Genomic DNA, 72089 nt, shown 5'->3' with positions numbered 1-72089 from the left:
ATATTTGTGTCAAGTCTAAGGGTCTGCTGGGTGTGGGAGTTGGGCTTCCTGTGACAGCCCCATTAAACTTCCAGCTTTGAAGGAAGGGACTTCTTCATTTTTGGTGCCCTGGCATTAGCCCAGTTCATGACAAATGCTCAATTCACACACATGAACCAATGAATTATGTGACTTTAGCCTCTGAAATGTTGCTCTACAGAGCAATCTTTTTAGTGGAATTAACAGGGTAAACTCAAATGCCTTCAAGCCTCAGACAGGGAGGTAAAGTCAATCTGCAAATTGGCCAAGTCTAAGACGTATGAGGGTGGGAGGAATGGTGAGCAGTAGCATCCATGAGCTGCCTACGGCATTTTAATTCAATAAAAGCAGTGATAACAATATTGTGCAAGCAAAAGAAGATGGTTTTGCTTATCATTCCAATCTAGAGGTTGCCACTACAGAACTCATTGCCCTAAGGTACGGAGAACTGCAGAAAAATAAATATTTGCTAAAATCCCCCCATACACTAAGCTTTTCTTCTATCCATTAACTTCTCATTCATCCATTCCCTCATTTATTCACTCAAAAGCTCTTTTTTTTTTTTTTTTAATGCCTATCAAGTATCATTGGAAGTGCTGGGGATGCCACCATACACCAAATAGACAAAAATCTCTGCCCTCACATTGGTTAGATTCTAGAAACTTGAGACTGGCAACTAACAAAACCAATGGTAGACTACGTTAGATGATTACAAGAAGAGTGGAGAAAATACAGCACGGAAGGGTAGATTGGGAATGTGAGGCAGGTGAGATAGGAAGGATTTTTATTTTAAACATAATTGTTGGTAAATAAGTCACTGAGGGGTAGGTAAGTTCAGAGTAAAGGCCAGAGGTGAGGGGGCAAAGCTACAAGACTGCCCAGGAAAAGATGCACCAGACAGAAGGAAGGATGAGTGTGCAGTGTTTGAAGATGGAAGAGTGAAGGGCATGGCTGAGCATCTCCTGAGCAGCAGGAGAAAGGCCAGTGTAAGGGAAACTGAGGCAGGGAGGGGCAGAAGAACAGCAGATGAAGTTGGAGAGGCTGAAAGACAACAGATCAGGTGTGGCTTTGTGGGCTGTTGTAAGTAACTTGGCTTTAATCTAGGAGAGATGGGAAGTGCTGACAGGTTTTAGGCAGCAACAGATGATGAGATCTGATCTATGTTTTTTTTTAAATATTTTATTTATTTATTCATGAGAGACATACAGAGAGTCAGAGACACAGGCAGAGGGAGAACCAGGCTCCTCATGGGCAGCCGGATGCAGGACTCCATCACAGGACCCCGGGATCATGACCTGAGCCAAAGGCAGGCACTCAACCACTGAGCCACCCAGGCATCCCTGACCTATGTTTTAATGGACTTATTCTGGTTGGGGATGATAGATGGCTGAGGATAAAAGCAGTAGCAGAAAGGTGGATGAAGAAGCTATGGAAACAATCCATGCAAGAGAAGAGGGTGGTTTGGACAGTGGTAAAAGTGACAAGAACTAGTCAGATTTGGGATATATATTGAAGGTAGAATTGACAAGATTTGATGACAGATTAGATGTGGACTATATAAATAAAAGGAGGGAAGTCGAGACAAATCTTAGCTGTGTGTGTGTGTGTGTGTGTTCTTAATAATATTGCTGTTTGTCATTAACCCAGAACAGGAAGATCTAGGTGGAGCAAGTTTGTGAAGGAAGATAGGTAAGGCAATCTGCTTAGCACATTTTTGGTTTGAGTACACGTACACAAGGCCTTCTATTACAGGATGCTTCTGCAGTGATGTGGCCACGTCTTTGGAACTGTAGCCTGTAGCAGCCAAAAACCAAAAGCCAAAATTATTCATTTTGTCTTATGTTCTGGAGCTACTCACCAATAGCATAATTTTCTTCCAAATCCTCTATTCCAGCTCATTCTATTCTAACTGCCTCTCTATGGCAGATGCAAAAGGCTAATTGTTGTCAAACAAATCTGATGCTTATACCTTGACATTGTTTATGATATGACTTTTACTAAGAACTTTCCCATATATACAGGGTAAATTTGTTCTCTGTAATGTTCATATGTACTGAACATAGAAGGGAAGATATGATGACTTTTGTCCCTTACCTCTACCACCTTTCCTTCCTGCCTAAGAGAACAACTATATAAGATGACATATGCTACATTCGAGGACATAGATGATGCTTTGGTGTTTGTAGGCACAGTGCAATATCTACAGATTTAAGGATAATGGATACTACATTTATTTTTGCTTTTCAGAATATTACTACCCTCTGGATAGCAGAATGTGGTGAGGTAAAAAAAAAACACATTCTGGATAAGAAATCAGAAGACATGGATTCTGGGGCTGACTCTGTGATGCTGCACAAAAGATTTCGCAGCTTGGGTCATGACTGCAAAAGGGAGAAGAAAGAATTAGACAAATTTTAAGATCCTTCAGCCTTAATTATCTGGAAAGAGGCTAGAGTATGACTGTCCCAAAGGTAACCAACCTATGCATTTTAACAAGGGACCCATGGAGCCAGAACCCCCATGTGTGTGTCATAAAGCAGTGGCCACCATGTGGTGCCAACATAGGAAACATTTTGGAACCTAAGTGTGCTATTTTTTACTTTTGTCAAATTTAATCACAGAGGCTTCCACTTCATCTACTCACTGTTGTGGCTGGCTCTCCTTCTGTTTCTTCTAGATGCTTGCTCTTGGTTAAGATCAGGTGGAGGTCTTTGTCTGGCCTATTCCAGAATCCTGGCAGCTGCCAAAGACTTCCCAGAGAAGATGACTCTGCTTACTCTCACCGCCGGAAAAATGGCCGTGGAAATGTTTCTTGGTCAGCAAGAGTGCCTTGTTATCTATCTGGAATGATCTGCTTTCTTACTTGTCCTTCTCAAAAAAAAAAAAAAAAAAAAATCCAAATCCCAAACCCCAAAACCTGCTGTCCAGAAGGAATCCGGTGAATTCATTCAGCCTCAAGCATCACAATGATCACCAAAAATAACTAGACAGGAATTTCCTGTCTCCTAGCTATGTTTGGGAATCAACTGCCTCCATTGCAGAGAAGAGTCTGGGCTGTGGGTGAAGCCCACCGGGATGGCAAACAGAAGAGTGAAAATGTTGGGCATGAGGAGACTGTGCTAGGGTACAGCCCATCAAAGCCATAATGCCTCATATCACACTTGAGCGTGTTTCAAAACTTGGATATGTATATCCTTTCACTTCCTAGTTCCCCAAACTGTGCTAACAAGGATAGGTAGAGAGCCTACCTCATCATTTTTACAGATGAAGAACTGAAGCCACAGGCTTTAACCTAAGAGTAGTCTGGTTAGGGTATATGAGGTAATGTGCACCAACAAACTCTTAAATCCAAGCACTTCAACAAATCAACATTTCACCCTCATGTGGGATCCAGTGCATGTGCTGGCCGTGCAAGGGATCCAGTATCTGTCACGTGGCTGTGCCCTTCTCCAGATGCTTCCACAATATCTACCTCATTCAGCCGGTACACAGGGAAAGAGACAGTTCATTTTTATGAGCCAGGAATGGAAATGACCAATATCACTTCTACTTGCATTCCATTCATCAGCACTCTGTTCTATGGCCACATTTAATGGCAAAGGGGCTGGCAAATGTAGCACAGCTTGTGTCCATGAAGAAAATGAGAGCAGTTTCTGCAAGTGCAGAGCAGTCTCTGCCACAGTCAGTGACATATGACAGGACAATGCCACCACTTGGGTGCTATTTACATTGGACTACTTCACTTTTGCGGGTGGGCACCCTTAGCTCCAGTTTCAGATTTAGTTTGTTCCTCAGCATAGGCAGTGTCCCTAGGAGAGAGGGCATAGTCACAAATTCCATTTATTTCACCGTCCACCAAGTCATTCTAAAAGTCACACATTCTCTCAGAGGATTTCAGAAACAGCCAGATAACAGAGAAGCAAAATGAGCTTTGACCATATCTGGGAATTTGAATTCTGACAGGGACACCTCAATGCCATGAGTTTGTCATTACTCTATTAAATTTTGTGATAATAATTTAACACAAATTCTAGCAAGGTATTTTGCCCAGTTCTGTGATTTGTAGATAGCAGCTCGAGCAGGTGAGAGGGGGGAAAGTCCCCTTTTGCCATTTCAATCCCAATAGCCACTTGCTGATAGGGATGTGGAGGAGAGCCCACAAATGTATCCCCCGAGCACCTGGTTCGCTGCGTGTTTCACCTTGCCTGGATTCCACACTTCTTGTGCTCTTCCCAAAGTAGAGTGTTTCCTGCCTGTGTTCTCTGCTTTCCTGTTTCACACCTCATGCAGGTGTGTGTAATTTTACCCAAGATTTCTCTAAACAGAACAGAAATTTCTCCTAATTTGTGACTTGGCCAACTTTTGGTTCCTCCCCCACCCCCCACTGGCTTTTAAGGAGGTCTGGGACTCAAAGAATGAAAACAGGGTATATGGATGAGAGGCAGGATACCCAGCCATGGGGGGGCGGGGGTCACATGCATCTTTTAAATATTTTTCAGGAGGAACCAAATTGTATTTCCCAATGGTGAGGACCATCTTAATTTTCACTAGTTTTGGGCAACTGGGTAAGAAACTATCTGCAAAGCCTGATAAAATTTAAGTTATTTAGGGGATCCCTGGGTGGCTCAGTGGTTTAGTGCCTGCCTTCGCCCCAGGGCGTGATCCTGGAGTCCTGGGATCAAGTCCGGTGTCGGGCTCCCTGCATGGAGCCTTCTTCTCCCTCTGCCTGTGTCTCAGCCTCTCTCTCTCTCTCTCTCTGTCTCTCATGAATAAATAAATAAAATCTTTTTAAAAAATTTAAGTTATTTGGCCACATGTGTGTGCATGCACGCACTGCAGAGCCCTGAGTCCTGTGCTGGCAGTCGTTCTGTCAGAGAGGTAAAGGGAGAGACAACATTTTCCTCTGTCACCATGTGCACACAAAAGGAGTCTCCATCTGCTCTTGGGACTCTTCTTTACGGGGGTCTGTCAGGCTGTTTCAGTTTTGACTGACTTAAATGACATTATTCTTTTTTTTAATGATTATTAAAAACAACAGCATTCTCAAATCCTTTTCATTATTTTTTCATAAGTTCTAGAATGCAGTCTTCTTGTTGCTGCAGTGTCTGACATCAAAATAACATTTACCCTGAAGCTTTCATCAAATTTTCAGAACATCTTTATTATTTTTAACCCATCGCCAGGGACACCTCCTCTAGTTTGCCATGTTGGGGCAGTACTTCTAAGTGGGGTGGGTTTACCATTTACACTTTCACCCAAGATTGGGACATTCTGCTGGACACAGGCAGATTAAAGAACCAACCTTGACTCTGTGGGATTTAAAGTAAAACAATGTTTTTTCTTGCCTGTTGTCCTTTCCTAACTGGCTAAAAACAGATTAGTGAAGCAAATGTGTCTTTAGTCATCTTGCCTCAGCCATGCTAAGAGCCCATCAAGGTGTCTTCAAATTGCTCACCCTTGTTTGCACAACACGTTTCCCAATTCTCTTTAACTTAGTCCACCCTTTCCCTAAAGTGTCATCCATTTACTCATTTTCATTCATTAATTCATTTCCATTCGTTCATTCATTCATTCACAGGCATTTAACTGAAAGCCCTCTATATGCTGGGCATGTTTCTTTGTATGAGGGATATAAATCTCCCTATCATCCCTAAATTTCAAGATCTGAAAGTCTAGTGACAGAAAAGATAAACTCTGAAACAATTTTGTACAAGGTGTCAAGAACTCACCTTGATACCTTGAGAGAGCACAGAGCACAGAGGCCAGTACAGCTAACTCTCCCTGGTTGTCTGAAATAGGCATTCTAGGGTGGAGACAACTGTGCCAGGTACATAAAGACCAATAGGAAAAGCAGAAGAGGACACCCAGATGAGGCATGCATATGGTTGTATACAGAGAGGGTAAAGTACTCAGGGGAAAAAAATCTAAAATTCCATCTTCTAAAAAATCCCACTCCACATAATACATTTTCTTTAATACAGACCAGTGGTTCTTAATATTATTTTACAGCCTTGACATACCAAGAGATACCATGTACTGTCATCAGTAAAAGTAACTCTGTGATTTGAAGCATATCAGAGTGAATGTGCATCTCTGCAGGGAGAAGAATCATGGTGCATAGTTCAGGAAAATCCCCAGGAGTGACTTCGATGTACTTTGGTGAAGAATCATAGACACAGATGCTCCTAGGCAAGAGTGACCAATATGTCTTATCTTTCCTTAGTAAAATTTATACTACAAAAAACTGTGATAACATAGAAATAAAAATTTCAAAACAGTAAAAGGAGAAACCTTTCTTTTCAAGAGGGAGAGGAAGAGGGATAGATGGATTTTTATAGTATTTAAAATACACCCCTATAAATAAACAATGTCATTGAAGTTTCTATGAATAGTTATTTTTTAAAAAAAATTACCTCCAAAGCTCTTCTGTTGGATAGGAGAATGGTTCTTAAAAATTGTGGCATGAACAACGGGGATTAGAAATCTCTTAAGGTAAATTATTATAATTCTAATAAAATAATGGATAAGGTAGAAACAATATTCCAGAGGATTTGGCTTGGTATCATTCTCACTTGAAGTAAAGATTCTCTCTCATTAGCTTCAAGTCAGTATAGAAAAAAAATCACATCTGCCCCAGGAGATTCATTACCATATGGAAGAGTTGGGGCAGAGGGAACAGTCAGAGTAGGATGGATAAAGATGTTCCAAAATATGAAGGTCTCTGGAACAGTCCTTTTTTATGTTGTCTCGTAGCACGATGAGTGTAGGAGCTACAAAGTGATCAAACGGTAAATTTAGAACCAATAAAAAGGAGACACTTCACAGGGCATGTAGCTTGCTTGTGGGAATTTCTGACATGGAAGGTCAAGGAATTAAATACTGGAGTTGGATTTATACTAGAGCTGACTGTTTTTATGGCCAATACAACATTTATTGGTATGCTAGGATAAAGTTAATCAAGTCTTGTGCTTCATGGTGGGGAAGCAAAGATTACCTCTTGAGAGTAAGGAAGGGATCTCTCCCCCAACACCACAGTACACACACTCACACAATCATTTAGTTTTCTCTCCTCACAGAGGTTATTAGAAGTTCAGGTAAGATGTGATGAGACCACGGACTCAAGAAAAAATGGATATCACTGTGAAGTTGTCACATTTTCTGGGGTTTACTGTGCAAGCTTATATATATATTTATACTATAAATACTATAAATAAAAATATATATAAAAACAAATTTACATACATATTTAAACAATTTTTCACGAGGCAGAATATAAACCTTTAATTCTATCCTTAATTCTTTGTGGACAATATCCCAAGTTCTCTGATTCCTTTTTCTTCTTTAAATTTGGCTTTCATAAATTGTAGGGGTGAGGATTAAGCAAAGATTTAGAATCTATTATTCTTTTTTTAGGAAAAGATTTCATTTATTCATGAGAGACACACAGAGGCAGAGACATAGGCAGAGGGAGAAGCAGTCTCCCTGTAAGGAACCCAATGTGGGACTCGATTCCAGGACCATGGGATCACGATGTGAGCCAAAGGCAGATGTTCAGCCACTGAGCCACTCAGGTGCCCAGAATCTATTATTCTTGAAGTGTATTCTATAGTCTAGTTCTCAATTGTTAATGATCATTTTAGTATTTACTATTTTTTTTTCTAAAGTAAGCTCTATGCCCAATGTGAGGCTTGAACCCATGACCCTGAGGTCAAGAGTTGGATGCTCTACTGACTGAACCAGTTGGGCATCCCTTTTAATGACCAAACTCAGAAGTAGAGGACATATTAGTGTGATGTCAAGCTGACAATCAGCAATACCTATAGGTCCCCATTTGGGGAAAGCAATTTATAGTTGTGACTTTCACAAAGAGATTAAAATGTATCATCAAATGGTTAATTACTGATTAGTCTGAGACCAATGTTTCAGAGCTTGAGTTAACTAGATTAGAGACAGTGGAAGAAGGTTAAAGAGGTATAGGGCAGCCCCTAATGAACAGGTTAATGTCATGAAAAAATAACCAGGGTTCAAATCCTGGCTCTGCTAATTAGTCTCCGTGTGACCTTGACCGATCATTTACCTTCACTTGACCACAGCATTTTTCTCTATAAATTGGGGATAGTGAAAGCTAACTTGCAGTGTTGTGCTAAAGATTAGACTTAATGAAGGTTTCTTAATAGGTGCAGTTTTGTCTCCAAGGGAGGATTTGATATTGTCTGGAGACATTCTTGAGTGTCACTAACTGGGGAAGGAGGTACAACCAGCATCTGATGGGTAGAATCAAGGGAAGGTACTAAACATAATACAATGTGCAGGACAGCCTCCTACCCACTGTACCAAAGAATTAGCTAGCCCAAATGTCAATGAAACTGTTTGAGAAAGCCTGGACTTAATCCGTATCTAGTGACTAGAATCGTATTTGGTGGGGAAAAAAGAATGTTGACTGTAATATAGGTGGAATTGTGTTTTCTTAAATTTATATATTGAAGCCCTAGCCCCTTGTACCCTTGAATGTAACTCTATTTGAAGATAACGTCTTTAAAGAGGTGACAAAATTAAAATGAGGTCTTTAGGGTAGCCCCTGACCTGATATGACTAGAGATTAGAACAGAGAGTCACCAGGGGCATTTGTTCACAAAGATCAAACATGTGAAGACATAATGTGAGACTGGCCATCTGCAGGCCATGGAGAGAGGCTGTGGAGAGAGGGCTCAGAAGAAACCAACCCTATCGACACTTTGTTGTTAGACTTCTAGCCTTTAGAACCATAAGAAAATTGAGTCTATTTTGCTATGGCAGGTAGCCCCCTTAGACAAACACACTAACAACTATTATTATTATTATTATTATTATTATTATTATTATTAGGTAAGTACTGGTTTTGAAAGAAAAAAATTACCACAAAACTCAGAAGTAAAATACTAACTCCAAATTTATATTCCAATAGCTTGTACCCCTGTAAGAAAATGAGTACCTTGAGATAGCACAAATTAAAAAATAGAAATGCCTAGCCCATGGATGTGACAAACCTTACCATGAGCAGGGATGCCAGCAGTAAGACTTTACCCTCACAGAATCTACAAATGTCATTCTGAATAGTTACTTATATTACTTGGGCCCAAACTGACCAGCATCCCACATTGTGAAGCTTATAGCTAAGTGTCTGCTGATGTCACAGAATCCTGAGTGAAATCTGCATAGGGCCCAAAGCCAGCAAATAAATATTCTTTTTAAAAGCTGATTTTCTGGTCCCACACACTGTGTGGGGCCCCAATTCTGAAGTGCCTGGCTGGGCATCTACTGAGTCTGAGGATTCTTTGTGTGTGGCCATTGTAAAGCTTCCCCACCCCCATCAAAACCAGACCCTTTCGTGCTCTTATTCCTAGCTCATACCTTCATATAAAATGGTAAGGTCTTATTCCTCTGATGATGAGAAGCCTAGAAAGACACCAAGACAAAGAGTGTTTCTCCTGAGGCCTAGAACAAAAGTTGCTTGATCAATGTTTCCCTGAGCACTCCCTTCAGATCTTCTCTTGACTCACTCCTTTTTTTTTTTTTTAAAGATTTTATTTATTTATTCATAAGAGACATAGAGAGAGAAGCAGAGTAATAGGCAGAGGGGAAAGTAGGCTTGCTGCAGGAAGCCCAATGTGAGACTCCATCCGGGGACTCTGGGATCCCGCCCTGATCTCAAGGCGGATGCTCAACTACTGAGCCACCCAGAGTCCCAACTCATTCTTTTTGAAAGTTAATCTCAGACATCAGGTATCAGGGAAGGGAGGGAGACGTCCTAACAATGAGTGAACATTAGGTGATGTTTTTGAGGATGAAGCATTGCTGCTGTCACCATGTGCTTGTACTCAATTAGAAGGAAATGATCATTACATTAAACCATGGTTCAGGAGGAGAGCATAATACTCATACAGATCTCACTCCCATTTACTGGAGACGATGAATAGAGACCATTAGGGGCAATACAAAGGCTAACTATACAGAAATTTATGAGAAGTTAAAAAGGCATCACTTTTGGTAGGCACACAGAACATTCATATTCATATTGAAAGTAGACTCTTTTTAAAAAGTTTGGAAAAGGCAGCAATTTGTTCTTGGAGGGACAGCCTAGCTTGGAAGGTGGACTGAATTTCAGCCCCAGAAATCTCCTCCAGGTGTCCTTGTGCAGTGAATCAGAATGCTGGAATAGTTTATATCCAAGGTTGCTTACGACTGTAGCATTATTGGTTTATTATTGAAGAAACTGAGGTCTAGAGAAGTAAAATGATGTACCGACTTGAACAACTAATTAGTCATGCAAAGGGTCTTGGGATGCAAGTGATCTGATTGCCAAGACATGGCTCTTTCCACTCTACCATATGAGGAAAGCACTTACCTTGGAGGATCTTCCCAAGGAGAATGAAGAGATAAGAAACCACCAGAATTACACATCCATTCTAGAACATTCATTCTCTTTGTTTTCATCCTTCTAATTATATTTCCCTTTCTCTTGGACCCTCATGTGCCCCCACTCCTCGACTCTAGTGTATTCATGAAGATTGGATTACAGCCAGGAAATATTTTCAAGACAAAGTGTAAATTACCATCTAGGTTTTATTTAAGACTAAAATATTTAGTTCCAGTCTTTACCAAATCTAGCAACTCTAAAATTTTCTTTTAATAAAAAAAACTAATAAATTATATAGAAGCAATAACAAGATTGAATGAGATTTTTTTAAAAGAGATAGAGGAATGAGATGCTAGAATTGGACAACAGATTTTGATAATTATGAAAATAGATAAATATATCAAGTAGGAATTTTAAAAAAGGGAAACATTTCAGGTCACATACACAAATCCTGGTCCAAAGCTGGTCTCCTTATTATTTATGATCTTGGACAAACTACTGAGTCTGTCTAAACCTTGGTTTCTTCAACACTAAAATAAGAAAATTATATTTAGCTAACTGAGTTCTTGCAAAAATTGGTGAAAATTTATGTAAGTCACTTAGCATGGTCAAAGGTACAATATCATACCATGTTTCATTATTGAACGTTGCTTTATTGTGCTTTGCAGATATTGTGTTTTTTATAAATTGAAGGTTCGTGGCAACCATTCATTGAACAAGTTTATGGAAGTTATTTTTTTCAACAGCATTTACTCACTTTGTGTCTGTTATATTTTGGTAACTCTTGCAATATTTCCAACCTTTTCATTACTATTATTTTATTCTGGTGATCTGTGATCAGTGATTACAACTCACCGAAAGTTCTGATGATGGTTAGCATTTTTTAGCCATAGAATACTTTTTAATTAAGGTATACATGGTTTTATATGTATTGTATACATACTGTATACATATTTATACTATTTCACACTTAATAAAGTACATTATAAAATACATATAAATTTTATATGCACTGGGAAACCAAAAAATTCATTCAACACTCACTTTATTGTGATATTCACCTTATTGCAGTGGTTGGGAACCAAACCCACAATATCTGAGATGTGCCCATATTAAGTAGTGAGGTCAATTGCAAAACTGGCCCCTTTTTGTGTCTACTCCTTTTCAAGGTAACTTTTCAGCAACTTTTATCAATCCATGGAGTCTAATTCCCTACTGGAGGAATGGAGCTTCATCCTGTGACTTGCTTTGGGTTAATAAAAACTGCACCGTTCTGAGTCAAAGCCTTCTCTTTTTTCTCTTGAACCCTTGTGACCACATATAAACATACCTGGGCTAGCCTCCTGGAAGATGAAAGCAACGTCACTCAGTTGTCACCATCCTTCTAGCCAATAGCCAGACAACCCCAGCAGCAGTGCTGCCTAGCTGGCATGCATTTGACTGCACAGAAAGCCATGTGATAAAGCAACTTCAATTTCCAACCTGGGCATGTGAACCAAGAAAATGCATGTTGCTTTAAACCACTGCATTTCAGGAGTATCTATTATTCTGCAATAATAAACCAGTCCAGGTAGTATTTTTATTAGAGTGTGTAAGTCATCAAGGATATTACTGTAAATTTAAGCAACTTCAGGCTTCCTAAATTTCTTATACATACAAAAGAGATCTGCAGAGTTTTCTTTCCCAGAGTACAGCAGCATCCTCATGCAAAATTTTTAATTTGGCTCTGAAAACATTGGTTTTGTCCAAAACATCAGGAAGAAATTTTAGTACATGACTACGGCAAAGAGCAGGTACAAATGATAACAAAATAGACCAGAAGCTCATGTTTTCTTGCAAAAACAGTTCTTTTAAAAAGAATTTTAAATAGGGTCTGAAGGAGTAGGGAATTTTTTTTAGCATTCAGATATTAGTTACATGCTCACATTCTCTCTCTCTCCCTCTCTCTTTCACTCTCTCTCTCTCTCACACACACACATACACACACACACACTCTCTCTATCTTTCTCTCTCCCTTGCAACAGCTTTTCCAAGGGCAATAAGTAGATGATTGTACTCTTTACCCTTCTCCAGAAAACAGTATCAGCCTCAGGCCACCCATTGTCCCAAAAATGTTTCTTGTTTGGTCCTCCTGTCAGGAACCAGCTCATTTCTACCACCCCATGTCTTCAGATACATTCTGACAGGGTATAGCTTGGCCCCCGTCTCAGAATGAGGCTCCACGTGGAAGCTGTGCTGGGGTCCCCATGCCAGATGTCTACCTAATGGGCAAACTGGGTATGGTTTGCAAACAGACAGAGGATGGGGACTCTTGAAGACAGTTTGCTTTGGCTCTCGCTGGGAACCAAGGGTCCAGACATCACACAGGATTGAAAAATCAGGTCACATGTGATGGGAACTTGAACAGAAGCAACTGTTGCTTTTTATATCTGTGTTTATAGTTTTTTTTCTGTAGAAATAGTTTTTCAAGAGCAGCAGGCATGGGGAAGTTTGGCAGAAGAGAAAGTTTCTTATTTCTTTTCAGCAAATTGCTCTTGGATAGATCTTTGGCTGGGTGCCAGACCAAAGGCACCTGTCCATTTCACCTTTGGTTTTGATAGAGAAATTGAGTTATGGAAGACCACGTGGCACTCTATATCATTTCAAACTCAAATCCAAGTAATCCATGTGAGAGAAATCAAAGAGAACAATTTTTCTCCCGTTATACTGCCTCATCATGATGTCACTAAAATAATTACATTTATTAGGAGGGGGCAAAATAGAAAAGATCAGGGAATTAAAACATTTTAGGCATTGACTAGGTCTTAAACATCGTAGCATTTTATAGGGAGGGAAACTGAGGTCCAAAGAGTTGAAACTATCAGGCAAATATCTTCCTTTGGAAAAGCAGGTGAATTTAGAGATCTGGGGTTGGACAAAGTTAATTATGCAAATTGGAACACAGCAGATTAATTTCTCAACTAATTTCTTGGAGGAATTGGCAAATGCATATCCTGAGTTGCAGAAATAACATCTCAATTTTCTCTCCTCACCAACTTTTTATTTCAAGCAACACCCGAGGATTCTAAATATTCAAGATCTAATTCTAAGTTAACTAATAGTCTGTGAATTGTTGGAGCCAAACCTCCACCCAGGAAAGTGAATTCTACGTGTGTGTGTGTGTGTGTGCGTGTGTGTGTGTGTGTGTGACTAGTCTCTGCTCTCAGGCTCCAACGGTGAATATCTTCAATTATTAGAAAGATGAACTAATCTACAATGTCTAATATTATCCTTTCTCAAAAAGCTCCACAAGGCTATGTGGTAATCCTCTTGAAAATTCAAGAATGAGTGCAGAATGGCTGCAGATCAGGACTTTTCCCAGGACCAATCATCATAGTGGAGTACGGGGCCCATGTGATCCTGACTTTACCTACGTCTCCAGCCTTACTTCTTGCCACGGTAATGCAGCAACACTGGCCTTGCCTCAGTTCCCGAGTCTGGCACACTTGCTATGTCTGCAACCTAAAAAAGTCTTCCGCATCCACGCATCAGGAGACTGGCTTCTTCTCAGTCTTCAGGTGGCGGCTTGTATACCTCCTCCTCAAGGGTGGCTTTCTCAGGTAGCCCCATCTAAATCTTCCCTAATATGTCCTCCCATAGCAATCTGCTATTTTGTTTTTCAGCCCTGAAAACAATAGGTTCTCAACCAGGAGTGAATCTGTCCTCCAGGATTTATTTGGCAGTACCTGGAGATATTTTTCTTAGGAGGGGAGGGCTGACTACTGGCATCTAGTGGGTAGAAGTGGGACAAGTAACTAAACACCCTACACTGCACAATACAGCCCACACAACAAAGTATTTTCTGACCCAGTGTGAGATTTTGAAACCCTGACTGTTGAAAAGAGGTTATGGAGAGACTGGGACCTCTGGTTGACTTGAAAGCTGGCTTAGGAGAATCAAAGGCTCCTCCCTTGCCACCTGTCCTTGGGCTATAGGCTCTGCCCACCATTTTCTCAGTCAGAGCCATTTTCAAGGAGCCATTTTCATTTTCTCTCATTGCCTTGAGAGAGCAATATGTTGTTCAGACCATCTGACAGTAGACGTGACCAAAACCCATTAGTGTATCCACATAAACTTAAGGTTCTGTCTGGCACTGGTGGAGATCCTCTCGGCTTGTGGCCACCCAACACGAGCCTTGGAGGTGAGTTCCCTCACTTCTGAAATCTGTCACCCACTGATCTGGATGAGCCTGACTTTATCTTCAGTGTCCTGGCTCTAGGGCCTGGGGGACCAGCTTCAGATATCACCCAGCAGCTCCGGGGGTCGGCAGACCAACAACAGGTGAGCCACCTTGGAGACTAGAGAGCACAGAAATTGGCTTTGGGAATGAGGCATCTGCAGGGGAAATCAGGGGGTGGCCCATGTGTTATATGCTTATGGATCACCACATGAGTACGGAACCCCCGAAAATGCCAGCTGACCTAATGTACTTGTTTGAGGAACCATACAGAACACTGCTGCAAAGAAAGGAGCATAAGACATGGTCAGTAAAAAACTGAATCAAAGTGTGATCCAGCCACATTTAAAGACAAAGCTATGGCTGACAGCCTTTTGAGGCAAAAATAGGAAAAGGCCATAGAGAAGAGATATATTTCTTGTGCAGGTGTCTCGGCGTTTCACTGCATCTGTATCTTTGGGGTAAATCCCCAGCAGTGCAATTGCTGGGTCATAGGGTAGCTCTATTTTTAACTTTTTGAGGAACCTCCACACAGTTTTCCAGAGTGGCTGCACCAGTTCACATTCCCACCAGCAGTGCAAGAGGGTTCTCCTTTCTCCACATCCTCTCTAACATTTGTGGTTTCCTGTCTTGTTCATTTTCACTATTTTCACTGGTGTGTCAGGTGGTATCTCATTGTGGTTTTGATTTATATTTCCCTGATGGCAAGTGATGCAGAGCATTTCCTCATGTGCTTGTTGGCCATGTCTATGTCTTCCTCTGTGAGATTTCTGTTCCTGTCTTTTGCCCATTTCATGATTGGATTGTTTGTTTCTTTGCTGTTGAGTTTAATAAGTTCTCTATGGATCTTGGATATTAGCCCTTTATCTGATATGTCATCTTCTCCCATTATGTAGGCTGTCTTTTAGTTTTGTTAACTGCTTCTTTTGCTGTGCAGAAGCTTTTTATCTTGGTTAAGTCCCAATAATTCATTTTTGCTTTTGTTTCTCTTGCCTTCATAGATGTATTTTGCAAGAAGTTGCTGTGGTCAATTCAAAAAGGATGTTGCTTGTGTTGTCCTCTAGGATTTTTGATGGATTCTTGTCTCACATTTAGATCTTTCATCCATCAGTAGTGTTTTTATTCAGGGATATATTAAGGCAGTTGTACATTTTTGAGGGTTAGTTTAGTAGAACTCGATAATACAATTTACAGACCCACTTAAGTGGGCAAATATAAACTGCCCAGTATCACAACACTCTAAAAAGCAAGTGAGGATGCCACCATTTAAACCATCCATGTGGCAAACCCCTCCTCTTTCTTCTGGGCACTTCATATGCTAAGTAGGACATGTGATTCCAAAAGTAGGAAAAAATGAGAATGAACTAATATGATTCCATAATTTCTTTCCTTTCCTTGAATTTAAAAAATATGTTAAGGAAAGTTCTAATAGTTTCTTCCTATACACCAGGCAGTTATCTTCCACAATCCAGGAGGTATATATACCCTTTCTGAGGGTCAGTAACTCAGAGGACAGACAAGATGACCAGGCTACCCTTTGACCAAGAGCTCTGATAAAGCACCTCCCTGGGGCTGATATGGAATGCCTTCATGTGAAGTATATCTAATTTCAGATCTAAGGGGAAGGAACATGACCTCTTTCTTTTTCAGACTGTGGAATCTGACCCCAAAGGAGCTCAGATAATACCCCTTAAATGAATGAATGTATAATGAGCAGTCAGAGAGAAAGGGCATCATGACACAGCCTCATAAATGATAAAGGGGAAAAACTTTCTCATGTGAGGTTAGCAAAATCTAGTGTGATGATCCTTGGACTTCAGACACAAGCTGAAGTTATCTGTAGCCAGCAACTTCTGAGGCCCAAGAAGTATATACCTCCCAATTAAAAAAAAAAAAAAAAAAAAAAAAAATATATATATATATATATATATATATATATATAAACACACACAAATAGGTGTAGGAAGGGACAATAAAGAAGCCACATAGCTTTTTGTTTTTTGCTTTGTTTTATTTATATCCACCTCTCCCTGCCTGTATATATGACTTCCATAAGTCTCTTATATCATCTCATATAGTAAATGAGGAAAAAATTTAAAAATGATTAATGTCTTTATGAACTGCAAGAGCTCTGATTTAACAAAAACAACAGAAAAAAAAATTCCAGTAGCCCGATTATTTCCAGTAAATCCTGGCTCCAGAATATTTTTGTTTCTAGAGTTCTTTGTGTCTTCTTAATTAAGATAAAACAATGAACTGATAGTTAAGTTCCTGTTCACCTTGAGACTAAATTTACCAATGAACATTCAAATCCTGCTTCTGAGATTAACATTTTTGGGAAAGATGGGCCAGTGAGGCAGGTGCAAGTATTTTGAATGGACCAGGCCAGGGCCAGGAACACCACAAGAACAGAGCCTCAAATAATAAAACGGAACTATTATGGTTGGCATAATCACATTCTTTTTTTTTTTTTCCACACAGTATCTTGACATTTTGGCCTTCTCTTTTTAAAAGTTGCACCAAAAATCTAGCACAATCATGCTGTAGTCGAGAGGGATTACTATTTTCCATCTACCCCCAGCCACGTCCACCTTAAAGGAAACATATGACCTTTTAAGCAATCTCTCCAAGGGTCAGCATGGAGAAGGAGGATTATGCAGCTGCTCCATTTCACCTTTGCCCATTGCTACCCTCAAATAAGCCTCTTTTCCTTGATGTAAGAGCCTGGTGTAAAGAGTGCTCAATAAGACAGGCCAACATTGATGAGATCGGGCAGAAGGAAATAAGTAATCCCTCTGTCTTCTCTCTAATCCAAGGCCAATAGGGGATTATGCAAACTTAAATATATCAGCATTTTAAGTATCCTAATAATGCCCCCCTCTACACTTTGTTTGCAAATACTTAATTTCTGCCCTTCACTCAAGACTCAAGGTACAGAATTCTTTCCTATATGTTAAGCCAGAATTTCCTTGGCCTAGAGGACCTACCATATGAAGGCCCTGTCATGATGCCCCTTCAGGGCTGCTGCACACCTGTCATCCTGACAGAGGCAACTGCCACTTAGTACCAGAACGGACCTGTCATGGAACCGGTGATGTCCCTCTGACGCTATGCTTCTGTATAGGAATTGCTCATTATCTGTGTATGTTTCACATTCTGATGGGAAATTGTGTCAAGTTGGCAACACCTGTGTTATGCACAAAAGACTTAGAGTCTTGATCAATGAAGTATCCACAGATGCTCTGAAATTCCATACTCAGTGGGTGATTCCTTTTATCCTCCACAAATAGAAATTGTCAAACACAAGATCATTAAAATATATAAAAGATTTGATTTGGTGAACTACCACCTGGAGGAATCAGAATATGTGTTTGGGAGGTGGGGAGCAGGGAAAGTATGAGGTAGAAATCCTTAAATGTAAGAAAATGACAGCAATTTCTGTCTTAACCTCTTCAGCTCTGGTTGCTAAGTTACCATGACATACCACTGTGTGTGCTTTTCAGTTTTTGGTCTTGGGCCTGACAGTTTGATTAATTCTCTGGAGTGCAAAATCTGCACACTGAATATTTAAAAATTACACACGCATGCACACACACACACACACACACACCCACTCACCGAGAACCCCATTATTGCTTCTGATTTATAAAATTGGTTTTATAATTAAATTGACATATGTAGGTAGCAACCTAAAACGATGCTTCATTTTGGGGAGAGAAAATCCTCTATGATGTGATGTTTCTTGAACTCTTCCTTTAACTGAACCTAATAGCAGGCATTTTTCCCTTTTTAATGTGTGCATTTAACCCTTGACTTCATGCCTAAGAAAAGTGGAAAAATAAGACAAGTGTTATTTAACAGTTGTCACTGCTTTTCCTTCTTCTGTAGGTCTTACTTGCTGTGTGATTGAGTTCAAAGGTGCCTATAAATATTTCCATAAGCCAGATGACTAGTGAGCTGTGGGTTTTGTCAGATGTATCTTAAGGAGAAAATGTCAGTATCTGCTAGCCAGACCAGCCGTGGCTCAAAATCCCAAAGCACTGCGTTGAAGATAATGCAATAAACATTTTTTTTTAAGTACACCAGAAAATGGCTTCCAAGCTATGCTGTTGTCTTCCTTTCAGCATTTGGTGCAGTTAAAGGCAATATTGCATTCCTCTCCCAGTCTGTGTGCACTTTTTTTTAAAACAAAAGTGACAACTTAAAAATCCTTATCTCTAAAACAAAACGAGTTTTTAAACACTGATATGAAAGGATTCATAGCAGCAGGTATACAATACATGAGTAAATACGAGCAAAGCTATTCCAGATGCTAAATAGAATTTACCTTTTACTATCACTGCTGCCTTGTTATCTAAAATCTGGCATCTGACCTCCAGAGAACAGCTACAGAAGTTAGAATCTAGGGCTTTGTTGATCAGTTAGTGTAGTCCTTGACTTTGTCATCTGCTTTTGCAGTGCAGAATTGGGACTGGGTTGCTCTTCTGAGCAAGAAAGGGTTAGTAAAATCTGGAATTGTTCTAGAATACTGTAAACTTACCTGTCTCCATTTTCATTCTTCCCACTACAACAGCTAATGTTTCCCTTCTGTTATCAAAACGCAGTTCCTCGTTTGCATGCTGGATCCCATTCCTTCTCAACTTCCCAGGGACAGATCACTTCTCCTTGATTTGCATCACTCATCTCTTTCCCCTCTATAAGATCATTTTGATTAGTGGATAAACATGCTCTAGAGCCTCCCATCTTTTAAAAACCTTCTTTGATTTGCTGTCCTTGAGGTTGTGCCCCATTTTTTTGGCCCCTTCAAAGATCTTGAAATAGATATCTACACATGCTATGTGTAGATAACTTGCCTGACTGTGATTCAATGATTTATCCCCCTTCATTTTACATTAAATTTTAATTTAACTCTCCCCACCCCTCCCAGTTTCCTCTCCTCTTCCTTCAAACAAAGTTGCACTTGTCAAAATGGCTAATGACCTTTAGGATTTCAAATTTTTTAAAATGATTTATTTATTTATTTATTTATTTATTTATTTATTTATTTGAGAGAGACTGTGTGTGTGTGCACAAATAGGAAGAGAGAGCAGAGGGAGAGAGGGGGAAGTAGACTCCTCGCTGAGTGAAGAGCCCCACGTGGGGCTCCATCTCAGGACCCTGAGATCATGACCTGAGCTGAAATCAAGAGCTAGATGCTCAGTGGACTGAGCCACCCAGGCACCTCTGATTTCACATTTAGAGGAAATATGAACTTCCCCAACCTCTTACCAGCTCTAACACATTTGTCTATCCTCCTTCCTGAAAACTTTCCTCTTTTGGCTTTCATCTAACTATACTTTACTTGTTTTCTTTTTTTACCTCGTTTTTCTCTCCTGTCTAGTCTCCTCTGATGGCTCCTCCTCCTCCACCCAAATTCAATGTGTTAGTGTTGCTAAGGACTTTCTTATCTACACTCTAACCTGAGGTGTTCGGTTTCACTCATATGACTTTGAATTCTATGCATATGTGTAGGACTCTCAAAGTTAAAGACTTCCCAAAAGTATCATGTCCAAATGTGAGCTCTTGATTTCCCTTTCCCGTATCAATTTGTTCCTATCCCAGTCATTCCCATCTTAGTAAAACGTATTGTATCTGCTCCACTGCTCAAGCAAGAACACTAGGGACATCTCTTTTTGCTCCTGTCCTTTATACCCTGTGTCTAAATGAGAAGCATGCCTTGCTGATTGTACCTGTACAATTTATTTCTGATGTGTCCTCTTCTGGTGCAGGTAGCATCATAATCTAAATGGTTTTCTTGCTTTCACTCTTGTTTTACATCCTCCCCATTCCCTATTCTAGAATTGTTTTTGAAACATATCACATTACTCTCTGTTTAAAATGTCACGTCACTCTATTTAAAATCATTCAGTGGTTTCCCACGGTATTTAGAATTTAGCCCATATTCCTTACCTTGAAAATCTGTATGTTTTGGCTTACATTTACCTCTCCCAACTTCATGTTATGGCTCCATTCCTACTTTCCTCCTGACTTCTGCCTCAGGGCCTTCCCACTTACAATTCTGCGTAGGACACAGATTGCCATCCTCACATTACTTCACAAAACTGGCTTCTTCTCACTTCTCTCAACTTAGAGAAGAAGTCTCCAGCCATGTCCTTTGAAGTATTCTCCTCTGCATCCTCTCTCTCTCTTTAAGTATTTATTTATTTATTTATTTATTTATTTATTTATTTATTTACTTACTTGGCAAAGAGGGAGTATAAGTAGGCAGATTGGCAGGCAGAGGGATAAGGAGAAGCAGGCTCTGAGCATAGAGCCTGATGTGGGGCTGGATACCAGGACCCTGAGATCATGACCTGAGCTGAAGGCAGATGCTTAACTGACTGTGCCCCATCCCTTCTGTGTTTTCTAGGACAGCTCGCAGTTTTTTACTTTCTTCACAGTGACTAATACAACTTTTATAAATATTTATTTATTCATTTTCTTGTTTATTGGCTTTCTACTCATTAGACTATACATTTTATAAGAGCAAGGGCTGTATCTGTATAAGTCATAATCATATCTCTGGCCTGATAAATAACATTTGCTGAATAAATGAATGAGTTGAATGATTGCTGGTACAAACAGGCATAGGAAATATCAAGGAGGTGAAAGGGATGTGAAATAACATGAATCAGCCAGGGAACTAGAACTTTAGTGAACTATTAGCCCCTCTTCTATATCCCCTGCTGAGACAACACTCAATCATCACTCATGATTGTGAATGTGTGCACATTTCTCTTAAAGGGAGAAACATATAACCAGGGCAACAGGAATCTGTACAAATATATGTATTTTCTTGACCAAGCCACTTAGACCACTTGTGTGGCAAAGTTAAGAATTTGCCTTTCATTCAATCTTATTTTATTGTTGAGAAAACAGTAAAGTGTGGACATTTTTAATAGTACAGAATAGTCTGGGTCTTAGACTCTAGGAAACGTAGATATAATGAGGAATGCCTATGTACCACAGCTCAGATGAAGTCATGAGGCAGAATGACAAGCCACATGGAGGAAAAGTTGCTAAAGTGTTCAATCCATCAAATCCCTGTACATACATACCTCAGAGGAGATAGGTCTTCATTTTCAGAGGGAATAAAGCCAATTTCTTTTGAGCAGGGCTAGTTCAGTATTCTCATTTTCCTTCATTGGACATGATTTTACCAAACATTTTCCAACACGAAATATAATTGATGATGGTAACAGAAAGAACGTGGAACTTTGTAAGTTACAACTCAAGTTTTTAAGGCAAAGGGCTGAAAGTTGCAGGATAATTACGTTTAGAGAGCTATATTTTTTCACTTATCATGTTCGATCAGTAAAGAAGCACAGATTGCTTCAGATTATATAGGTTAAACTTTTCCCCAATAGGATGGTAATCAAGTCAAATAAAAAAGATTCTTCAGGCCAGCAATTCTAAATTAAAGACTACATAACATATTAGAAATGGGTTTGAATCTATGCACCTTATTTAGTTTTCCTGCTTGTCATCCAAGAGAAGGCAGAAAGCTGAGAGCTTGGGTGGCTCAGTTGGTTAAGTGTTTGCCTTGGGCTCAGGTCATGATCCCAGGGTCCTAAGATCAAGCCCTGAGTGAGGCAAACAGCTCACTGGGGACTCTGCTTCTCCCTCACTCTCTCCCTCTCCTCCTTCTCTGGCACACACATCTCTCTCTCAGATAAAGATACACATTAAATAAAGTAAAAAAAAAAAAAACTTTTAAGAGAAGGCAGAAAACAATCAACAGTTAGAACCAATCAAAATTTACTTACTTGCATAAGTGATTGGATCTCTCTTTCCTGAAAAAGGAAGGAAGCAATGAAGGAAGGAAGGAAAAAACAAACAAGATAGAGCTCATAAAAGAAATCTTCCATGTAAATGAGAATTTAAGCTGAAGAAGGAAAAAAGGACTTCTGAAAATTATTTATAATTAGAGAAGTAAGTTTCATAAAATATGTGGTTTCTATTTTCAAGAAATTAAAAAAAAATTAAAAAAAAAAACAGACTCCAAAATAAGATGTGAGGGCTGATGAAAAGTAGTAGCAGAAAACCAAAATGTACAAGATGCTGGTTGAGATACAGGAAAAAAAAAGAGAGAGAGAGAGAGAGCTGAAAGAAAAGGAACACTACATCGGGAGTGAAAATACAATTGGATAATTAAACCAATATTAATTGCAGGAAAGAGCAGAATCAACACTGGGTTATACTGACTTGTGGATGACATACTGCAAATATCCTTCCAAAATGAGGAGAGGAAGAGATAACTTACATACGAGAGACAGAGAGACTGGAGATCGAAGACACAGATAACTATTGTCCCCAAAGAAGACATCAGAATATACAAACTAGAAGAAATAAAAACATAAGTAAGTTTTCACAAATTTGAGAGACTTAAAGCCAAAATCAAAACAGCTATTGAGCACAGTTAACAAAATGAGATGCATAGATAAACATATTTTGTAAAAGTGCTGAACTGGAAAGCTTCTCTTCCCGTTTCTTCTCCCAGAAAAACTCACCTGCTACACCACATTCTCTCACTCACCTTCTTTGCATTCTCTCTCCATCTACCAACTTAGAGGCCCCAGGAAATGAGAAGGGTAGGGAGAATGAGGGGAAGACAAAGGAGAAGAAAGAGAAGGGAGGGGAAGACCTAAATGTGAAAGACTTTCTGGAATTGAGAGGTTCCTGCCTTTCACCTACCACCTTGGTTTGCAAACCCATCAGCCAGGGACAGAGCTGACCAGAGCCTCACCCACTACCACCTCTTCTGGTCTCTGAGCTGCTGAGTTCAGCTTTCCTCTTCCTGGACTCCAGGAGGAACACTTGCCCCAAGAGGCAATAAACGACTCCAGGGGAGCTCGTTGACCTCATGAACAGGGAATCTGGAGAGGCTTACTGGTTGTTGTCACAGCAAGGTTGAGAAGCTAGACTCCTGGTTCAGTGCCTGAGCTTCAGAGTGGAAAGGTAACTGGCAAATTTGAACTGTTAGCAAGCCCAGGTATAACAACAGGGAGAATGTCATCTTATGGCTAAGACAGAAATTCTGATAAAACAAAAACCTGTGGTGCCCGTGGTGCCCCAGACAGTACCAATACTCCCAACCTGCAGGCATGGTGATGGCTTCAAAGACAAGAACTGTGCTCCTCAGGATGCAAACCAGCATCACATGGCCCACTATGGGTTATAGATAAATTAATGAGCTCCAGTTGCTTTCATGACCTGTGCAGCAGAAACTGGAAAGAGCTTGGAATCACGGTTGGCCTTGATAGAGGGCGCTTGGTAGCAGGTTTCATTCAGGGGAAGACTAGAGAGGCAAAGGAAGTGCAGTGTTGGAAAGATGTCATAGAATGCATAAGACAGTTCTAGATGATTTTGGACTTGTCCATGAAGGCTTCCACTCCCACTCCTCACCCAAAGTAAAATCTGAGGCCTGGAGTCCACCTCAAGGAAAACATGCCGGTATCTTCCAGTGCTTCTCGGTCCAGCTGAACTGCCTCTATTTTGGAAAAAAAAAAAAAAAAAAAGAGAGAGACACTTGGGGAAAGTGCTGATTTGGCTGAGAGGCACTAGAAGCAGGAAAGTAGCTACAAAAGGAACAAGAGAAATGGCAACATATGCTGGAGTTGTCAAAATTAGGAAGACGGTGTGGAGAGATACCCAAACTGGGAGAACAAAACCCCAGGAAAAGAACAGTCAAAGCTTGGAAGTGAGTTGTAGCAGTCTGACAGCTCAGCCCCTTTGAGCAGGTTGGAAAGCACAGGAAGGCTGTTTTGTGCTGGTCTCTGCCTATTGATATAATACCATGGGCTAGAAAGGCCTGGTGGTGCTTTCCTGGGCCCTAGGGTGCTTCCCACTGACAACTTCTCTATCTCAGCCAATGCCAGCAGTGGACCAACCCTTGTGGTTCCTATTATGATTGCATGATGCCCTTCAGCAATAACCATTATGAAACTTAAAAGGAAAAAAGGGTTTATTACTTACTAGCCCCGGAGCATACAAGGCACTGTCAGTGGGGACACAATGAGGTCTCTGGCAGACAGCTAGTGCCTGGGGTTCTGCTGATAGGGTGTCTGGGGTCAGGTTCTAGGGTTTCAAGGGCTCACTCCCTTTGTGAATGTAAAACATAAGAGGAGGAATTTAAGGCCAGGGGAAAAAAAAAAAAAAGAAACTAGGGCCCAAATGGTTATTATGAAATTCAACCAAGTTCAGTAAAACAAAGACCCCTCCTGACTCCTCAGTCTGTATGTAGCTGTTGGAGATACTCTCGAAGAGGATGCCTCCACAGTCAAAGCTGAAATCAGGCACTTGCATTACAAACAGAAAAGACAACCTTTGGAGCTTCAACACTACAAAGGCAGAGTGAGGAGACTTGAAAATAAGCCACAAAAAGAGGCGGAAGATTCTTTTTAGCTAAGAAACTGACAAGCTAGAACTCTTGGGCGAAGCAAAATCCAAGTCCTTAGCCTTCACAGTACTCTTAAGCAGCTGTTAAATACAACGCTGGTGGAAAAATACCTCCAGGCTTGCAGTCTGAGGAAAAAGCAGCTAGGGAAGAAAATTGAGAAGCGAACGGCACCAAAGTGGGAATGCTGCTGGTAGTCCAAGGAAATGGGAAGGAAAAGCAGCCAAAAGCAAGATTCCAGATCTGCACTCGAGCCAGAGGAAAATCCAGTTTCTTCAAGGAAGGGAGAGTTCATTGGGAAGATAAAAACAAGGTGAGAAATTACATAAAACTGAACTCCTCTCGCCTTCTCACTCAGGATCCCAGAACATTCGAGAACTGCATAATCCAGTGCGAGTCACCACCACGCACATGCAATTATTTACATGTAATTAACTAAAATGTAATAAAATAAATTTGTGATAGCTACATTTCGAATGCTCCATAGCCACATCTGGCTTATGGCTACTATATCGGGCAGCACAGATGTAGGACATTTTCATCACTACAGAAAGTTCTGTTGGAGAGCTCTGTCCTAGACTACATCCAACTTCTATCCAGATAAGAGAAATGGAAATTCTGCATGCATACAAGAATTCTCTCACATAAACCTGATGATCAGGAGGAAAATCAGTTAGATTTCACCTGAAGGCAACAGTAAGAATTGTTGCAGAACATAAGCAGAACGAACACTACTTTTATAGATTTATTTTCCTGGGGAGAAAAATATTTAAACATGTCTTCCGGATTACTTAGAGAAAAATGAAACCAGAGAACTCAAGACTGGGAAAATTGGGACGCCTGGGTGGCTCAGTGGTTGAGAGTCTGCCTTCAGCTCAGGTCCTGATCCCGGGGTCCTGGGATCGAGTCCTACATTGGGCTCCCTACATGGATCTTGCTTCCCCCTCTGCCTGTGTCTCTGCCTCTCTGTGTGTGTGTCTCTCATGAATAAATAAAATCTTAAAAAAAAAAAGGAATGGGAAAACTGTGGTAGAAAAGCTAGAAGAAACCTTGAAACTAGTTAAACAGAAAAGTAAGACTGAGGAATTATTATAAATATGTACACAGTCAAAATTAAAATACCAGGAAAAGATTTTAATACAGGAATCATTAATGTAAATGACATTGAGTACCTATATTCCTGTTTGATAGTCTCAGATATTTCTTTCTTAGGAGTGTGTGGAGGATTGGTGAAGAGGTCTTGGGGAGTATAGAAGCATGCTATTTCCCCAATATTGTGTTGGTGAGAAGCAGTACATTATTTCTTTTATTACACTGATGTATTGAAAAAGTGTATTATTATAAATATTTGAGAGTATATACTATTAAAGTAAAATGTATATTTTCTAACGTATTAAGGAAATACAAAAAAAAAAAAAAGTAAGCAAGAGACACTGGTAAAACACCAAATTGTAGAGAAAACAAAAAAGAAACATAAAAACTAAAAGTGTACGAAATATTTATAACATGTCACCTTTAGAGGCCAAATGCTCATATTAGTTAAAACAACCAACCACAAAATTTTTAGTTTTTTAGAAGCAGCATAACTATGAGAGAATTTTAATAAGCTAACAATTAAAACAAAGATTTATCAGACAGTGTCAAGGAAAAGAAGGCCAGAGCTACCACCTGCATCAAAACAGAAACAACCAGAGTAGTGGAAGATTTGGAGGAGGTCATTCAGGGAAAAGGAATAAGTGGTACAAATTATTAATCTGTTGAATTAACAAATATTTATTGAGTATTCCTAGCATTGTCCCAGGCCCTAATGATACAATAGTGAAAAGGACAAATATAGTCCTTGTACTTTGGAGCTTGGTGTATAAGGAAAAGCATATTGATACAGATGCATATATATTAAGAATGTGTATTAATATAAATGCAGGTATGCATGGGTGACTAAGTCAGTTAAGCACCCAATTCTTGATCTCAGCTCAGGTCATGATCTCGGGGTTGTGAGTTCAAGCCCTGCAGTGGACTCTAGCTGGGCGTGGAGCCTACTTAAAAAAAATACTTGCAAATATTTGTATCCTCTGGAACATATATTACCTTTTAAATATTCATGAAAAATTATTTAAAATGAAGATAACTGAGGAAAATAGGGAAACGTCAATTATTATACAGTAAGATTCCATCACCATCATGATCTAAACATAGAAATGGTTTACAAAAAAAAATGAAAGAGATGAAGCTTCTTGACCTGGAAAAAAATCAACTCTCCTCAACAGCTAAAATAAAAAATGATAGTTACAACCTCCTTAGGAATAAAGGACAAGAAGAGCACTGATCTGTATGATAATTTATAGCATATGGTCAAATTTATGCTCAGAGAAAATCTACATTCTTAAATGCTTATTAAAAATAAATAATATAATCATTTTACTCTAAATTCTAGAAAGATATCAGAAAACATGTCAGAGATTTTAAAATAAAAAATGGATATTAATGAATTAGAAAACAAAAAGTATAATAGCCATATATAATAGCAATATATCATATCACAAAAATATAAATATATACAAATAAATTTAGAAAGGCATGTACAGAAACTATATAAAATGCATATGTGCATATATAAAGACACATATACATAAATATCTATATAAAATATTATTATAGAAATATTAAGGAATATTTTCTTATATATTATTTAGAAATAAATTTGACAAGTCATATATAATATCTTTAAGAATAAAACTACAAGGAAGCCATAAATCACAATGCATATAATTGGAGAGATACATCATATTTCTGAAGGGAAAAACTCAATGCTGGAAAAACATTAATTCTCACTATGTTATTCTGTACTTTTAAGAAAATGAGAAGTTCCAACGGGATTATTTTTGGGGTGGGATAAAGGTTAAGGGACTATTGGCAGAGTTATTTTAAAATTCATATAGGAACAGATTAGTGAGAAAAGTGAACTAAAATATCATTTTACTTTTATTATGATTGGATGTGTCAGTGCTTTCCAGCCAAAGATCCCAGCACCACACCCATAATTGAATGTTGAGTTTATAACTCCTATCAAGAGACATTGTACAACCTGAGAAACAATGAGGTTCCTTAATAAGAAGGTGTTATAAAGGACTTATTATGTGATTTGGGCTTTATGGAGGTGATTTGGGGGATGGTCTAGGAAAATAGGAGTTTTTTTTCTGCATTAAGTGCTTTAGGACAATGGAGACAGTTCTGTAATTGAGTGTCTTAACAAATCTGAGCTGTAAGGATGGCAGGCTAGAGTCAAACAAAAGCATGATTATTACAAGAAAAAAGTAGCATTCACTCACATTAAGTAGCATTCACTGACATTAGCCACGAGGGGGGTATTTGGCATTTTGTAGATTGCACTGGGACAGTGACTAGGTTTAGACAGTATTGTAGAGTGGTTTTGTTTTGTCTCATTTAATGGTGATCTCATAGCGACTTTGTCTGAAGTTGCTGTTCTGGGAGATTATTTACACACGACAGCAGAATCTCATGACCTAGCTTTGAGAGACAGGCCTACTTCACAGAACTCTGAGGTCTACTTGTAATTGTCAGGCTATTTCCTGGATCTCAGAGGCTGAAGATTTTCTTTCTCCCAATTCTCTTTGGACTTAATACTAACATTTTATTTCCCTTCTTCTTCTTCTTCTTCTTCTTCTTCTTCTTCTTCTTCTTCTTCTTCTTCTTCTTCTTCTTCTTCTTCTTTTTAAGATTTATTTATTTGTTTGAAAGAGAAAGAGAGAATGACCAGGTAGATGGGCAGAGAGAGAGAGAGAGAGAGAGAGGAGAAAGAATTCTCAAGCAGTTTCCATGCTGAACACAAAGCCCTGAGCAGGGCTCGATCCCAGGACCCTGAGCCAAAATAAAGGGTTGGCTCTTCAATCAATTAATTAAGCCACCCAGGCACCCCTTTTTTTATATTTTAAAATTAGTTTTAAACTTCCTAGTTTTCCTTTTTTTTCTGACTTCTTGAAATTACATAACTTGTTTTTATTATTTTAGTGGTTACCCTTAAATCTTTTAACATTCTTTCCCTAAAAATCTGGTCAGCCAGCAGTCTCAACTCTTTTGGAGATTGGTACATGAGCTTTGGACTATTATCACTTTGATTCACCTTCAGTTTCCATGTTATGGCTTCTATTTTAGTTTCATTGTAGTTTTAAACATCACAAATTACCTTGTTGGTATATTGTGAACAGTCAAACCTCATTTAAATTCTACCAACATATTTAAAAATATCCTTATTCACACTTCTTGTTTCCCTCTGCTCTTTTCTGGTTCCATTTTATTTCCTATTAAAAGGCATAGATCCTTTTAGAAGTTCTTTTATTTGGAGTTTGTATTGTGTAGATTATCTTTTTTTGTTTGTTTGTTTTTGATAGCCAGAAAATATTTTTTACTTTGCTTTCCTCCCTTGCATGATAGCCTAGCTGGGTATAGACTTTCAGGTTGAAAGCAACTTTATTTTTCTTGGCAGTTTAGAGATAGTGTTCTATTATCTTTGAAAATCCGGTAGTACTGATGTGAAGCCTGCTATATAGGAAAAGCCATGTCATTTGTTTTGGTTGCTTTTAAGATTTTCTTCATCTTTGATGATTTCTTATTCCTTTCTATAAATGTTTTAGCGTATTCCTTTCTATGAGCATTTGTAAACTGTAGAGCTAATAATATGCCTCTCTAGTTGTTTGCCCTCAAAAAGCTGAGAGCAGTAATTACCAGGTGACTTCTGCAAGATAATGCAAAGATTTTGGAAGATTGTTTAATGATTCCTAGCTTATCAATTATCTCTAGCTTTTATGAAATAAGACTATTAATTCATTAGAGGCTTGGAGATTGGCACAGAATACATTCTTAGAGAGTTGTCAGAATCCTTATGATGGGGGCAGGGAAGTTCAAGGAAAGTTCTCAGAGAAATTGACATATGTCCCCTGGAATCTGGGGGATCCAGAGACTAATGACTCACAGCTATAAAAGTTCAAAAATTATCAGCAAGCTGGTGTAGCCTCTTACTGCTCAGTGAGAATAAAGAAGCTATGATGGGAGGAAGCTGAACTTTCTCTGACAACAGTGGGGTCAAGTGTGTGTGGTATCCGTGGACCAGATGGGGAATCCATTGAAAGAAATCATACGTCAGTCTGCAAGTCTAAATGTTCTCCTTTCTTTTACCTTGTAATACTTTAATGAAGATCTAATGATTTGCTGCTGAGTCTCAAACAGTCCCTGGCACAAACGGAGAGTAACAGTGCCTAGATTTACCTTCTTACCTGAAACAACAAAAACCAGGCACAATAAACAAAACAATATTTTTTAAAGCATTGACTATCATGTAATAAAGGACAGCAGTCTTTGAGAGATGAGGAAACAAGTGAGATGAGCCTGTAATTGACCTTGTCATTGCCTGGAGACTTTCTAGGCTGTGATGCAGGTGGGGGAGCCCCAGGTGGAAACTTCATTTCTCTGACTAAAGGACAAGGAGCTGGGAGCCCAGAGAGGCCTAGGAGGTAGAGATCACAGTACAGAATATCAGAGAAGAAATTCAGAGAAAGCAAGTTTTTGAAGATCTGCAGAGGATCCCCCTCTAGGCTTCAGCTGAAAACTGATCAGCTCATGCATGTAAGAAGATATTTATCCAGTGAAATAACCTCACAATTAGATGAAATATTTCCTGTAACTCAGCCAGAGTTAGGGATGATTTGTTATGCTTCAAAGTGGAAAACTCCATAATTCATAGGGTAATGGGTACTCGGAAGGGTCTTTCTTAAATAGTAGTGCGAAATTAGTTGTAGACCCCCCAAATCAGGCTGTTTTCATTTAATTTAAATGAATCTCAAAACAAAGCACCAAATATTTATAGTTAAATAAACATATCAAACACCCCAAAGGCAGCATTTACAAAGCATGGTATCAAATAAAAAATTACCAGGCATGAAATAAAGCAGAAAACTCTAACACATAATGAAAATTAAAAAAATATATATAACAAAGTAAATCCAGAAATCACATCGATGATATAATTAGTGGAAGGAGACATCAAAACAACAGTTGTAATTGTCTTCTGTATGTTTAAGAAGCTAGAGGAGAGGTCAGGCACAATAAGTAGAGACTGAAAATATGTTAAGAAATCCAAAAACCAAACCAAGCAGAAACCAAATCAAACTTCAGGAGGTGAAAATTACTATATATGAGATGAAAAATATACTAGATGATCAAGAGAATGAGAGATAAGCTACACACTAGGAAAAAATATTTGCAAAAGACCTTATCTGATAAAGAATTGTTAGCTAAGTTATACAAAGAACTCTTCAAACTCAACAATAAGAAATCAAATAATCCCACTGAAAAAATGGACAAAGACCTTAACAGGAACTGCCCCTAAGAAGATATAAATCATATATCATTAAGGATTGAACACTTAAACAACAATGAGATTATACTACACACCGATTATAATGGTCCTAATCCAAAACTCTAACAAAACTATTTGCTGGTGAGGATGTGGGGCAATAAAAACACTTATTCAGTCTTTTTGGAATGCAAAATAGTACAGCAACTTTGCGAGACACGTTGACAGTTTCTATAAAACTAAACATACTTTTACTGAACAATCTAGCAATCATGTTCCTTGGTATTTACTGAAAGGAGCTGAAAACTTATCTCTGCACAAAAACCTGCATATGTATATTTATAGCAGCTCCATTTATAATTGCCAAAACATGGAAGCAACCAAAATGTCCTTCAATAGGTGAATGGATAAGTAAACTTGATGCAGCCATACAATGGGATGTTATTCAGCACTGAAAATAAAGGAGGCATCAAGCTGTGAAAGATGTGGAGGAAACTTAAACTCATATTACTAAGTGAAAGAAGCCAAGTTGAGAAGGCTAAATATTATTTGATTCTAAGTGGATGATATTCTGGAAAAGGAAAAGCTGTGGAGACAGGAAAAAGATCAATGCTTGCCAAGGACTTGGGAGGGGTGAGTAGGAAGGATAGGTATAGCGCAGGAAGGTAAAACTCTTCTGTATGTGGAGACATATTGCTGTACATTTGTCAAAAATGATAGAAAGTATAATACAAAGTATGTACCATAATATAAAGTATGGATTTTGGTTGATAATAAATGTGTCATTGTTGGTTCATTCATTGTAACAAATGCACCACATCGATGATGGATATTGATGGTAGGGAGGCTGTGTGGGGGAGAAGGGGCATGTAGGGATTCTATTCTATGGACTTTCTGCTGAATTTTGCTGTGAATCTAAAACTGCTGTAAATATTTTAAAAATTAGAACACACTAGATGAGATATAAGATTAGATGTTGCAGAAGAAACAATTAGTGAACTTGAAGACATTGCAAGTTTTAAATTTTGGCTAATGATTTTTTCAGTTCTAAGATTTCCATCTTGTTTCTATAATATTATTTTGCTGAGATTTCCTATTTCTTGTGGAGACTTTGCACTGTTTTCTTTATTTTCAGCAGGCTTGTAATTGCTCATTGGAGCATTTTAATCATGATTCCTTTAAAATCTTTGTTACATAACTCTAACATCTCTGTAGTCTGAGTAGTGGCATTTATCAATCGTCATTTTTTACATGGTGAGAGTTTCCTGACTCTTGGTATGACAAGTGATTTTTTTAAATTGAAAACTGGGTATTTTTGGTATTATGTTATGAAATTCTGAATCTTATTGAACCTTCTGTTTTAGCTAGCTTCCCCTGACACTGATCCAGGGAAAGCATGGAAGTGTTGAGTCACTGCTTGTACTGGGAGTAGAAGTTTAGTTTCCAAACTGGTCTCCATTGGCCCCCACCATGCGTAGGAGGAAAACTCTTTACTTTTTTGGGGGGAAGAGGGATTGTTCTTGCTCCACACGAGGCCTCTGTGGATATCACTCTGGCTGGGAGGAGTAGAGTGTCTTGTTACTGATCCCCACATGACCTCAGTACCAATAGAGGATGGCCTCAGTACTGAAAAAGAAAAAGTTTTTACTCTCTATGAGGCCTCTTCTGACAGCGCTGCAAAAGGGAGGAGAAAGAACATCTCATTAACTCCTGGTTGGGGTAGAAGTCCTGACAAAACATGTGGTATCCACTGATACTGTGGGGGGCCTTGTCACTTACTACTTGATGATGATGGGATGCTAATTCCCTACTTGGCCTTCTCTGACACCTCACTGACAGAACTGTTGGGGCACCTTGTAACAGTTCCATTCAGGTAGGATTCTATGCTCTCCCCTCACCTTTGCTGACATGAATGGGAGTTGTACACAGTATTTGTAGGTGTTTAGAGCATAGCAGTTATTGTATAATTTTTTTTTTGTCTTTTTATGCTATCCCTTTCCTGATCCTTTTATTAGAAAAAGCAAGCTTTTGTTGGTGTTGGGTTTTTTGTTTGTTTTTTGTTTGTTTGTTTGTTTTAAGTGTTCATATGTTGGCATTTTGGGATTGCTGGCTTTTTCAACCATAAACCCAGGTTATATGATATAAATAGAAAACCCAGGGAACTCACCACCATGTCATTCCTTGGGTCTCAAATGTCCCTAGAGAGTGTCTTCTTCTCTTCACCCTTCAGAGTCTTAGATTTATTTTGTTTACAATGTTCAAAGTTTTTCAGTTGCACTTAGTGGGAAGGGATAGGGAAAAATAATTCTACTCTATTTTTCCCAGGAGTGGATGTGATGATGTTTTATATAACCTTAAAACTTCCCATGTAATAGTCATGATCTATTTCTCTTTTTGGTTTTCTCTCAACTTTGCTAGTAAAAGAAATTCTTGTACCAATCAAGTTGCCATCTTTTAATTCAATTAAATTTGTTCTTTAACATCTTACATTTCTCCCAGGCATATACTATTCTTTCCCCTCCTAAGTAACACATGTTTATTGAAGAGTATTTTTATCTAACAACCCACAGTGTCCTTTTATTTTCCAATTTATTGAGCTATAATTGCCACATAACAATGTGTATGCTGTGCAGTGCTCATACTATCTTTATGATTGTGTTCCATGGCTCTTGGTGCCTACTTACCAAATTCAGCAAAATCCATGAAATTCTCTTGGCTAATTGGAGAGAGCATATAAATGTAAGAGTATAGAAATAGCTTTTAACATCTTGAGATGGAAGCCACATAGTAGAATCAAATAGCACAAATGATTTTCAGTTTGGGTGCTATTAACATTAGTGTTTCTCTTGCCATAGTTTATAAATGCCCACAGGGACTTGCCTTTACAGTCATAGTAATTTCCTTATTTATAAATAGGAGATACAGTGAAAAATATGAATTCATCTTTCATGGCTTTATCTTTTTCCAGAGAGTAGATACTAGTTGAATGCCACTTGAAAGAAGAAACATAGCAGCTACTTTTGACAAATTTCCTCCAAAATTTACCTTAGAAAAGAAAATCAGAGCAACATCTTCTTTTCTCTCCTTCACTTTCTCTGAAACCACTTCACATTTCTTGGATAAGGTAGAAAATTTTGATTCCCTCACAAGGTTTCTCACAAATGCAAGGTTATTTTCTGACATACTAGAATTCTGTCCATGAGAAAAATTGCAAAGGATACCTGAAAAAATCTCTCTCTCTCTCTCTCTCTCTCTCTCTCTCTCTCTCTCTCTCTCTCTCTCCAGTTCAGTGGAACAGAGAACCTGTGTATCTGGAGCCTCCAGTAGAGAAGAATTCATCCCACAGACTGTCAAGCCAGGAACATGATTTTTATCATCATTATTATCATCATCATTATTATTTGAATTCCTATACTTCTGAGTAGAGATATCTCATCTTCATCAAATACTCAAAACTACTTCGACTGAAGTGCAGAAACAGATGTAATACCTTTGGAGATGGTAAGCAAATGCCTGAGGTTATCGTGAGTGTCTCTATGAGGTAGAAGTGGAGACTTTATGTAGCCTTTTGTTCTATTATTCAGGAGTAGCTTTAAGTGTTAAGGTACTTGAGGCTTATACAGTTTCAGGAGATCTCTGTCAGGAAACAAATACCAAAAAAAAAGTCTTAGAGTCAATATTTATTTAGAAATAGGAAAGATAGCTCAACAAATTTAATCACAGTAATAATTATTGTCTTTATCAATAATTCAGTTTCTCATCTACCATAATTGATCAGTATATGTCTAAGAGTTTAGAAAAGTTGCCTTTTTTGCTTCACAATTCATTACAGTAATATCATACAAATATCTTAGTGGTGTAGCCAAAATTTTAAAAACCTTTATCAAATTTCTTTTATTTATGAACCATTATAGACACATTGCTGTTTTTAGTATCCCTATAGTTTTGTGCTCTACAATAACAGAAATGCAGGTAAATTCTATTTTGCTTGATTACCATGTAAAAATGAAAATGTATGGTGCTTCTATAATTTTATGTTGCATTATTGAGTATATGCCTGTTTTGACTAGACATTGATGAGAACTAAGTTCTCTGCTTATAATTTTACATGTCTAATGACTGAAAGAATTTCATATAGATGATGAGCTTCTAGTTCCACATTTGCAAATCTTGTTTTTCTTCCACTAGTCACAGATTTTTGTGCCAGGTGTTGTACGACACATTCATATTGTGATACAGCCTCTATTTTTGCATCTTAATACCACAGTGGTGGTTGAGTCAGCAAAGTAGCCAGAGATAGAATTCGTGAAGCCGTTTTTTATGGAATAACTAACAGTAAATTAACTTTACTGAGAAATACTCATAAGCCCAATGAATACCCAATTCAGCTTGCTCTTAGTAATATTCCACACAATGCCCACAGCCACTTCAATGCTTCCCATCATTAGAGAAAATGTAATAGAGGGGAAGTCACAGTGGAAAGAGATATTTGTCTTTCACAAGTTACAAACACAAATGACCTTGCACATACATTTCTCCTACCTGAGATCCTGAAAGGAGATTATACAAGCAAGGGTCCTTGCAATTCAAGATGCATGAGTTCATTCATGAGTCCATTTTTGCTATCTTTAATCAGTCTAAAGTAGCATTGTATTTAGGTTTTTCTACATCTTGACAGCCATTGGCTAGGGACAGTATATCTTCCACAAGAGGTCAAATGCTTTCCTTAAGTGGAAACCAAAAGTAACCTTTGGTTTGGTTAGCTTCTCAAATAAGTTATTTTTAAATTGTTTCAACACAGTAAGCATGGAACAAAAATAGGATTAAGGACTTCAGGACCTGGATTAAGCTACCTTGTTTTGTTTTGTTTTGTTTTCCAGCTTGTTGACTACTTTGAGAACCCAATAGGCATACTTGAAAGAAGATCTTACCTTTGCATATTTTTTTTTCTTTTTTTAAAGAAGGGGGCTAGGGAAGAAGGAGAAGGTGAGAAAGAATCTCAAGCAGATACCCTGATGAGCAGACTGGATGCAGGGCTTGATATCATAACCCTGAGATCATAATCTGAGCCAAAATCAAGAGTCAGATGCTTAACTGAGGCATCCTGGTGCTCCAACTTTTGTATGTGGTCTTTAAAAAGATGGTTCACTGATCATACTACCAGCATATGAACAATTTTGACCTGAGATAAGAAGTATGATTAACCAAAGACAAAGAGAAATAATAGTATCAAAAAACTAGATGTGATTTTAATGACAATTACAATCAGTTTTTGAGCCCTTAATGAAAGCAAGGCAATATATTAAAGATGTTATATATTATATCAGTTTGAGTCTTTGCAGGAAAGACATGGCACACTCAAATGAGATAACTAAGGAGAGATTGATAAAGAAATTGGTTTTTTTGTTTTTTTAATAAATTTATTTTTTATTGGTGTTCAATTTGCCAACATACAGAATAACACCCAGTGCTCATCCTGTCAAGTGCCCCCCTCAGTGCCCGTCACCCATTCACCCCCACCCCCCACCCTCCTCCCCTTCCACCACCCCTAGTTCATTTCCCAGAGTTAGGAGTCTTTATGTTCTGTCTCCCTTTCTGATATTTCCCACACATTTCTTCTCCTTTCCCCTATATTCCCTTTCACTATTATTTATATTCCCCAAATGAATGAGAACATACACTGTTTGTCCTTCTCCGATTGACTTGCTTCACTCAGCATAATACCCTCCAGTTCCATCCACGTTGAAGCAAATGGTGGGTATTTGTCGTTTCTAATGGCTGAGTAATATTCCATTGTATACATAGACCACATCTTCTTTATCCATTCATCTTTTGATGGACACCGAGGCTCCTTCCACAGTTTGGCTATTGTGGACATTGCTGCTATAAACATCGGGGTGCAGGTGTCCTGGCATTTCATTGCATCTGAATCTTTGGGGTAAATCCCCAACAGTGCAATTGCTGGGTCATAGGGCAGGTCTATTTTTAACTCTTTGAGGAATCTCCACACAGTTTTCCAGAGTGGCTGCACCAGTTCACATTCCCACCAAGAGGGTGTAAGAGGGTTCCCTCCGCATCCTCTCCAACATTTGTGGTTACCTGCCTTGTTAATGTTCCCCATTCTCACTGGTGTGAGGTGGTATCTCATTGTGGTTTTGATTTGTATTTCCTTGATGGCAAGTGATGCGGAGCATTTTCTCATGTGCATGTTGGCCATGTCTATGTCTTCCTCTGTGAGATTTCTGTTCATGTCTTTTGCCCATTTCATGATTGGATTGTTTGTTTCTTTGGTGTTGAGTTAAATAAGTTCTTTATAGATCTTGGAAACTAGCCCTTTATCTGATACGTCATTTGCAAAATCTTCTCCCATTCTGTAGGTTGTCTTTTAGTTTTGTTGACTGTATCCTTTGCTGTGCAAAAGCTTCTTATCTTGATGAAGTCCCAATAGTTCATTTTTGTTTTTGTTTCTTTTGCCTTCGTGGATGTATCTTGCAAGAAGTTACTGTGGCTGAGTTCAAAAAGGGTGTTGCCTGTGTTCTCCTCTAGGATTTTGATGGAATCTTGTCTCACATTAGATCTTTCATCCATTTTGAGTTTATCTTTCTGTATGGTGAAAGAGAGTGGTCTAGTTTCATTCTTCTGCATGTGGATGTCCAATTTTCCCAGCACCATTTATTGAAGAGACTGTCTTTCTTCCAGTGGATAGTCTTTCCTCCTTTATCGAATATTAGTTGGCCATAAAGTTCAGGGTCCACTTCTGGGTTCTCTATTCTGTTCCATTGATCTATGTGTCTGTTTTTGTGCCAGTACCACACTGTCTTGATGACCAAAGCTTTGTAGTACAACCTGAAATCTGGCATTGTGATGCCCCCAGCTATGGTTTTCTTTTTTAAAATTCCCCTGGGTATTCGGGGTCTTTTCTGATTCCACACAAATCTTAAGATGATTTGTTCCAACTCTCTGAAGAAAGTCCATGGTATTTTGATAGGGATTGCATTAAACGTGTAAATTGCCCTGGGTAACATTGACATTTTCACAATATTAATTCTGCCAATCCATGAGCATGGAATATTTTTCTGATAAAGAAATTGTTTAGGTGAGGACATATTTAAGAGAAACTGGTAAAAGATGGTGGGGTACCCATAGATTATCAATCTCCAAGAGCTGTTAGCACCCATAGGCCTGAAGGGGCTAAAACATGGACGATGCTGAGGCTACAGCTAGCTGTAGGGGAAGGCCATGTGAGAAAAGCTATGGAATTCATTGGGTGAATGCAATTGCTGGCCAAACTGTTATCTAGCAGTAAGGAAGCTGGGGAATATACATTTCAAACACACTCTCCTCCTACCCTGCAATCTATTGCCTGTCTCTTCTGAATTAATTGGAAGCCAGATGCCAAAAGAACTGTTCATGCAGCCCTGCTCTTAGAACACAGAGCAGAGTTTATGTCAAAATGTATAGACCAGTTCTAGGACAGCAGATTAATGTCAGCTAGCATATTGAGATATATGAAACCATGAACATTTGACCATGTTTAACCTAGAACAACAATTTGTATGGTTCAATCTATTAATACATTTAAACTTCTCAACAAACTTAAAAGGTCTAAATTATGATCCTGACTTCATAGTCATAATTCTGTGGCTCAGAGAAATTGAGATTGAGATAAGAGGAAAATGCCAAAGAAGAAATTCTCAACATTATCTAAAAATAGACTTAACTGCCACCAAAATTATTTTGCTTATAAGGAATAAGAGTTTCAGAGCTCTTTTCCAAATATTGTCTTACTTAAAACTCACAAAATAGGGAAAATGGTATGGTAATTCCTCAAAAACTTAACCCTAGAATTATCAGATTATCCAGCAACTCTACTTCTGAGGATATATTCAAGAAACTGAAAGCAAGGATTGAAATAGATATTTGTACACCAATATTCTCAGCAGCATTACTCACAATAGCCAAAAGGTGGAAACAATCCAAATGTCCATAAATGAATACAGAAGATGTGGCATCTTGTGTATACTGCACATGGAAGAGAATACTATTCAGTCTTAAAAAGGAAGGAAATCTTGACACATGCTATAATATGGGTGAATCTTGAAGACAGTAAGTTAAAATGAAAAAAGCTTGTCACTAAAGGACAGATGTTGTATGGCTCTCTTCCATGAGGTTTCTGAAGCAGTCAAATTTATAGAAACAGAGAGTAGAATGGTGCTTTCTAGGGGCTGGAATAGAGCACAATTGGGAGTTAGTGTTTAATGGGTGCAGAGTTTTGGCTGGGGAAGATGAAAAAGTGTTGATGGTTGTGCACCATTATGAATATACTTAATACTACAGTTCTGTACAGATAAAAATGGCCAAAATGGTAAATTTTATGTATATTTTACCACAATAAAAAGTGCTAAAAATTTCACTGAAATCTAGTCAAACTATAGAGCAATTATTGTTAATATTGTTAATGACTTCTAGATGTATGGAAATGCCAACACGGAGAGGCAAAATATCTTGCACAATATTATGTAGTTAATGAGTATACGAACTAAGCTTCAACCCCATCCATGTTTTCTCATAGAAAATCCAGTTTTCTTCCAGAAATACAAAACATTTTACAAACCCACCCCAGGGCCCAGAATAACCCCCTAAGTTTATCATTTCTAAGGTTACTGAATAAGGCAACTGATGGTTTAGTGAAGAAAATCAAATCCATCCCCATGAATAAGTAATGTGTTTGTCAAGAACTTGCTAATTGATAAAAATCCATAATTCTCAAAGGTAACTATTAAGGATCTGATGCATAGTGCTTGATTCTCATTAAACTGTGGTGTTAGTTTTGTGGTATGATCTTGAATGTTTGTTCTTAGTATTGAGATCTACAATTCTTGATGTTCCTTCAATCATTGCCCAAAGTATGGAAAAAGAGGAACTGCTTTTGTGTTTTTGCTGCTTTTTAATTTTATCTTCTGTTAAAATAGTAGATGGAGTTTGAAAAATATATATGCTTGTGTCAAGGGTATGGTGTGTGGGTGTGTGCAGAGACAATGAAAACAAAAGGGCCAGTTTTGGTTAGAGAGTTGCTCTACAGCATGGGATTTATACTGCACTTGGTTTGAGAAATGCAGACAAAAATTCACAGCAAAAAGGCAAAATAAGAAAACATTTTATGTTCAGCTTTCAATTATGAAGGAATACAATTTTAAATTTAACTGTACATTTATGTGTTACCAAAACTGGAGCTAGAAGGTATTCGTTGGGTTACTGAGAGAGTCTCCACCACTCAGAGACCTGTGTGGAAAACATCAAGTTTTTATTTGACAGAGAGCCTAACATGACACAGGTGAAAGCAAAATACTCTAACTGAAATTAAAAAACTGTCCTTGTTAGGGATCAAGTTTATATATCTATTGCCAAAATTACTAAATATTTTTCCTTAATGCAGACATAGATTTGTGTATGAACTCCAACCCCGATACTGCTCAACCTAATTAAGCAAAATAGCAAAAAAAGAAAACAATTCAAGTCAAACCAGTTAGCAATATGGACATCTTTGGGAGAGTCTATCGATTAAGGTCTGCCAACTGTGTGATATGTTTAGTGTCCTTTTAGAACTCCAGCCTCAGTTACTTAAGCCCTATGGGGCTTAGAGTAGGACCTAAAGATCAAGTAGATCCAAAGGTTAACTAGGACCAAATCCTAACATGACTCAAAATCAGGATATGGATGTTGATATCCATGTTTACTCTTAAGGTAAGGAACTTGGGTATTTTCTCTTTATAGGTCCAGTTTCAAATAAACACTCAATAAGCATTTGACAGGAAAGAAGAGAAGAACTTGACTCTAAAGCTGAGAGGTTTGTTAGTGTGAGAAAGGAAAATCTATGCAGGTCAAGATAATGCAGAGCAATAAACAGATATAAGCAAAGAGGCTGGTGGCATGTGTAGAGCTTTAGAACAAATATTGGGCAAATTAAAGTTCAAGGACAAAATCTAGACATTGGTATTCAGGAGGCTAAGGCACCAACTTGATCATCACAACTGGGAATGTGATATGAAACCAGTTATTAGGAACTTTAACACAAAGGTCAGAAAGACGCTATATAGTAAGATTGACTTTGAGGTTGAGCTAGCGAGTTACTGTCGCATGGAAGCAATTCATATATGTCCCTCATTTGGAGTGAAGATTAGTCCCAGAGTCAGTAGACGCTGGCTCTCCCGGCAGGCTTTCATTAAACATATTGAGACTATTATTGTAGAAGTGATGAGCTGAATGGAAATTACAAAGGCCAGTGAGGGAAAAGGAACCCATTCCCTGGTGATCTAAGCAGGTTGCAGTTTGGTTTGTGATTTTTCAATTTCTAGACTTCCAAAAGTGAGCTCTGCCTTTTCTCAGTGCTTCACATTTCAGATGCAATGGGGGAGGAAACTTTCAGTTTTAGGGAGCCATCTCTGGAGACTCAGGAGCATGTTTAGGAAAAAAAGAATATTTTTCAATATTAATTTTAAAAATTTGAAATGTCTGGATGCCTATTTCCTTGAGTGACTCTTAATTCTCCCTGGTTTCTCTGAAGTGAGTACTTAATTCTACCCCCAATGCCTATTCTCACATATTCCAGCTTGGATTTTCATGTTTCAACAGTTAACATAAGCCACTGAACTTGTGGGTATTTAACCAAGATCTGGTGTGTGAACATTTGGAGGTTTGCTCACAAGTCCCTTTCACTGAAATCGTTTCTGGGCACTGATTTGGGCTGAGCACACAAAGTACAAATTGGCTCTTGGGACAGAGATGCCAGGCTGAGGCTGATAAAAGATTTACTGCTGAGTGCTTAGAATCACTGAGCTTTGTTATGAAATTATTGCAGCCTTTTCCACTGGGATGCAATGATTTATAACCCATCGATAGACAAGAGTGTTTAACTCTGTTCCCATTAATTGATTGAACAATTTACTTTCTGCTTTGTGTTCACACCTGCTCTTGATCAAAGCTGGTTCATATTCTGCTCTTGGCTATTGCATGATGCTATATTAATGGTTTATTGGTTCCACTGTGCCTATAACACAGCAGAGTTTATGATGTTTAATAAAATGACATGTCTAAATAGTCTCTTGGCTTCGTATTGTCTTTTTATCAAATTAATTTCATGATGTGGGTTTTCCTTGTACTTCAGAATTGCAAATTTCTGCAAAAATCTATCACACACACAACACTTTAAATATTTGAACTACTCTCACAATAAATGAGAGGGGGAGAAAGTACTTTCTTGCTAATTGGTGTTCTTTGCCATTTACTTCTGTCACTTAGGGGACTCTAGTAGTAGTCCCTTGGGAAGGAGGACCTGGATGAACAGACAATTTTATGCATGTTTTATATCTCCTTCTCCTTGAAATCAGGTATTTTTTAGGAGAGAATGAAGGGTGCTTCACCCTGAGGATTACATGGGGAAAGGTGAAGACTTTTTCTGAGACAAAAGATGTCAGTAAACACATGAAAGCACACAGCAAAATACAAGTCCCCTGGTAGCTGCGTTAGTTTTGCCTATTTCTCTAAGGAAATCTTTGTGACTTGGAATATCTCCTCTTAGGGTCATAAGAGGTCATGTGGAAGGTAGGAATCTTGACTTATTGGAGTGATAAGTGATCATTTATAGAGTGATATTCTTTATCACTATGCTATTCTGCCTCCAGTAATAGTAAACATTTACTTAATTTTTCTAGATACCATGTACTGCATGAAAAATTAAGAGAGTGATTTCTGGAGTCGGGCTACTTGGACAAAATTGCAACTCCACAAATCTGAGGCATGATAGGCCTCAGATTCCTCTGTGAATTGGGTAAAATAACATCTCTAATCTTGGTTGTTGAAGTTTAAATGAGCTAAAGTTAGTAGAGCTCTTAACATGACACCTGGCATTTAATAAACACTCCACAGATGTTAGAAGTTATGATTATAACAAGATAGTCATACATATTTCAACTCTGCCCTATAGGTAAAAGGCAGACTAGCTGGTACATAGAAGAGAGGAAGATGGAAGGGATGAATATAGTGGAAGTTTCCTTGATGGTGATGATTAGGTCAGATTAATTGTTCAGTACAACTGTTCAGATTAATTGTTTAGTTTAATATATTTTTGTACTTTCAGTAAATGCTCAACAAATGGTAGTAATTGTCATGAAATCACTCCGTAATTTTTGCTATATTACTTTTCTCTGCCCTTAATTTATATGAGGTCAGTCAACTAGGTTATGTGATCAAAGATTGCATTCCTAACCTCAGCAAAAAGCTCTGGAAGTGTGTGCTCGAGGGAGAAAACAAGGAGACTAGGTCATCACCAGTGGAAAAACAAATCATGCAAAACACAGACACTGCTAATTAAAATTACGTTCATCTACAAAGAACTTTGTGATTTTTAATTGTAAGAATATAATGTCAAAATAAACAAACCAAAAATAAAAGTGGATAATGTCAAGCACATGCTTTTCCTCCTTCCTGGAGTGTTCTTATTCTGGCTCTCCAAATGACTGGCTCTTACTTATCCTCAGCTTAAATGTCACTTCATCAAAATGGTCTTATCTGACTTTCTTTTCAAAGTACTTTCCCCTTTCAGGGCCTCTACTAGTCTGTATGGTATCTTTGGCCAAACTAGGAAAAACAACAACAAAAACAACAGTTCTTCTTCAAGACTCTTTACTTATACTGTCAGGAAATGATCTTAATATACCAATTTATTTAAACAAGACACTTTACTGCCATCTGCCAGAAAATTTTGGCAATAAATATACAAATCTGCAGTGTCCATGACAAGAATAGTGCCTCCTAAGGTTGTGTGTGTAAAACATGCATGACTCTATGCAGCACTCCTATAATCCTTTATCCTCTATAACAGCATTCAATTTGTTTCATCCACAGTATTTAATGCATGCTGAAACAATTTGTTTATTTATGTCTTATTCCTCCACAGTTTAGATGTTTCAGGAAGGCAGGGACCGTGTCTATCTTACTTAGTGCTATATATCATCAATATACAAAGCAATGCACATTTCATTGTAGGTGCTCAAATAATATTTATTAAAAAATGAATAAATTTAAATAAGTGCTTATGTCTGTTTAAGCTAATAGTCCAACTTATCTATTCATATAGCTGAATGCAGTAAATAGTGAGAAATCTGGTTTAAACCTCATGCCAAAAATAAATAAATAAATAAATAAATAAATAAATAAATAAATAAACCTCATGTCGAAGTACATGGTATAGTGTCTTGAATGTAGTAGAAAATTAATACCCATGCATTGACGGAAATTGAAAACCTTGCTCAGAATCTGCAAGGATTATGAATCATATAAAAATAGATCTTGCCATTAAAAAATCAACATGTACTCTGAATGATCATAACAACAACTTAATTCTTTTTGGTTTTCAGGATAAAAATGGGGTATTGGAGCTAAGTATAAGACAAATTTTGAAGCTTGCTTTGATGGGACCATAGTTTTAGAAGTCAAGAGTCACAAGTATTTTGAACTTATCCTTTGGCCATAGATAAACCTTTTCACCCTTTTGGGTCTCAGTTTATACATTTATAAAGTTTTTGGATTAGAATTCTTAGGTATTTTACGTTAGGTACTAATACAGCATCCACCTATTATCCTGAGTTAAGGATAACTCTGGTTTAAGGTGATCTCTTTAAGATCCCTTAGACAATAAGAGTAAGTGACTATGATATCTTACTGTAACTCAGTTTTTGCATCTATTAGAAGGGAAGTAGTGTTGCATGTTTTTCTCTGTCTTATTATGAACCTAGTAGATATATGTAATGACATGCTGGTGCATGCTAAGCAATCTCGAGAGCTCCTCTGGCTATTTTAACTCTCATTGTAATTTCCCAGAGTCACAGAGTCATGATCTATCAATTGTTTCAAATAAGGGTATTGTCCTCCTATTCCTTGTGACATTAATGAAATAATCAACTCATGCTTGTGTGAGTGAAAGATGATTGTAAATTCATCATTTGAAACATGGAGAGTTACATTAATCTGGATCTAATTACCAAACAGTATTAAGAGTATTTAGATCAGAAAGACTTAAATATAGGTAATTGATCAAATAGATGAGAGGAGCTGATAAACCAAAAACTGGTAATGAGGTCAATCAGAAAGTCAGGATAACAGAGGTAGATTTTGATGCTTCCTTTATATTTTTCTTGCCTAATTTCACTGGCCACGACTTTTAGTACTATGTCAAATAAAAGTGGCAATAGTGGGCATCCTTGTTTTGTTCCTTATGTTAAAGAAAAAGCTAAAAGCTTTCAGCTCTTCACCATTGAGTATGTTGTTAGTTCTCGGCTTGTCATATATGGCCTTTATTATGTTGTGTGCATTTCCAATATACTCAGTTTGTTAAGAGTTTTAATCATGAATGGATGCTGAATTTTGTCAAATGCTTTTCCTGTGTCTATTGAGATGATTGTATGATTTTTCTCCTTTTTTTGTTAATATGGTGTACATGTTGATTGACCTGCCTATATCAAGCCATTTTTTCATTTCTTAGAGGAAATACCTCTTGATCATGGTGTATGATCCTTTTATTGTACTTTTGAATTTGGTTTGTTAATATTTCTGTGAGGGTTTTTGCATCTATGTTCATCAGGGTACTGGCCTGTAATTTTCTTTTCTTATAGTGTCCATGTGTGGTTTCCATATTAGAAGAATGCTGGCCTTGTGTGAGTTTAGGAGTTTTGCCTCTTTTATGTTATAGAAGAGTTTGAGAATGATAGGCATTAATTATTCTGTAAGTGTTTGATAGAATTCACCAATGAAGCCATTTGGTCCTAACTTTCATTTGTTGGAAGATTTTTGATTATTGATTCAATCTCTTTACTATTAATTGTTCTGTTCAGATTTTCTATTTCTTCATGATTCAGTCTTACTAGGTTTTGTGTTTCTGGGGATTGATTTCTTCTATGTTATCTGATTTGTTGGCATATAACCATACAAGTAGTCTCATGGATCTTTTTGTATTTATGTATCAGCTGTAATGTCTCCTCTTTCATTTCTAGTTGTATTTATTTGAGCTCTCTCGCTCTTTTTTTATGTTAACTCTAGCAAAAAGTTTGTCAATTTTGCTTATCTTTACAAAAAAAACAGCTGTTTCACTGATTGTTTCTATTGTCATTTTAGTCTCTATTTCATTTATTTCTGCTTGGTTCTTTGTTATTCCCTTCCTTCAACTAATTTTGGGTTTAGTTTGTTCTTCTTTTTCTAATTCCCTGGTGTGTAAAATTAGGTTGTTTATTTGAGATCTTTCATTAATTTTTTTTTAAAGGTAGGTGTTTGTCACTTTGAACTTCCTTCTTAGAACTGATTTTACTTCATTCCAGAAATTTGGTACATTTTGTTTCCATTTTTGTTTATTTCAAGATTTTTTAAAAATTTCACTTTTGGTTGCTTCTTTGATTCATTGGTTGCTCACAGCATATTGTTTGAGTTCACATATTTGTGAATTTTCCAGTTTTCCTCTTGTGATTTCTACTTCATATCATTTTGGTTGAAAAGGATACCTAATGTGATTGCAATCTAGATCTGCTAAGACTTGCCTAATCTATGATCTAACTAGGAGATTGTTCCACATACACTTGAGAAAAATGTGTACTCTGCAACTATTGGATGGAATGTTCCACATATGTCTGTTAGATACATTTGGTCTGATGTATAATTCAAGTCTAAGGTTTTATTATGGATTTTTCTGTCTGGATGATCCATCCATAATTGAAAGGGGGATAGTGAATTCCCTTATTCTTACTGTATGTTAGTCTATTTTTCATTAAAATCTATTAGTATTTGTTTAAAATATTTAAGTGCTCCAATGTTGGCTACAAATATATTTATGACTTTTTTATCTTCTTGATAACTTCAACCTTTTATCATTATATAGTGCTCTTGTTTGTTTCTTTTACAGTTTTTAAATTTAAGTCTATTTTGTCTGATATAAGTAGAGGTACCTCTAGTCTTTTTTGGTTTCCACTAATATGTATGCCATGTCTTTTTCTATTCCTTCCTTTTGAACCCATGTGTGATTCTAAATCTGAGGTGAATCTCTTGTAGACAGCATAGACTAGAATCTCATTCTTTTTGTTCATTCAGCCACAGTATGCCTTTTGATTGGAGAATTTAATCTATTTACATTTAGAGTAATTATTTATAAGTAAAGTTTTACTAACACCATCTATTCATTGTCTTCTGCTGTTTTGTGGCTGCCTTATTTTTTTTATTTTCTCTCTTGCTGCCTTCTTCTGTGGATTGTTGATTTTCCATAGTGGCACAATTAGATGTTCTTCTCTTTACTTTTTGTATCTGCTGTAGGTTTTTGCATTGTGGTTACCAGGAGGTTTACAAAAAAACACCTTATAGACATATCAGTCTATTTGATGCTGATAACAATTTGACTTTAATTGAATACAAAAACCCTACCCTTTTATGTTTTTGATGTTACAATTCACTTTTTTATGTTGTGTATCCACTGAAAAATTATTGCAGCTATAGTTATTTTTAAATACTTTTGCCCTTTAATGTTTTCACTGGAGTTATGTGGGTTAACATGCTACCATGTTACAGTATTAGAGTATTCTGAATTTGACTATATACATAAATTTCAGTATATTGTACATTTTCATATGCTTTAACATTAATAATTAGTGCTCTTTCATTTCAGCTTGTAGATTCCTTTCAACATTTCTTGTAAGGTAAATATAGTTGTATAGTTGTGGTGCACTCTCTCAGCTTTTGTTAGTCTGGGAATATCTTTATATCTCCTTAATTTCTGAAGCAGAATTTTGCCTGATGGTATACTCTTGGCTGGCCTTTTTTAGAGTATGATATATTCTTCCATTTCTTTAGGCTTATTAAAATTTCTCTAAAAATATGTTATAATACTTTAGTATACAAATTCTGCATATCTTTCAGGAGATATTTTCTTAGGTATTTAATGTTTTTAAAATCTATTGTGTATGGCATATTTTAAGTTATTTTATTTGTTTACTTTTACTAGTATATAGGAATAAAACTGATTTTTAAATATCAATCTGGTAACTTACAACCTTGCTAAATTCATCTATTGCAATATTGTTTTGGAAGTATATATGACAGATTATATATATACATATATATATATATAATCACATAGTCTGCCACTAATGATAGCTTTATCTCTTCCTTTCTAACCATTTGCCTTTTGTTTCTTTTGTTACTTTATCACACTGCTTGGAATCTCAAGAACAATGTTGAACAGAATGGTCTGCAGTGAGAATCTTTGCCATGTTCCTAATCTCAGGAGCAAAATCTCTTATAGTTCTCTATGGAGTGTGAAATTTACTACAGATTTTTAAAAAAGATTCTTTGGTTCTAATCTGTTAAGTTTTTATTTTTAATCATAGTAGATTTTGAATTTATAAGGATTTTTTTCCTACATTTATCTGGATGATCCTATGATCATCTCAATTGTTTTGTTCCTGTAGTAAATTAAATAGATGAATTTTTGAATTTTAAAAACCATCTTGCAGTCCTAGGATACCCAAGTGTGTTGTAGAACAGTATCTTTTTAAAACTATATTATATACCATTCGTTTTGATTTGCTAATATTTGTCAAAGATTTTTGTATCCATAATTATATGACACTGGTTTGTAATTTTCCTTTCTTGTAGTGTTCTTTGAAAAATTTTAGAATCAAGAGCTATGTTAACCTTATAACTACAGGCAGAGTAGTCAGTCTTTTTCTATTTTGGGGGAAAGAGTTTGTATGAGATTGGTATAATTTATTCCTTAACTATTCAGAGGAATTCATCATCACAATACCAGAATTTATCTAGTTTCTCATAGGGAAAACTGGCCAGTCATTTTTGTTCCCTCACATTTCCAAATTTAGTCCAACACTACACAATCTCTCCAAAATTTCCTGTCTCTCCACCATCACCCCTTCCCCACAAGAATAGATAAGAGGCTCTCAGTAAGTGCTGCTGTCAGCCCAGGCACAGAATTGATAAATGCTCCTAGAAGAAGATGGAGGCTAGGCATGGAAATATTCCACACTTGTGGGATTTTAGATCATCTAATTCTCTTTGAGGCCTTAAGATACATGAGTTTTTGTAATATATTTGACTCTTCCTGGTTCTTATTATGGAAACCCTGCTCTGCTATTATGGGCTGCATTCTACTCATATGCAAAAGTGTAGGCTGCCTTAGTTTATCAAACAGATGGTAGGTTTTCACTTGTTTGGAGCCAAGGTTCTAGAAAGGTCATAAAAGTTTTTTATGACTTTTTAATGTTTATGAATGTCACCCATTCATTAATTTTTTTAATTCAGAAAATGGTATCTGCTGACTTTATATATATGACAGTCATTGTGCTCTTATACATTCTCAAACTGGGTTAGAATAAAAATTGCCTTTTTTTCTTGTTTAAAACAAGATTAAAGGACTCAGTTCTGGAAATCTTCTGAGATGATTGGGTTGGAACCTAGGAATTTGTAATTTTAACATACGTCTCAGGCAATTCTGATGCAGGCCATTCACACAAAGGCAACAACTAAACTAGGCAGGAAGTGATTAAAAAGTAATGTTGTGAGTCATTTTTTTATGATGGAGTGCAGAAACTTTCACGGATTATAAATAGGGGGAGGTCAATTTGTAGTTCCCATTCCTACTATGTACAGAACTATAGATCTTTAGAAGAAATTTAAAACAACTTCCCAACATCACAGTACATAAAAGAAAATATGAAGAAAGAATGTAAAGGCCAGAAATCGAAAAATCTGATCCTAGGGACACCTGGATGGCACAGGTTGTTGAGTGTCCCCAACTCTTGGTTTTCACTCAGGTCATCATCTCATGCTTGTAAGTTTGAGCATAGAGTCCAGCTTTGTGCTCAGCATGAAGTATGTTTAAGAGTATCTCTTGCCCTCTACTCCTCCCTGCCACCCTGCTCTCACACACTCTCTCTCTCAAATTAAAAAAAAAAAAGTAAAAATACATTCTGATCCTATAGATAGGGCACTGCCACTCACTTGAATGGTCTTAGCTGTGCTAAGATTTCCTGGAGGCTGAAAAACCATTTCTAGTACTATTTAGAAAAGACCAAGAACTCTTGGTGATTAGAATAAGAATCTTGAAATAATGGGGGATCCCTGGGTGGCTCAGTGGTTTAGCGCCTGCCTTTGGCCCATGGCATGATCCTGGAGTCCCAGGATCGAGTCCCACATCAGGCTCCCTGCATGGAAGGAGCCTGCTTCTCCCTCTGCTTGTGTCTCTGCCTCCCCCTCCCTCTCTCTCTCTCTCTCTCGAATAAATAAATAAAATCTTAAAAAAATAATCCTGAAATAAGAAACAAATACTTCTAAGACCATATTATGTAGGACAAGAATAATGTGCATCACACAGAAGTTGGCCCACAATGGACCAAATGTGTTTTTGTAGCCTCACTATTGAGTATTATAACCAATATTTTAGTGAAAAGGAACTAGAATTTGATGGCTAACTATGGACAACTGACTATGTTCTTGCCAAGGAGGTATTAGAATAATTGTCCTATCAAAATATCCAGAGATTTTGTTTTTTAAAGTAGCTGATAGAGTCCTTTTGTCTTCTCCTTTGGTCCATCATTCTTTTCTCTGTTTGAAATAGAGACCTTATTCTGGAGATGGAGCAGCCATCTTCAACTACAGTATGGTCTTGTGAGTGGTGGTCATGCTAGTAAAGCCATATATGCAGGGAGCCTGTGTCCCCAAAGTTCTCATAGAGCAACTCTGTCATACTGTCCCTGGACTTCCCATGGCAGGACTTTGTCTTGAGTAAGAAATAAATGTCTATATCATATATACCTTTTTGTTTTATATTCTAGTATTACTTGTTGTTGAAATAATCCTTGATACGAATTCATTGATGAGTTTTGTTGGGATACTATTCATGAAATAACAGGCATTAGCCCTATCACTCTATATGATACAGTGAGTGGTATATGAGTAAGTAAATGTAGCAGGCGACATCTATTCTTTCAAGAAATTTGATGATAAAATCATTGTATATCTTCTCTACATTGTCCTTTTAATTGATACAGTCCTTTTAATTGATGCTTAAGTAGTTTAATAACAAGGAAAATTGTTTATAATGCAGGGTTCATTGGAAAAGCAGGGCACAAATTTGCATATACCATATAAATACAACCATGTGAAATTACCCTATTTGTTGGGGACAAAAGACCTAAAGAATACATCAACCTGATACAAATGATGTTTTTTTTTTTTTTTTGAAAAAAAAAGGTGTATACATAGTGTTGATTTTCTTATAGTATTTTGTCTTCCAGATTTTGATATAATTATTTTTTTATTTAATATGGAATAACTATTGAAGGGATTAAGAGGGAGAACACTGACAAGGAAAAAAACCAATTTTCTAATTAAGAAGTAAGAAAGAGAGCACAGGTAGGAGGGACAGAAAGGGAGAGAGAATGTCAAGCAGATTCTGTGCAGAGCAAGCCCAATGTGAAGCTTGATCTCCTGACCCCAAATTCACAAGCTGAGCTGAAACCAAGAAAGGGTACTTTATTGACTGTGCCACCCAGGTGCCCAAAGAAACATTTTCAACATTTCGTTTATTTATCCATGAGAGACACAGAGAGGCAGAGACATAGGCAGAGGGAGAAGCACATTTCTGGCAGGGAGCCTAGCCTGATGTGGGACTCAATCCAAGGACCCCAGGATCATAACCAGAGCCAAAGGCAGACCCTCAACCACTGAGCCACCCAGGCGCCCTGAAATATTTTCTATAAAGAAAAAATAAAAATGTTCTGGCATGAATGTTTAATGCCATGGTTTTTCAGGAGGGGGTGGTGGAATGGGAGAAGGATGAAGACGTTGTGACTGAAGCGATGGACCTTTGGGGTTTGACCAAGCAAGGAAGTAAGTGAAACCAGAAAACTGATTGACTTCCTTGGGACTCTAGTCCTCCCAAGACTAAGATCATGTATAAAGCAAGTAAAGAAGCAAGATTTGAAAGGGTCAAAATAATAAGAAAGTAGGTTTTCAAATTTAAGATTTCAAAGGTGTATGAGTTGTGATGATTACATTTGGTGGTTGTGACCCTGAGCCGGGATGCTGAAGATGTGTGCTATGTTGAGGTCATTGGAGATCTGTTAGGTTCATTAAGTTACTGATTAGCTATAGTGTTTCAATGAGGCTGACAATTTCTTTACATTAATAAGAATCCAAATCAAATAATAGCATCACAAATGTGAATAGACACTTGAAAATAGGTGTAGTATCTAATAACTTTCAGACTGTTTCCTAAGAAATGATTAACTTGTCATTTATTATCCATTTTTGATTGAAAACAGAAAGAGAACCTTCAATTATGAAGGTTCTTTTCTAAGAATTGAGAAAGTGTTTCTAAAGGAAAACCCAAGGTTCACAACAAAGATGTGAAAACCCCACTTAGACCCTCAGCCAGCCTTTTCACTCACATTTGTTTCACATAGCACCTACATTTTCTACTTACCATAAATCAAGTATATTTATTTGCCTACATATGTTCTCTTAAACAGATTGTAAAATTCTTGACTTCAAAGATTTTGCTTTTATACTGTCAAAATATTGCACAATGTTTGGCACATTATGGGTATTCAATACATTTCTGTTATATGTATGTTTTTTCCTGAAATTGTGCTAAAAATCTATATTCATATAGCTTGCAATCTGAGAGTCAGTCATTCAAGACGAACGATCTTACATTTCTAATCATATACTATGTTTAGGCATAACTGGAGGGCTTACTAGTTAGGAATAGAAAGGACACACAGATAATGGGTTGGGAATTAAATAGTTTTACATACTCCTTTCCAAACTTGTAGATTCTATGAGTCCAGAACAACTAGTTGTTTGTTTCCCTTTATGAGTTAATAAGGTTTTGGAACCTCTTTTGTCTCACTGTACATTGTACAGCTGGAAAACATATTAATTACCAGTAGTGCATCTTATTATACAATTATAGAATTTCATGTTTCAAAGGGACATGATGTGTCATTTCATTCGAGAGCCTGTCTGATTGAAAACCTCCAAGTTACACAAGAGAAATTCTAGACACAAGGCAAAAAAAAAAAAAAAAAAACCAGATAACTACTTCTCAATTCCTTCACTTTTTTCAGCATTATTAGGGTTCTATGGTTATTTTAAATAAGCCCTCCCATGCTCACTAGGTATTGCAACATAAAAAATAAACAAATGGAGATAAGAATGATAATACTGTTATCTGGAGATAATAGCTTCAGATGTGTGGTCATAATAGACATCCTATTATTCACCCTTGAATTGAAGTTCTTCCCCTAGAAAGGCTTTACCTTCTGAAGGCAGAATCTGGATTTTTAAACTTATCACAGGGTAGAGACAATGCAAAATGCATTTTCTCTGTAGGCATATTGAAGATGGGCAAGAAGAGTCTGAGTGGAACATGTTACAGATCTTCTAAATACATACATAACATGAGTGACTCCTCTTTTTTGGAGAAGTAGGAATGAGAGGGTTTTCCCTATACTTTTCTTTTGCGGGAACTAGAGTCCCCTCCTACCATGAGTACCTATCCTTTTCCCTTCACAACAATCAATGCCTAGACATTGTCCTAGTGGAACAAGTATTTCACAAGATCACCCTATCCAGTATTGTCTTGGCTAAAAATATATAATGATCTCCTTCTTCTCATATCATGTTCCTCATTTCCTTAAGACTCTGCTCTACATGCTACCATAGAAATGGTTGATTTGGGGTAGTGTGTTCCACCCGTCATAAGTAAGGTATTATATTGAACCTCTGGAGTTCTTCCTTCAAGGCTCTGAGAAGATGTTGGGGAAAACATTTAGGGGAAGCGATTAATGATAAATAGATTCAGCTCATACATCAAAGCAACAGATTGCACTGGGGAATCAGCCCCACTAGGCAAGATGCTCTTTTGGTTGCTTATGGTTGTGCATTGTAGTTGCAATATGTTTATTATGAACACACTCTTTTCAAGATGCTTTTTTCTTCCTAAAAAAAAAAAAAAAGATGTTTACTTAGAAATACAAGTTCCTACAGCCCATTCATATCACCTCATGTCATTGATGTTTATCTGATTCCTCATGCTTGCTTTATATAGCTAGGAATTCCTAAATCAGAGGCCACAAATTCAACTATCCACAGAGGTCAAGAAAACAACATAGATGAGCAAAACAGAAATCTGGAATTTATGAGCCAATACTGAGGACCATGGCAAATAGAAAGTACACACCCTATGTGAAAAGGTAGATACTAATCCATACTATGATTTGTCATGATTTTATGTGGTAAACTAACTGTCCTTCTATTTGTCCAGTTTTAAAAGGAAGCTGAAAAACTCAGACTTTTGTGTGAAGTCCTTTGAACATTTGTAATCAATTTAAAATACAAAAAAACTTTGCACCACACTAACACGAAACAAATAAAAGCAAAATTAGATAGAACCCCAAGCTAAAATACTCAGACTGTATATGGTCCCTAAGCTACACATTTATAGCTATTCTTCTGTATTAAGACATTTGACTCATAAGACACCTGCTCTTCTGTGGACCAGGGAGGGTCCAAGCCTGACCCTCCCAGCCAGTCTTTTCTGCCAGATGCCTATGTTACAGCTCCTGCCCTGTAACTGGGAATTGGATCTGCAGAGCCAAGCTCCTCGTCTGGCTTCTTCTCAGAGTTCCTGGATCAGAATCAGAATCAGAATCTTGGGATCCCTGGGTGGCGCAGTGGTTTAGCGCCTGCCTTTGGCCCAGGGCGCGATCCTGGAGACCCAGGATCGAATCCCACGTCGGGCTCCCGGGGCATGGAGCCTGCTTCTCCCTCTGCCTGTGTCTCTGCCTCTCTCTCACACTGTCTGCCTATCATAAATAAATTTAAAAAAAAAATCAGAATCTTTTTCAAATTGGAGATTGCCTTTTAAAGACAATATGCATTTTCACAATATGAGCCGTGGAGTGCCATTTCAAATTTGTTTCTTTTACATTGGGCCTGACACAGGCAGAGTTGAAAGGATTCAGGTGAGCTTTGGGAGTGTGACATAGTGAAAATATCCTAGGTGAGAAGTCTGATGAACATCGCTTCTAATCTTGTGTCTGTCATTTCTTAGCAGCATGAACTTGTTCAAGTCCCTCAGCTCTACTGAGTTTTCATTTTCTCATATGCAAAATGGAGCTACTAATGAAGGATTATTATAAGGATGAAATGGGATAGTATATAAGAAAGTACCAAGAAACCCATAAAAGTGTTATTGAAACATAGAGCATTATTATGATTGATGCTTTTAATATTTAAATGTAAACTTGCCATGAATTTCTTTTGCTTTATTGAAATCACTCACTTCTCTATTTTGTAGAATGCAATTAGCAAAAGGCCATATAAAAAGGGGAATAACTAAATCTCAAAGCATGGCAAGGTTTTAATGGAATATATTGATCTGAGGCAATATTTTTCTCAATATTTCATTCTTAGAACAGTTATTTATGGAGTACTTACTATGAGCCAGACATTGTTCTAGCCACCATGTATATAGGGATGAACAGGACAGGAAAAGAACCTGCCTTTTTGGAATTTATATTTCTAAATAGGGAGACAGATCGTAAACACTTAAGCAAATAAATACATAATTTAATGTGGTCTAAGTGATTTAAGGTAAAAGATACTAACCAACATATGGGGAAAAAGTGACATTAGGACAAAGAGGTAAATAGTATGGTCACAGGAAGCCTCTCAGAGCAAGTGACATTTGAACAGAGATATGACTGAAGTTCAGGAAGAAGCCATTCAGATGCCTAATGGAAAAGTGTTCCAGGCAGAGGAAGTGACAAATTCAAAGTACGATATAGTCAATGAATGGGAGAAAAGACCACTGTTACTAGAACAAAATGAGAGAAAAGGAGGAGTTAGGGGATAAAGTCTAAGAATTGGGAAGAGCTGGGTTATGTGGAGATAGGTCCATAGTGTGGATGAGGATCAGATATGTGCATTTTGTTCTGAACATTAGTAAGTCTGACATGGAGTCAGATCACTCAGCCACTAAGGAGAATTGGTTTTCAGGGGACAGGAGTGAAAGAAGGGAAAGTAGTCATGGACAGATGTGATGTTGGCTATAAGGCATTGTAGCAGGCCACATGCAGGAAGTGGTGTGGATCCTGTCAAGACCAACTGGTGTATCATGTGTGGGCATGAGGCTAGAAGTACCAGGTGTGGTTTATAGGTTTGGGGCCTGACTTACTGGGTGAATGTTATTGCCATTCAATGGCATGGGAAAGACCAGGGAAAAGGCAAACAGGACGAGGATGGGGGATGAAATTTAAAAATTATTTTCCAGCAGGGAATGTTAAAATCAAGACTCTTGTTAGACATGCAGGTGGAGGTATCATGTAGGGAGCTCGACGTTTGCATCTAAAGCTGAAGAGTAATGCCAGAGTTTGTGAAACAGGAGGTGTGTAGACCACAGGACTGGATGAAATCATAGAGGGAATGAGTGTACTTACAGAAGAGAAAACAAAGACCCTTGAGCACCACAACTTTAGGTGGTCAGGAAAATATGAGGAGGCAGTGGCAAAAGAGGGAGGAAAGAGCAGCCAGGGGGTTAGGAGAAAAATTTTAAGAAGTAGATTGTTTTAGAAGCACCAAGAAAACCAAGGAGCAATCAAAGGTGCCAAATGCTTTTCACAGATGAGGTAAGATAAAGCCAGAGGATTGACATTGCATTGGCAACATGGAGGTTGTTAAAGACCTCCCAGCAGGAGTTTTAATTCAGTGCTGGCATAAAGTCCTGTTTGGAGTAGGACAAAGAGAGAAAGGGTGGGAGAGAAATGGTGACAGTTGACTACACACAACTTCTTGAGGCTCCCCCCTCCCCCGCCCCAATAAACAAGCAAGGAAATAGGCAGTACCTGAAAGACCTAGTGAGGTGTGTGGAGTTTCCATGTAGACGCAGTGAGTAAAGGAGATAGGACAGGGAACTAAATCAAGAATGTGATGAAATTGATGAAGAAGAATTATATCAGATCATGAGTCATAGCTTCATGAGACTAAACAAGATTTTGAACCTATGTTTATAAACACAGGTGACCCAACTTATATTTTTTTAAGATTTTATTTATTTACATGAGACAGACAGAGATAGCGACAGAGAGCACAAATGGGGAGGAGAGGAAGAAGCAGACTCCCTGCTGAGCAGGAAACCCCAAGTGGGGCTCAATCCCAGGACCCTGGGATCATGACCTGAGCCGAAGGTAAATGCTTAACCAACTGAGCCACCCAGGTGCCCAATCCCATCCTATTTTAAACCTAAATGGAACATTTGAATGCTCCCTCTGTGGTCAGGTGGTCTGCATGGCAACCACAGTTAATCTGAGGCTTATCAAAGTCCTTGCTTGTTCCTGAATTTCTAGGGAAACCATCCTGTCTTTTACCACTCAATACAATGTTGTTACCTGTAGGCTTTTTGTAGATAGCCTTTTACAAACTGAGAAAGTTCCCTTATTAACTAGTTTGCTGACAGATATTATCTTAAAAAGGTGTTGGTTTTTGTTAAATGCTTTTCATTGATCTATTGTGATAATTGTATGGTTCTGCTCTTTAAATTTTAATACAGTGAATATATCAATTGTTCATTTATTTTAAAAGATTGTATTTATTTATTTGAGAGAGAGAGAGGGAGAAAGAGAATGAGAGCATGAGTGGGAGGAGGGGCAGAGGGAAAGAGAGAAGCAGCCTCCCGACTGAGCAGGGAGCTTCACACAGGTCTCTCCATCTCAGGACTCTGGGATCATGACTTGAGCCAAAGGCATGTGCTTAACCAAGCCCCCAGGTGCCCTGACTTTTGTTTATGTATTTATTTAGAAGAGGAGTGGGCACAAGAGGGGGAGGGTTGTCGCAGAGTTGAGAGCAGAAGGAGAGGGAGAGAGAGAATCCCAGGCAGTCACCTACTGAGCACGGAGTCTGACCCAGGGCTCTAATTCACGACCCGAGATCATGACCTGAGCCTAAATCAAGATTTGAGACTTAACGAATGGAGCTACCCAGGTGCCCCATCTTTATTATTTGATTTTTTAAATGTTAGAGCAACCTTACATTCCTCAGGTAAACCCCCTTTGGACATAACATATTAACCTTTCTATGCATTGTTGAGCTGATTTGCTAGAATTTTGTTAAATATTTTTTCACTCACATTTATGAAGGATATTGGTAGGCAGTTTTGTTTTCTCTTGTAATGTTTTTGCCTGGTTTTGGTGTCAGAGGGGGATGGCTTCACAGAATGAATTAGAAATTATTTTTTTCTTTTAATATTTTCCTGGAAAGTTTTATGTAGAATTAGTATTATTTATTTCTTAAATATTTGATAAAATTCTCCGGTGAAGCTATCTGGGTCTGGAGTTTTCTTTGTGACAAGATTTTTAACTGTAAATTCAATTTGTTTGATAAATGCAGAGCTATTACAGTTAACCACTTCTTCTTAAGCCAGCTTCTTTAGTTTGTGCATTTGCAGGCATTTGCTATTTAATCTAAGCTATCCAAGTGGTTGACATATTGATTTTTCATAATGTTTCCTTAGTATCCTCTTAGTGTCTGAAGAATCTGTAGTAATGTCAACTTTCTCATTCCTGATATTGATAGCTTGTATTTTTTTCTTTTCTCACTGATCATTCTGGCTGGCTAGAGGTTTAGCATTTGTACTGATCTTCATAAATAATCACTTTCTAATTTTCTTGTTTTTCTCTAATGTTCTGCTATTTTCTGTTATGTTAGTTTTTGCTCAGGCCTTTATTATTATTGTTACTATTATTTGTATTTTTTTACTGTGGGAGCTGAGGTCATTAGGTTGAAATCTTTCTTCTTTTCTAATATAGTTTTAAGCTATAAATTTCCCTCTAAGTACTGTTTTATATGCATCTCACAAATTCTGATATGTTATGCTTTCATTTACACTCAGGGAAAATGCTTTATAATTTCCCTATCGATTTCTTCCTTGATCGACATACTATCCATTTACCAAATATTTGGGGATTTTCTGGACATCTTTCTGCTATTTATTTCTAATTTAAATTCCATTTTGGTTGGGTCCATTTTGTATGTAAGTAACCTGAGGCTCAGAAAATATGTTATGTGTCTTCCTTTTGTCCCTGCAGACCCATTCTCTACTCTCCACTTTAATTTGTACCTTGGAAGGCTGTATGTATAGATTGCAACAAGGGTCACTTTTTGCTTTTGTCTATGCTTTTGTTTTTCAATGGGAAGCAATACCAGGAGACTGGAGGGAAGGAAGGGAGGCATTATGTGGCCAGGGTATTAATTTCCTTAGTACTGTCCTAACAGAGGCACTATTCCTAGATTCTTCTTTGAACAAAGATCAATCAGCATGCTCCACAGGCTTTCTCTGCTTCTGACTTATGATGACTGCTTTCTCTTCTACCCTTTTAGAATTAGTCAAGGAGTCAACTCTATAATTCCTAGTCCCTGAATACTGCACTATCCCTTAGGGGCTGTAAATAGTCCCTTTACTAAATTTCCTCAAATTATCCCAGTTTGAATGTGTCATCTTCTTCCTCTGGGACCCTGACTGAGGACTTTGAAAGGTGGAAGAGCTGTTCTCAGGGAGTGAAGAAGAGAAACAAGCCATACATTCTGCAACCTATTGTTAATTGTCTTTAGTGTATCTATGTCAAGTGAGTGAAATGGAGAGTAATGGCTATGGGGACTCTAGCATGAGAAAAAGGACTCCAAATAACAAATCCATTTTAAGTTTCTGTCTGATTTGGGAACACTTCCATATTTCCTAAGCAGAGAAAGCACAAATTCAAACTGTGAACTAGGAAATAAGATGATTTTCCATAAGAGGTGAAATTCATCCAAGCAGTTCAAACATGCAGTGTACATGATTCAGTAGAGATGTAGTTTGAAGACATATGCTAACCTGGGAATCTTCTCTAATTATTTAATGTATATCTTTTGTTTCTCCAAACTTGTACACTTTCTGAAAAAAAGCTTATAAAAGTGCTCTGTGACTTATTTTCTCCATTCAGAGTAAGGGGCAAGCCTGTTGGGAAAGCTAGACATGTGAACTGGTGCTAGAGTAGGATGCTTTGGCCCTGTCTCTAGGGAATGCACTAAAAATTATCCTGAAACATAGGATGAGAACAAAGAGAAACTAAAATTACAACTGACACTAAAAGTCAAATATCTAAGTAGTGATATCAGCCTTATGTTCAAGAGGAGGATTTGAGTCAATAGACAAGGGACAAGATATTAAGCCAAGAGCAGAGAAGATCAATAATATAGTTGAAAGTACAGTATAGGGTGCCACAAGTCCAAAGAATTCAGATAGTATGTGGTGAGAAAAGAAAACTTTTTGAGTACTTATTATTACTGAGTACTATGCAAGAACCTTGAAGTGACACTTTAATAAATATCAATGGGGTAAATGAATGAAAGGTTAAATGAATACTTCTATAGACAACATGTACATTTCTTTTTTAACATGTACATTTCTATAAATAATATTTATGGGTTGAAATGAATTACTATCTTCAGGCTCTCAGATACTGAAACTACAGGAAGGTATGGTTCAGGGGTAAAGAGAGATACACATAAGTCAGTGATAAATGGTTATACGGAAATGCACTGAAATGTAGACCCAAGCAAATGAGTTGTGACTCTTAATAGCCATGAGGCAAAAGCAGACCAAACTATATGAGTGCTTCCAGTAAGCTAATAGTTTACTAGTTGCACCCTTTAAAACATACTTGACATTTTTTTAAGAAAAGGGGTTGAATACTTATGAGGGGAAAGAGCCTTGAAAGATGACTGCTGGACTTAGCATTCGGCTTCTCCTTTTGACCTCATGGAGTTCAACTTTGGTCTTAAATTGTATCTCTCATTCACCAGTCTGAAAGCTTCCAGTTAAACAGCCTCACTCTTCTTGAAAGGGAAATAGGGACTCCCTGTTATTATTCAAGTGTCCCTCAGAGATCTTAATGCAACCGCCTTATGACATTCAGATTCTTCTCCAAAAGGAAGACTTCCAGGTGCTTGTTATTAATGAAGACAAGCCTGTGAGCTTTGAAGTGCCACTTTAATAAACACCAATTGATTATATAAGTGACATTAAACCAATTCCTACCCACAGGCATGTGAGTAACAAGTTTTCCAGTTCCATTTTTATTATAACCCCCTTTTCCACATTGATCTGCTATGCTACTTATATCATCTTTCAAAATTCCATGTGTATGTTGGGTTTTTTTATGGGCTCTCTATTCTACTCTATACCATTTGTCAATGTGTCTGTTTCTTCATAAATGCATCCTGTTTCAGTTATAATAGTTCTATCGTAAAGCCTAATATATGACAAGACATGTCTTCTCTCTTAACTGTTTTTAAACTTATCCTGATTACTATTGGCTCTTCTTACCTTCACAGAAATTTAAGAATAAGCCTCAGTCAAAGCCCACTTAGGATTTTGATTGGCATTGCATGGAGTCCATAGGTCAATTTGGGGTGTATTGGCATCTCCATGATAGGTTTCTTTCACAAACATGATTCTATGATTCTCTTTCCAATTATTTAGGTCTTCTGGAATGTCTCTGTGGAATTTTATAAATTTGCACTCCTAGAACTTATACATATTTGATTAGATTTATTCCTAAATATTTTACAGTGTTACTCACTATGTAATATCTTTATTTAAATTTTTACATTCTCTTATTATTTGCTACTGATATATAAAAATACAATAGGATTTTATATTTTGCCCACCACTCCTGGAAGAGAAAGAGCAAGAGAGAGATTCCCAAGCGGATTCCCCACTGAACATGGAATCGCATGTGGGGCTGAATCCAAGGACCTTGAGATCATGACCTGAGACAAAATCAGAAGTCAGATACTTAACCAACTAAGCCACCCAGATGTCCCATATTTTGTCCTCTTTTTTTTTTTAAGATTTTATGTATTTATTCATGAGAGACACAGAGACAGAGAGAGACAGAGACAGTGACACAGGCAGAGGGAGAAGCAGGCCCCATGCAGAGGGAGAAGCAGGCCTCATGTGGGACTCGAGCCCCGGTCTCCAGGATCATGCCCTGGGCAGAAGGTGGCACTAAACCGTTGAGCCACCAGGGCTGCCCTATATTGTCCTCTTAAAAACCATTCAATTCTCCTGTAATTTATAATATTTATCATATTTATATATTTTATAATATATTTTATAATAATTATCTGTTGAATATTTCTCTGAATAATCATACCAGTTTTTTTCTTCTAAAGCCTTATGCTTTACTTATTTTTCCTATCTTATGCTACTGGCTAGGAAACTGGAAATCTATCTCATATCATAACAAACTAAACAACTTCAGATACATTGAGAATCAACTACCAAAAGTAGAATTTTTGTGGATAATCTGGTAGGAAACTTTTCCTTCAATAGATATCAAAACTATTAACCATAAAAAAGGTGAATAAATTTGTTCAAAATGAAAACTATTATAGTATATTCAAACAATAGAATATTACAGAGCAGGTAACTAAATCAACCCCAAATATTCACTATGACACGAATGAATCTTACTAATTTAATGGAAATAAAAAAATCTAATTCCAAAAGACTACAAACAGTATAAATGTTCTTTTACAAAATTCAAAACAAGTAAACTAAGTGATATATTGTTTAGCCACACATACTTAATCCTAAAAATATTAGATATTAAAGGAAATAAGTAATAAAAAAATTTGGGATTGTATTTATTTTGAGGTGGAAAGGCAGGTTTGAGATGAGTATATAAATAGACAAAAGTTATTACCAGATTTTGAATTACTAGGTCTCATGGTCCATTATTACTTATTATTAAAATTAATAGATAATTAAACTAATGTTATATATGGATTGCTGATAACAGTTTATAATGAGCTAAGGATTATAGCTGATCCAATTCTGTACACCTTAGCGTCTTTAAAATCATATATAATAAGATCAATCAGGAGCTGGAATCAATTGTTCTGCAGGACCTCTCAGAGAGCAGAGTATAAGGATGAAGAGAAGAAATAAGTATTTTAGTAACAAGTACCATGGAAATGCACTGATGCCTAGATAACTATACTTCCTCTTGAGAAAACCGTGGGGTGTGTTTTTCTTGGTTATTGTTGGGGTAAGATTAGCCAAAATCATCAATTTTATATTCAAAGGCTCACAGAATTTGACTGTTAATATGGATTGTATATCACATCCACTCCAATGATTAAAATGATTCTCTGATATATCTTTATAACTGCTTGAATTATGTGACCCTCACTTTTAACCTAGATATTATAGTAGTCTTTTCTTAGATTCATCTTGGTATTTTGTTGTTTGTTTGTTTTTGAGGTTTGCTCTTGTGGTAATATATAACTTAACTTAGGAGTATAGTAGTACTGCCTGATAGATCCTCTGGTTAATTTTATTAGTAAGGCTGTGCCTATATATATATATATATATATATATATATATATATATATATATTTTTTTTTTTTTTTTTTTAGTTAAAGTGTTACCCCCCTACACACACTCCTTTATCTCTCAGGGCCCTACAGCACTTGTCAAAGCCACACTGCTGAGGGCAGGGGAAGGAATGGGGGTGGGGGAAGAGACAGAAGAGGGAATCAAGACAGAGTGTAGAGAGTTGAGGAATGTTTAGGTGGAAAGGACAGTAGAGGTCTTATAAATGAGAAAACTGAAGCAGAGATAGATGAAAACAGTTGCCTAAAATTACACAGTTGGTTAATTAATTAATTCAAATGTATTGTTGTGGCCAGTGGAAGAGCCAGAACCAGAACCCATCCCTCTTGGCTTTGATCTGATGCATTTCCTATTTCACCAGGTTGCTCTTCACCACCAGCTTGTATCTAGCCAGGTAGCCAATTTATTTCTGTCCCGTTTCATTTATAACAAGAAGTTTCTAATGTATACCCTCTTATTACTTGAGATTCTATTACCCAGGGGAAGTAAGAGGTTACTTTAAAATCTCCTGTGGGATCTATTCATAGCCTAACAGAAAGAGCTCAGTTCTTGCTGCCATTGGACACAAGAAAGGTTATTACCAGGTGCCATATATAGAGTTCCAAAGGAGCCCTCCAGCCACCTGAGTCACTGCCAGTGGTGGTTATAGGGGGCTTTGGTGGGTGCAAGGTGGGGATGGGAGGGGTAGATCATTAAACCCCTGCTTTTTTGGAATCCTGTGGACAGAACATAAGATTTCTATGGTGTTTTATGCTCCCATAAGTTTATTTGTCTGCCTTTAGCCTAAATGCATATAAGAAACTGATTATTGGGCAGCCCGAGTGGCTCAGAGGTTTAGTGCTGCCTTCAGCCCAGGGACTGATCCTGGAGACCCGGGATCGAGTCCCAAGTCAGGCTCCCTGCATGGATCCTACTTCTCCCTCTGCCTGTGCCTCTGCCTCTGCCTTTCTATCTCTCTCTCTTTCTCATGAATAAATAAATAAAATATTAAAAAAAGAAACTGATTATCTGGAATATAGATCCATTTTATTGCATAGTCACTTGAACTTGTTTTCTTTAAACTGTGTCTTCCTTTCAGTTTTTTTTTTTCAGCCTGCCTTTTAATTAAACTCCTAATATATCTATTTAAGACCTCCCCAGACTGATTAATCAAGTGCACCAGGAAACTGAAATTCCATCATAAAACAGTTACTAATGTGTGAGGGGGGATTATTAAATTGCTGTTTTATTACCAAAATTGACAAAGATCAGTGATGAAGAGTGAGCATCCTGGAGTCGCGTGGCAACACGCTCATCTAATTAATGAAGTGACAGTTTTATGCTGTGAAGTAGCAAAAGGACTTGACAAGACTCATGGCTTTTCTCATTGACTCTAACAGCTGGAATGATGTTTCTTAACGTTTTCACAAGGTTTGGCAGTAATATATTACCCTTGTCAAACTTAAAGAAGGAGGGAGGGGCAATTAAATTCTTTTTCCACTGTTGGTGAATCCCAATAGGAAGACATGGCTGAGAGCTGAATGCTCCCCCGGCTCCCATCTTATCTAACTACCAACGCCCACCCCCGCCACCAATCACACTACAATCAGATACCTCTATTGTGAATCTTCTTGGGTTTTTTTGGTACCTTTTCTGGGGAAGATGGAGAAATCAACAGAGACTGACATTAATTTTCCCAGGGAGAAAAGAAAATAAAAGCATAAGGCATTGATACATAGTTAATGATTCTGAATTCATAAACCAAGGGAATTGAAAACAGAAAACTGGGACTTACTCTGAATTAATCAGACATGAATAATATCGATGAATGTTTTCAGTGACAATAAAGGCTGTGCCTTTATCATAAGAAAAGGCAAATGATTTAATCTTTTTATTTATTTTTTTTTTGCGTTTTTTTTGTGGGTTTTCTTTCTGTGTGTGTGTGTGTGTGTGTGTGTGTGTGTGTTTAAGTATCTGTTGCCTGGCTACTTCTGTTGTTTGGCCAAATATTTGAGGGCTCTGTGTGTTTTGATTCTGCTCAGATAGGCAAAGGGGATCAGATGGATTTGAGAACTATGTCTCTCTTGAGTCTATGAGAGTCATCTGGAGATCAGATGAAAAACAGCCTGCTCATTTCTGGGATTATAAAATTCCAGAAAAACAGGCTATATGGTACTACAAAAGCAATCTTGCTTCTGATATTTTAGCTGTTCTATTCTTTCAATATTTTCCCTCTAAGCATTCTCTATTAATGAGAAAGAAAAAAAGCTCTCTTTCTCTTACATGGTTTTCCTTGGTTGACTTGGTAGGTCCAGCCTCAGGACTCAACCAGATCTAACCTCAAGGTTATGTGTGTGAAGCTTGGTCCTGAAAACTAACTTTTTTTTTTTTTGAAGATAATGATCATAAATGTAAATTTCAACTCCCTGTGGGGGCTGCTTGGCTGAGAAGGATTTCTGGGTTTGGCACAGCTCAGTGGTAATTATCTAGACTTGAACACAGTTTTTGTTTCAAGGGGAAAGACATTTGGCAGCAGTTCCTGCAGGCTCAGAAAGGCCACATCGTTTTCTTCCCTGGGATGCCAAAACCTCTAATTTCCAGACGTGAAATGTTAATGCTCTTCTCTCACCCATATCCTGGTCCCCACCAGCTCTGAGGAACAGGTATGGCTTTTTCTGGAGCACTCACCTCCAGAAAGCCATAGAGCTTACAACCTGGCAGAGTTCCTCTCAGTGCCAGGGTCTCATTTAGTCCAGACCACATCAGATGGCTTTCAAATCTGCGTGGCCAAACATGCGTCTCACTTGAAGGGATAAGCAAGAGTTACTCAGGCAAATGATACGTAAGCTTTTTGTACAGTCCACTGAACATATATTTATCTCTCTTTCTTCTTGTGGCAGCAAGAGGAGCAATCAAAGCAGCTTTTTTAAACATCAAGTATCTACCAAGCGTGCAAAACAGTGTGGAGAGATCCCAAACTGGAAGACATGGCTCTTGACTTTAAAGATCTGTGATCTGTTTAGAAAATAATACCAAAACCAGCAGCAGGGTATGTTTTCAAGGCCCTGCATGAGCAACCAAAAACTACTCTGTGTGTGTGTGTGTGTGTGTGTGTGTATGCATGAGAGAGAGAGAGAGAGAGAAAGGAGAGAGAGGGAGAATATGTAGTATATTCATTTTTCTTTCAACAAACACTGCACTACTATCTCAGCATAGAAAGATGACTAATATCCTCAAGGAGCACACAAATGATGGAGAGAATATTGTACAAACACATCATTCCTTCAACAAATATTTATTGTGTACTTATTATAAGCCAGGCACTATACTGTATGTTGGGGAGATAATGTTAACATACTTATTATGATACTTGCCCTTATGGAGTTTATAATCAGGCACTCATTTCTAAAAATAGTTCAGAGTGTTAAGTACAAAATGATAAATGGGCTTTGAAGTAAAATCAACCCATGTTCAAATGTTAGTTCTTTAATAAACTACCTATAAGTCTAGGTAAGTTACTAAACCTCTATAAGATTTGCTTTCTTCCTCTGGAAAATAGGTATAATAGTATATTATATACACAACAGGTGATTAAAAGAGTGATTCAAAGAGGAGGTAATATAAGTACATCACCCATTGCAGTGTCTTGTATACCATAGGCACTCAATAAATAGTACTTAATTTATAGATATAACTGAATTTTTTTAAAAAGCAAGTGATGGTGGTAGATAGATGGATCATTCAAGCTATATGAGGGGTACAGATGACCTGAGCTGGACTTGAAGAATGAGGGGAGTTAAGGAGAGAAGCAGTGTGTAAAGGCCCAGAAAGCAGATATTGCCCTAACACTGAAAGGTAGAGTGCTAGGGATGGAGGAAAGTGGTGGTGAAGGATTAAGTCAAACAGGAAAGTTGGAACCTGACCATGAAGGACCTAGTATTTCCTGCTATAAAGTCTGGACTTTCCCAAACAAACAAAAGCTGAGGGACGTCATTACCACCACATCTACCTTATAAGAAATGCTAGAGAGATTTCTTTGACTGGTAAGCTAAATACGTCATTAAAACATACAAGGTAATGTAAATCTCATTTGTAATGGTAAATATGTAGTCTTACTTAGATTAGGCAGTATGTTAATAGTGGTGCATAATTCACTTACAACTCCAATCTAAAAGTTAAAAAAAAAAAGTGAATGTAATAAAAATAACCATAGCTACAATAATCTGTTATTAGTTAGACAATATAAAAATGTATAAATTATAATAGCAGCAACTAAAATATTAGAGGGAAGAGAAGTATAATCGAGAGTTTATGAATTCTATTGAAATTATTGTCAGTTTAAAATAGGGTGTTGTATGTTTAAGATATTTTCTGTGAACTTTATGGTTACCACAGAGAAAAGCCTGTAGTAATTACACAAAAGAACATGATACAGAAGTCAAAGCAAAATACTATCAAAATACCAAAAGACATCAAAACACCAAAAATGGTAGCAGGATTAGAAATAAGGAACAAGGGATTCTACAAAACAATCAGAAAGCAATGAACAAAATGGTAATACAAGTCCTTATCTATCAATGATTATTTTAAATACAATAGGTTAAATTCTCCAACCACAAGACAAGAGAATGGGTAACTGAATAAAAAAACCAAATCCAGTAATATGCTGGCTACAAGAGTCTCATTTTAGCTGTAAGGACACAGACTAAAAGTTGGAAGGATGGGGATCCCTGGGTGGCACAGCGGTTTAGCGCCTGCCTTTGGCCCAGGGCGCGATCCTGGAGACCCGGGATCGAATCTCACGTTGGGCTCCCCGTGCATGGAGCCTGCTTCTCCCTCTGCCTATGTCTCTGCCTCTCTCTCTCTCTCTGACTATCATAAAAATAAAATCAAATAAATAAATAAATAAATAAATAAATAAATAAATAAATAAAAGTTGGAAGGATGAAAAAGACATTACAAGCAAAGAGTAACAACAACAATAAAAGCAGGAGTAGTTAGTTATACCTATATCAAACAAAATAAACACTAAACTAAAAATGGTAAAAAAAAAAAGAGATAGATGAGGTCATTATGTAATGATAAAAGGTTCAATTTGTCAAGAAGATAGAACAATTTATGCACCTATCACTGAAACACCTGAAGTATATAATGCAAAAACAGAGCTAAAAGGAGATATAAATAGTAATATAGTAATTAATATTTGGGGACTTTAATACCCTGCTCTCAACAATGGATAGATCACCCAGAGAATCCATAAGGACACAGCATATTTCAACATGGCCCTAACAGATATTTACAGACTTTCTATGCAAAAGAAGCAGAATATACATTCTTTACAAGCACACATAAGACATTTTCTAGGATAGACCTTATATTAGGCCACAAAGCAATTCTTAGAATATTCAAGATTGAAATCATGCCATTAACTTCTCTGACCATGGTGGCACAAAACCAGAAATTGGTAACAAAAGGAAAACTGAAAAATTCATGAACACAGAGAAATTAACCAGTGCTTTCCTAAACAACCAATGGATCAAAGTAGAAATTAAAGGGGAAATAAAAAAAGGAATTTGAGACAAATGAAAATGGAAACACAACATACTGGAACCTATGGGATGCAGCAAAAGCAGTTCTTTTTTTTATTATTTTATTTATTTATTCATGAGAGAGAGAGAGAGAGGCAGAGACATAGGCAGAGGGAGAAGCAGGCCCCATGCATGGAGCCCCATGGACCATGGGACTCAATCCCAGGTCTCCAGGATTACACCCTGAGCTGAAGGCGGCATCAAACCACTGAGCCACCCGGGCTGCACAGCAAAAGCAATTCTAAGAAGAAAGTTCATAGCAATAAATGAATAGGTAAATTATCCAAGAAGAATCCAAATAAACGACCTCATTCTATGCCTTAAGGAACTAGATAAAAAGGGCAAACTAAGCCCAAAGTTAGCAGAATAAAGGAAATAATAAAGATTAAGGAAGAAATAAATAAAACAGAGAACAGAACAACAATAGAAATGATTAACAAAACTAAAGATTGGTTCTTTGGAAAAATTAATCAAATTGGCAAATCCTTAGCTAGACAAACCAAGAAAAAAGAGAAAGGACCCAAATAAACAGAATTGAAAATGAAAAGAAGACATTATAATTGATATTAAAGAAATTCAAAAGGCCACAAAAGGCTACTATAAACAAATAATAGGCCAAAAAAACTGGACCACCTAGAAGAAATGGAAAAATTATTTGAAACACACAACTTACCAAGGCTGAATCAGGAAGAAATAGAAAATCTGAAAGACCAATTATTATCCAGGAGATTAAATTGGTAATCAAATTTCTCTCAACAAAAGAAAAGCCCAGGACCAGATGACTTTTCTGGTGAATTTTACCAAACATTTAAAGAATTAACACCAGTCCTTCTCAAGCTCTTTCAAAAAAAAATTGAAGAGGAGGAAACACTTTCAAACTTATTTAGAAGTCTAGCATTATCCTGATACTAAAATCAGAAAAGGTTGCTACTAGAAAAGAAAACCACAAACCAGTATCTCTGATGGATAAAGATGCAAAATTTCTCAATAAAAAACTAGCAAACCAAAGTCAGCATCACTAAAATAATCATTTACCATGATCAAGTGGGATTTATCCCTGGGATGTAAGGATGGTTCAACATATGCAAATCAATCAATGTGATACATCACATTAATAGAATGAAAAAAGAGAATTATATGATCATTTCAATAGATGCAGAAAAAACTTTTGACAACATTCAAGATTTACTCATGGTAAAAACCCTTGATAAGCTAGACATTGAAGGAACACATTTCAACATAATAAAGGCCTTATATGACAAGTTCACAGCTAACATCAGACACAATGGTGAGAGGCTGAAACCTTTCCTCTGAGATCAGGAACAAGGAAAGGATGCCAACTTTCACTATACCTATTCAACATGGTACTGGAAGTCATACTAGAGCAGTCAGGCAGAAGAAGGAAATAAAAATTCAATTAGAATTGAAAAGGAAGAAATAAAATTGTTTACATTTGCAGATGATATAATTTTATACACAGAAAATACTGAAGACTCAACCAAAAAAACTTAGATCTAATCAATGAATTCAGTAAAGTTGCAGGATATAAAATTAAAATGTAAAAATCAGTTGCATTTCTATCCACTGACAAATTTCTGAAAAGGAAATAAATTGATCCCATTTGCAATAGTATCGAAAACAGTATAATACTTAAGAACAAATTTAACTAAGGAGGTAAAAGATAGCTATGGGAAAACTACAAAGCATTGATGAAAGAAACTGAAGAAGACACAAAACAATAGAAAGGTATCCCATGTTTATGCATTGGAAGAATTAATATTGTTAAAATGCTAATATTAGTAGAAGATATCTATAGATTCAATGTAACCCCTATCAAAAGTACAACAGCATTTTTTTACAGAAGCATAAAACAGGGATCCCTGGGTGGCGCAGCGGTTTGGCGCCTGCCTTTGGCCCAGGGCGCGATCCTGGAGATCCGGGATCGAATCCCACATCAGGCTCCCGGTGCATGGAGCCTGCTTCTCCCTCTGCCTGTGTCTCTGCCTCTCTCTCTCTCACTGTGTGCCTATCATGAATAAATAAAAAAAAAAAATTATAGAAGCATAAAACATACTCCTAAAATCTATATGCAACCACAAAAAGACCCTGAATAGCCAAAGAAATTGTAAGAAAGAAGAAAAAAGCAGAAGGCATCACACTACCTGGTTTCAATCTATACTATAAAGTTATAGTCATCAAAACAGTATGGTACTGGCATAAAAACCAATAGAAAGAATTGAGAACCCAGAAATAAACGTAAGTATATACAGTTAACTAATATTTGACAAAGTAGTCAAGAATACTCAGTGGAGAAAAAGCAATCTTTTCAATAAATGGTGCTGGGAAAAATTGGATATTCATATGTAAAAGAATGAAACTGGACACATATTTTACACCACTCACAAAAATAAACTAAAAATGGATTAAAGACTTAAATATAAGACCTGAAACAATGACACTTATAAGAGATATATAGGAACAAATCTCCCTGACATAATCATCTTGGTGATGATCTCCCGAATATGACACCTAAAGC

At 37.4% G+C, this 72089-nt stretch overlaps 1 long non-coding RNA gene across 1 annotated transcript; it reads right to left on the bottom strand.

The window, feature by feature from the left end:
* Window positions 1-34681: 34681 nt before the first annotated feature.
* On the bottom strand, window positions 34682-62024 carry LOC125752660 (uncharacterized). Its single transcript, XR_007402693.1, has 2 exons — window positions 61911-62024; window positions 34682-35071 (listed from the first exon to the last, which is right to left on the bottom strand). It is a non-coding gene; the product is annotated as an uncharacterized LOC125752660 (long non-coding RNA).
* Between the last annotated feature and the right edge of the window lie 10065 nt (window positions 62025-72089).

The sequence above is a fragment of the Canis lupus genome, chromosome 16 (assembly GCF_003254725.2).
Source record: "Canis lupus dingo isolate Sandy chromosome 16, ASM325472v2, whole genome shotgun sequence".
In the NCBI taxonomy this organism is placed as follows: Eukaryota; Metazoa; Chordata; class Mammalia; order Carnivora; family Canidae; genus Canis; species Canis lupus.
This window is presented reverse-complemented; position numbering and strand designations above follow the sequence as displayed.